This window comes from Mixophyes fleayi, chromosome 2 (genome assembly GCF_038048845.1).
Source record: "Mixophyes fleayi isolate aMixFle1 chromosome 2, aMixFle1.hap1, whole genome shotgun sequence".
NCBI lineage: Eukaryota > Metazoa > Chordata > Amphibia > Anura > Limnodynastidae > Mixophyes > Mixophyes fleayi.
In genome coordinates this window covers 236555364-236627452 of record NC_134403.1, presented here as the reverse complement: position 1 = coordinate 236627452, position 72089 = coordinate 236555364, and the positions used below count along the sequence as shown (strand labels likewise).

The 72089-nt window shown below is 40.7% G+C and overlaps 1 protein-coding gene and 1 long non-coding RNA gene across 4 annotated transcripts; both read right to left on the bottom strand.

The window, feature by feature from the left end:
• Nucleotides 1-40715: 40715 nt before the first annotated feature.
• On the bottom strand, nucleotides 40716-48827 carry ELF3 (E74 like ETS transcription factor 3). Of its 3 annotated transcripts, none has more exons than XM_075195659.1 (10): nucleotides 48727-48827; nucleotides 47307-47477; nucleotides 46758-46988; nucleotides 46424-46498; nucleotides 46255-46335; nucleotides 45431-45517; nucleotides 45275-45340; nucleotides 44795-44911; nucleotides 44289-44484; nucleotides 40716-42018 (listed from the first exon to the last, which is right to left on the bottom strand). In XM_075195659.1, the coding sequence occupies exons 2-10, from the start codon at nucleotides 47467-47469 to the stop codon at nucleotides 41904-41906; spliced, it is 1131 nt and encodes a 376-aa protein (XP_075051760.1). In that variant the 5' UTR covers nucleotides 47470-47477; nucleotides 48727-48827; the 3' UTR covers nucleotides 40716-41903. The 3 variants fall into 3 exon arrangements, with proteins under 3 accessions (XP_075051760.1, XP_075051758.1, XP_075051759.1); XM_075195657.1 differs by lacking the exon at nucleotides 48727-48827 and adding an exon at nucleotides 47736-47907; XM_075195658.1 differs by lacking the exon at nucleotides 48727-48827 and adding an exon at nucleotides 47736-47907 and having other exon boundaries at nucleotides 46758-46985.
• Nucleotides 48828-51019: 2192 nt separating this feature from the next.
• Nucleotides 51020-67311, bottom strand: LOC142140323 (uncharacterized). Its single transcript, XR_012688406.1, has 4 exons — nucleotides 66797-67311; nucleotides 64281-64400; nucleotides 53342-53411; nucleotides 51020-52025 (listed from the first exon to the last, which is right to left on the bottom strand). It is a non-coding gene; the product is annotated as an uncharacterized LOC142140323 (long non-coding RNA).
• Between the last annotated feature and the right edge of the window lie 4778 nt (nucleotides 67312-72089).

Below are 72089 nucleotides of genomic sequence, written 5' to 3'. Positions count from 1 at the left end.
GAATACATTTAAACACTTCATGTTCATCAATAGCATCATCCTATGTGTATCAATAATGTCATATACAATCTCCTTCAGCTTGCGTTAATATACACAATTCTAATAATGTCATCAGTTCTTTTCATGAACACTTGTGGGCGGGCTATTGTCTGTTCATTCTTCCCAGTCTCCCGATACTCAGATTTAACAGTGATCGGCTTGCAAAGCATTGGGAGACTTCAGACTAAGGGACCTAGGTGTCGTACTTTTTCCCCTAGTGACCTCCCACCCATAGTTCGGGTACCTCAAGAATATTTAGTGGTAAGAGAACTAGTCCTACTTGATATTATCACTGAGGCACGTGAGAGCACGCCCAGCACTTTGTTTGGTCTAAAACCTTACCCTCCCAAGAATGATAATCATTCTCAAGGATGCCTGGACTGGCATCGCTGGGTGTACCTCTTTTTTTTAACTATGGGGTCAATGTACTTACGGACGTAATGCTACTCAGACAATAGCCCCTCGCACTTTCTCCAAGCTCCGAGGTTTCCAAATTTTCCTTTACCCCTGAATTGAATAGAGTAATTGGCTGGACCGATTATGCTACTAACTTCTCCTTCCTCCCCAATACCTCCTTATCATTACCTGAAACAGTCTCTGTCACCTGCTAATAATTAAAAGAATTAACCGCCCTGAGAAGAGAATAAAATGAGAGAACACAAAACAGGAAAAACTACAACTTCATGCTGGACAACAGTCTTAGCCCTTGGCTCAGGTGCTACTAACTGCATTCGAGGCCTTCCAGAACAGACTCATGAGTGCCCATGGACCCTTCTCTGAGTGTTGGCCCCTCTACAGTGGGTGGAATGGGCACCAGTGTGTCTCTGCTACCCTTGAAGCCGTGATGCTGGTAGCCTACACCTGGTACCTGTCTGTCAAATAACCTGAGCCTAAGAAATTATTGCTCCACAACTTACTCTCCCGATCCAACATCCTGACAGTTAGTGTGACTTTTCAGGAAACAGTGTTTTGGACGTTCTCGGTTGCTGTCTCACTATTTACCTTCTCTCAAAGTCTAACCTAGCCTCCCAGTTACAATCTCATCTCACGAGGGGTCAAGAACATTTCAAAAACTGACAGGTTTGGAGTCTGCCCAGGAGTGATCTTTTGGTAGCGGGAAAGGACTAGTGGCCGAAGCTATCAGTCACTTCAATCAAGTTCCAACTCTTATTCTATTCAATTCGTTCTACCGAGTACCACTACTTTATGTTCACACTGGTTTATGGCTAATTGAAAGTATGTGATTTGTTACCACTACTCATACATTATACCTCTATTATCAATAACATGAAAACCCCTATCATCTATTATAACTCTAGGACTATCACATTGAATAACAAAAGCTTTGAGTATGACACAGTAATACATTAGACACATTTCAATATACCTTTACCCAGACATATTTCATTGGTACACCAGTGTATACTTGAGGATCCTGCATGGTGGTAATTGGATGACGTGTATTTGTTTTACCTGGAGGAAAACCCATCAGCAGGAGGGATATGGGATGGCTCTATTGGTCTACCTTGTCCATCTTTCCAGAGTCCACCAGACTCCTCACCACATCTCTTCACCTTCCAGACAGTTTATTCCTCAGGTAACACAAATCCTTATATATTAACCAATATGTGTATGTGTGCATGTTTGTGTGTGTGTTCACATTTTAAAACTAAAACAATACAATGAAAAACAAAACAAAACATAGATTTGTTAGCTGTCACATAAAACCCTGCTGTCTATTTGACAGCTGTGTTCGCCCTGGTGTGACAGCTATGTCTGGTCGTGTGTGTAAGTGTGGACTTTACTAGCAGCTACTTCAGTTGGTAACTGTGTCACTGTATAAAGTCCTCTATGTAGTGTCCTACTCATGTGCTGGTTTTGCTATAAAACGATTTCTCAGTCACCTCAACATCGCTCCCTAGACTAGAAAAATGCTGAAGACCAATGTATATCAATCGATTTTCCCTCTGCCAACTCACATGTCATTCTCAGTACCTCACATTCAGCTACTTGACTAAGTGAGAAGGACACAGGGGTCTATTTCTATAACACTTTCTTCAAATATACCAGTATCCAGTACATGTCTGTCTAACAGTGAAAAAATATAAAACATGAAAATTCTACATTTTCTAGGGTTTCACATTATGTCGTATCTTGTGGTAAAAATCCTACTCCAATGTTCTATACAGAGATGCATATCTGTATGCCTAACCTCCAGCAATCTCCTATCCACCCTTTGTGCATCCATATAAAGGCACATTTTTGTACAGGAGGCACGAATCATAAAACAAAAAAAACAAAAAACAAAACAGATATGCAATCTATAAAACATGAATCGTATTTCCACAACAGAACCTTTCTACCTAAAATCAGCCGTTTCTATACACATGAAAACAAAACCCCTGACTGTTTCTGTAACTCATGTCAATCTAGTGTGTGTATTTGTCTTATGTAAAAAAATAAAAATATGTTTTATCCCCATTGTTGAGACTGTGTCTGATTTTATCTCTACTAGAGCAGAGAGAGAGAGAGAGAGGGAGGGAGAGAGAGAGAGAGAGAGAGAGGGAGGGAGAGGGAGAGGGAGAGAGAGAGAGGGAGAGAGAGAGAGAGAGAGAGAGAGGGAGAGAGAGAGAGAGAGAGAGGGAGGGAGAGAGAGAGAGGTACTAGAGTTTGTATAAAGAATGAGAAATAGGAAAGCAATGAATGATGGGAATACAAAGATTTGAATACAAACATACATGTAGAAAGGGAGATTTTACAGCAAAAATGACAGCTAGATTGGACTCTATGGGGAAATGGCTGAATTTATTCCACTGCTCCCCTTAGCTATTTGCTAACTATGACCCCTCCCCATACTTGACTAGGGGGTCTTAACCGTGCAATCCAGTGTCGTCCGTTATTTGTTCATTAAGAACTCGGTATCACATTGACTACTTACCTTTTCAACAGACTTTCCTAACTTATGATAGAGAAATGTAAAAATTAACTGTTGATGACTCATCTGAGATACATAAAACGATATTTTGGAGCAAAGTATGTATATATTTCATTGTTGGATAATGATTCCCAGCCAAACAAATTATCATGAGACACTGCAGCTTAAAACAAAGAGTGTTCCAATTGTCTATTGTTAATTAGTCTTTCAGGAGTAATTCTTCTATTTCTCTATCTCACCCCTTTTAAACACTAAGAGCCCGATTCATTAAGGTACGCAAACGCATACGCATCTGCTAATTTGTTCTGCGCATGCGCGAAACGACACTTGAGATGCGCAAAACGACACTTGTGCTACGCAATCACGGCAGATACTACTCTCAAAGTCAACGCAATCTCAAAGGACAACGCAAATAGATTTGAGATGGCTGCTGACCACTTGAGAACAAAGGGGTGGGAATGGGCGGAGAGTAGGCGCGGGCTGGGCGGAGATGAGACACCATTTAAGTGAAGTAGGCAATATACATTTTTACTTGAGAACAGTAGGCGTTCCCTCTTTCCAGTTGAGTGAAACTGACGTCACTCCTGTCTCAAATCTTTTACAAAAGTTAATAACGGCCAGGGTCATGTTTAAATTCCAAACACCTAGCGCAAACAACTGTTAAAAGCCTTTAGAAGCATACTCTGCGTATGAAAAAACACATAAAAAAAAATAAAAATATGCTAAACAAACACACATATTAATAGTTGTTTTGTTATAAAAAAATAAAATAAAAATTTTAAATAAAAAATAGTGCACTATGCTGCTTGCTGCCTCTTCAGTAAAAAGGGCCTGGCTTTTATGGGCCTCTACACTGCAGTTTGGTATGCCTAGTCAGTTATATTTTCTACTATCACTCCCTATCCATTCCGGCTGGCAAAATGGAGTGCACACTCCATTCCCCATTCATTGTGGCTTCTGGAATGAAGTGCACACTCCATTCCCCATTCATGACAGTTTTCCAAAATGGAGTGCACACTCCATTCCCCATTCATGACAGCTTCCAAAATGGAGTGCACACTCCATTCCCCATTCATTGTGGCTTCTGGAATAGAGTGCACACTCCATACCCCATTCATGACAGTTTCCAAAATGGAGTGCACACCCCATTCATGACAGTTTCCAAAATTGAGTGCACACTCCATTCCCCATTCATGACAGTTTCCAAAATTGAGTGCACACTCCATTCCCCATTCATGACAGTTTCCAAAATGGAGTGTGCACTCCATTCCCCATTCATGACAGTTTCCAAAATGGAGTGTACACTCCATTCCCCATTCATTGTGGCTTCCGGAATGGAGTGCACACTCCATTCCCCATTCATGACAGTTTCCAAAATGGAGTGCACACTCCCTTCCCCATTCATGACAGTTTCCAAAATGGAGTGCACACTCCATTCCCCATTCATGACAGTTTCCAAAATTGAGTGCACACTCCTTTCCCCATTTATGACAGTTTCCAAAATGGAGTGCACACTCCATTCCCCATTCATGACAGTTTCCAAAATGGAGTGCATACTCCATTCCCCATTCATGACAGTTTCCAAAATGGAGTGCACACTCCATTCCCCATTCATGACAGTTTCCAAAATGGAGTGCACACTCCATTCCCCATTCATGGCAGTTTCCAAAATGGAGTGCACACTCCATTCCCCATTCATGACAGTTTCCAAAATGAAGTGCACACTCCATTCCCCATTCATTGTGGCTTCCGGAATGGAGTGCACACTCCATTCCCCATTCATGACAGTTTCCAAAATGGAGTGCACACTCCATTCCCCATTCATGACAGTTTCCAAAATGGAGTGCACACTCCATTCCCCATTCATGACAGTTTCCAAAATGGAGTGCACACTCCATTCCCCATTCATTGTGGCTTCCGGAATGGAGTGCACACTCCATTCCCCATTCATGACAGTTTCCAAAATGGAGTGCACACTCCATTCCCCATTCATGACAGTTTCCAAAATGGAGTGCACACTCCATTCCCCATGCATGACAGTTTCCAAAATGGAGTGCACACTCCATTCTCCATTCATGTCGGCTGCTGGAATCGAGTGTAAAGTGCATGGCTAATTTGATAAATTGTGTTAAACTGTTAGGCAAACATTCTGCTTTATCATAAATATTGACAAATCTCTTTTGATTCTGAGCAACTAACAATTAACATTAGTCTCAATATGCAACATGGATGATTTGACACTTGTTGATGGTGCCTTTTCAATATAATAAAAGAAAAATACACATAGAATAACTGTACACTTTTTTAAAGAATTTACACCCATTTTATTAGCTATTGTAAATAAAGTGTTCGATTACCACAGGGTAAGTTTGGACACCAACATTGTAAGGAAATATCCTTAATCCTTAATTAAGGATCCCTAAGACACAAGTGAATTAGTGAGGTCTTGAACACATGTTTTCAAGCTTCAAAGGTGCCTTGGCTATCTGCTACGCCACTGTACAAGTAGTGATGAGAACCGAATAGAATAACAATGAAAGATGCGCACCAACGTATATAATAAGTTGGTGTCCTTAAAAGATGTTTAAAACTCCAAATATTTTCGCATATTATACACGGTAGGAACTGGTATATGGTGAGTAAAAATGTATGCATATTGAATTATATCCATGTTCATTAATACAAATTAAAAGTATATTAATATTGCTACAATTTTTGTGTTCTCATTTTCTACTTCTGAGAGTATAGATTTACTATGTCTTTTGCTACAACTCCTTTGATGTGTTGTAAGTAATCACAATGTTCAACATGACACATAGGCAGATTAAACACCAAACCATATACAAAAGCACTCTTACATAAGTCACAGGGTGGAATAAATGCACTCAAACATTTACATAAACAAAGGTAAGCCACATACACACATGAATCAGGGGTCAAACTCATTACCTTATCATTGCAAGGTTAGTTCTTAATCCACTAAGGTATACTTCAGGAAGAAAAACACACACCAAACTGCACAATAACTTTTTCGGTCAGCTGAATCACTGTCTTAGGTCTGATAAATCTGGCAGGTTGCATTTATTGTTAACGGAATGACGGATAAGGTGCTATTAAAAACATAACCCTACATACACACACAAAACCATGTTGTGTATCTTGCGCTATGTTACAAGCATTTGCGTATTTTTATTTTACTTTACTGAGTATGCTTAATGGAGGCTTGTAAATCGCTTTGTGCTTATGGTTGACCTGTGGGCTTTCACAAGTTAATTTAATACATTTAAATGATTTATAGGGAGTATAATTATAGTCCAAACAATTTTATCCTTAATATTGGCACAGCACTAAAAGCTAAGCGCATTATTTACATCTGTAATAATAGTTTAAATATCGACTTACCGTACATTGAATAACCTTAGGTAACATGCCAGGATGAGTTTAAGTCAAAAACAAACTTGTTTAATTGGTACGCACCTGTATGCTCTTAATGGCTTCTGTTCGGCATACTCTCCGGCGTTCGCACCGGCATTTAATTACCTAATTAGAGTGGTAGTTAAAAATACCTTGCTTGCACTTCTGTGTTGTTGTGAGTTTCACAATTCTGGGTAAGTAGACTGTAGATGGGCAAATGTTTTTTTAATCTGATGTTTACTGCTGTACCTTGCTCAGTACTCAGTATGTTTAAAGATGTAACTATATGTTGGTGAGCAAGAAATCTCTATTGCTGCAGAAAGGGCTTAATGTACTGTGCTAGTGGTTTTTATGTTGAAGGTTAGTGCAAAAGTGTTTGGTTAGCTGTGGAGTTTTAATATTTAGTCCACTGTGTATACTTAGAGGCGGAACTGCATACAGTCCTCCAGAATGTATTGAAATGATTAAATATTATCCCTTTTATTTTTTTTTAAATTTACTTCTTTACCCTCCCCCACAAATATAGGTTCTGCTGGCGATTTCAGTAATCTTATTGTGTGGGTTGTTTGCCATTTTAAGACAATCTTGTCTGTGTGTGTGGTAAGTATAAACCAGATATAGTTTCTTACATACCCCTTGTTAAAACACCTTGCAGTAAGAATAGCCATGGTTTTAGGATTTATTTTATTGTGCTATAATCACTTTTATTAAAGTGGTGTTTTTTGCCCCTACCTTAAAAACACATTAGCACTCTGTATTTAGTGTTTCACTCCCTTCACATTTGTATGCCACATAAAGTTCAATCTAACTAATCTGATTTCTGAAAGGGTCTATGGCGATGGTAAGTATCACGTTTGCAATCACTTTGGTGGTGGTTCTATATGACTATATGGTGTTTGGACAATGAATAGGGTTTGTTTATGTAATTATGTTTTTAATTTAGTTTTTTTTTTTTTTATACAAACTCGCGTTCCACATTACTTTCATCTACTTATGGACTGTCCTTTTACACCATTAAGCGAAAGCATGAATAACCACATCATTGTAAGTATTGGTTGTGTAATTTGTGCCAAAGTCAGACAATGCAAATTCTAAACGTTTCACCTAAGTGCTGGTTTGTGACCTCTTCCTTTTGAAACACATACAGGCACTCCTGGAGTTTGAGTACATTATGCGTTACGAGAGGCGTGCTCCTGTGCCCCGTCCTAACCAGCAACTACGCCGACGTCCGAGGGAGAGCATCTTCAGGCCACGTGTCAGCCTCTTTGGGATGTCAGATGCGGAGGTTGTCCGTCGCTATCGGCTTCCTCCATATCTGATCTTGGATACCCTGCGCATTGTGGAGCGTGACTGTCACTCACCAGACTGTGAGTGCTTCTTCCCGTGTGTTTAGGAACCGTGGCCGTCCACCATCCTGAGGGTCTGCGCATGCGCAGCCCTTTCATAACCTTCAGTACCTGTTCCTTTAACCTAATTGGCTGATCAGCGAACACTCCCTATTTAAAGCACCTGCTGTCCATACCTCGTTGCCTGATCTTGGAGTCTCATTCCCCATGAGCCTCTGAAAGTGTTCCTGTGTTTACTCGTGTATTCAGCGCTGCTGATTCCTGTGGTTTCCAGACCACTTCTACTCCTGCGGTTTCCAGACCACTTCAACTCTCCGGTGTTTCATCGTGACTGTTAGCTGATTCCTATCCGCTGCCTCCGTGCACTACAGTTTCCAGACCACTTCAACTCTCCTGTGTTTCATCGTGACTGTTAGCTGATTCCTATCCGCTGCCTTCGTGCACTACAGTCTTCAGACCACTTCAACTCTGCTGTGTTTCATCGTGACTGTTAGCTGATTCCTATCCGCTGCCTCCATGCACTACAGTCTTCAGACCACTTCAACTCTGCTGTGTTCCATCGTGACTGTTAGCTGATTCCTATCCGCTGCCTCCGTGCACTACAGTCTTCAGACCACTTCAACTCTCCTGTGTTTCATCGTGACTGTTGCTGATTCCTATCCGCTGCCTCCGTGCACTACAGTCCTCAGACCACTTCAACTCTCCTGTGTTTCATCGTGACTGTTTGACTGATTCCTATCTGCTGCCTCCGTGCGCTACAGTTTTCAGCTCATCTCAACTCTCCCGTGTTTCCTCGAGACTGCTACAACTGATTCCTATCCGCTGCTCTCCGTGCTCAACAGTTCCAGCTCAGCTCTACTCTCCCGTGTTTCATCGTGGCTGCACCTGCTGGTTGCTATCCGCTACCTCCGTGTACCTGCAGAGTCCTGCTGGCTGCTACTCCTCAGTTCTACTCGTGTCTGTGCAGCTGATCCGCTCTCCGTGCTTCTCAGTGTTCCTGCTGGTCTCTACTCGCCAGTCTGCATCGGATCTGCGCCTCACTGCTTTCATCTCGTCTAGACCATCGCTACTCTTCAGGGTCCTCCAGGAGTCCAGTTCTACATACTACTGCTTCCTGAGTATTTGTTCCCCTGCTGGTCTACCTACCTGTGTGCTGCACCTACTTGATTACCGCTTCACCCTCCAGGGACTTCGCATCCTGCTGGCCTTCAGCCATTCAGGTATCTCTGCACTCCTGTCTGACAGCCTGCTCCTGAACCACGGTATGCATACTTCTCATTGACTGTGCTGGTGTATTGCATATCTTGCTGGACTGAGTTGTTCTCCTCTGGAGCTTACTATCCGCTGAGACTTTTGCCATCATTGACTGTATTATCTTTTGCCCGGATAGTTTCTGTGACTTTATATTATTGCAGTGCTGTTCGTCATTACTATATTGTGCATGTCATTGTGGATCAAGTTCAAGGTGCCCGTGTATTCTCTGTATTGCAGTCTCTCCCCGTGCTCCTCCTCACATATATATTCAGTGGTACAACTTGCTAGAGGCAGACCACTGATTCCTGTTTCCAGTGTCACCTGTTCCAGTGTCCTCTCACATAGCAGTGGTACAACTTGCTAACGCAGACCACTGACTTCCCGGATACCTTCACCTGGATCCCATTCCTTCACCCAGACAGCGGTACAACTTGCTAAACGCAGACCGCTGACTCTCATCACCTCCTCGTTTCTGTTGGACATTCCTCCTCTCTATAGCAGTGGTACAACTTGCTACCGCAGACCACTGACTTCCCTCACGTGTCCTTTGTCCATTCAGTTCCTCGTGTATTACTACATATATATTACCAGTGCTGCTAGTCATAGACTTTCCCGAGCATCTCTATCATCTGCTGTCTCCTGTTCCGTGATCACCCCGCTACCAGAGTACCATATTACCACCTATACTGCTCTGGTAAGCTTATCACCTGGTGATCCCTGGGTAAAGACTCCTATTGCCCGTGAAAGTAAGATCAGGCCATGACAGACCCAGATACGGAACCTACAGCCAAAGAGATGCTGCAGCATCTGGTCACCCGTGTGGAGCAACAGGATGCTCGCCAACAGCTGTTACTTCAATGCTACCAGTCGTTAGCCTACCAAGGAACATCTGGACAGACCTTTACAGCTAATGTTGAAGCTCCTGTGCTTTCCTCCGTTTCCCCAGTGCCACCCCAGGTGTCTACAGCTTCCACGCTTCACCTGCCTACTCCGTCAAAGTACGATGGAGACCCCAAAACTTGTAGGGGTTTTCTCAACCAATGCTCAGTTCACTTTGAGCTCCAACCTCAAAATTTTTCTACCCATCGTTCCAGAGTGGCCTATCTTATCTCATTGTTTTCTGGACAAGCTCTGGCTTGGGCCTCCCCTCTGTGGGAGAGAAACGATCCTGTATTACAAGATAGTGCCAAATTCATTTCTATGTTCCGAAGTGTGTTCGATGAACCAGGTCGTGTGACCTCCGCTGCTTCCAGCATTCTTCATTTACGTCAGGGTTCTCATACAGTAGGCCAGTACGTCATTCAATTTAGGATATTAGCCTCTGAACTTCAGTGGAACACTGAAGCATTAATTGCCGCTTTCTGGCAGGGGCTCTCCGATAAAATTAAAGATGCACTGACTACCCAAGAGCTTCCTACGTAATTAGAAGTTTTGATCTCTCTTTGCCATCGTGTAGACATGAGGTTTCGTGAAAGAGAATCTGAGAAAACAACTTCAGTTAAACCCCTCAATTTCGTCCAGCTTCACCTTCTGTGATTCCCATGGAGATAGGACGTTCCAAATTAACTTTAGAGGAGAGGAACCGAAGAGTAAAGAATAGACTTTGTATCTATTGTGCTGATTCCACACATATGCTCAGTTCTTGCCCTAAGAAATCGGGAAATGCCAGGCCCTAACTAGTTCTGGAGAGGTAAAGTTAGGGTCCCTGGAGTCCTCTCCATCTTCTACGAAATTAAAACTCTGCGCTTTTGATGTTACGATTTCCTTTGCTACCAAATCCTTTGAGTCTCAAGCACTGATTGATTCTGGAGCAGCAGGAAATTTCATTTCTAAATCCCTAGTGAATCAATGGTCCCTACCAGTGATTACTTTGAAAACACCGATTACTGTGACTGCTATAGATGGATCACGTCTCATCAATGGTCTCATCACCCAGAGTACGTCTCCAGTAACGCTTCAGATTGGTGTACTACACCATGAAGAGATTTCGTTTTTAATTCTTCCTGTTACGACAAGTCCGATTGTCTTAGGCCTTCCATGGCTTCAATGTCATTCTCCCCAGATTGACTGGCGCACTCCTCAAGTTACGTCTTGGGGAGCTGAATGTCATCATCGTTGTCTTTCGCAAGTCATTCCTCTTAAAATACAGCAATCTTCCATCTCATCTTCCTCACCGGGACTCCCTCCTCAGTATGCTTCATTTGCCGATGTTTTTGATAAAGCTCAGTCTGAACGTCTTCCTCCTCATCGTTCATGGGATTGTCCGATCGATCTTCTACCTGGCAAGACTCCTCCTAGGGGTCGGGTCTATCCACTTTCGTTACCTGAAACTCAAGCTACATCTGATTACATCCAGGAGAATCTCCAGCGAGGGTTTATTCGACCTTCCACCTCTCCCGCTGGAGCCGGGTTCTTCTTCGTAAAAAAGAAGGATGGATCACTACGCCCCTGCATAGATTTTCGTGGACTCAATGCCATTACTATTAAAAATCGGTATCCCATTCCGTTGATCACTGAGTTGTTTGATCGCATCAAGGGAGCTCGGATCTTTACCAAGTTGGATCTTCGTGGTGCCTATAATTTAATTAGAATCCGGTCCGGTGATGAATGGAAGACAGCGTTCAACACCAGAGATGGGCATTATGAGTATCTAGTAATGCCTTTCGGGTTGTGCAATGCCCCCGCTGTTTTCCAAGGCTTCATTAATGAGATCTTTCGGGACTTGTTATATGTATGTGTCGTTGTCTACCTGGACGACATATTGATCTTTTCACAGGACCTGCCTTCTCATCACCAACATGTGGCAGAGGTCCTTTCCAGACTCCGGAAAAATTCATTATTCTGCAAACTAGAAAAATGTTCATTCGAGTTGCCCCAGATTCCATTTTTGGGGTATATTGTTTCCGGAGTTGGCCTAAAAATGGATCCAGAAAAGGTGAATGCTGTATTACATTGGCCCCAGCCAACTACTCTTCGTGCTATCCAGCGTTTTTTAGGTTTTGCCAATTACTATAGACGCTTCATTCAAGACTTCTCGTCCATTGCATCTCCTATTGTGGCCCTGACTCGTAAAGGGGCCAATGCTAAGCAATGGTCATCCGAGGCCCTCCAAGCCTTTCAATTTCTTAAAGAGTCCTTCTCCTCTGCTCCCATTCTTCGACAGCCTGACGTGACACTTCCCTTCTTCCTAGAAGTAGATGCCTCTAATGTGGGCTTAGGAGCCATTCTCTCCCAACGCTCGGAGCAACAAAAATTCCATCCTTGTGCCTTTTACTCTCGGAGTCTCCTGCCTGCGGAGAAAAATTACACTATCGGGGACAAGGAGTTGCTGGCTATCAAAGTTGCATTAGAGGAGTGGAGATACTTATTGGAAGGAGCTCGTCACCCTGTGACGATTTTCACGGATCATAAGAACTTGTCATACCTACAGTCTGCCCAATGCTTGAATCCTCGTCAAGCAAGATGGTCTCTTTTCTTTTCCCGTTTCGAATTAATCATAACCTTCAAACCAGCTGCCAAGAACAAGAAAGCTGACGCTCTATCTCAAGCTTTTGTGACGTCCTCTGACGTTGAAGAGGTTTCCAACCATTCTATACTAGACCCCAAATGTATCTCGCTGGCTGCTTCTTCCACTAAAGTGCTACCATTTGGGAAGACCCTCGTGCCTCCTCTTAGGAGGAAAATCCTTTCGTGGTTCCATTCTTCTCGTTTTTCTGGACATGCTGGTGAACGCAAGACCTTTGAGATTCTCTCTCGAAGTTACTGGTGGCCCTCGATGAGGAGAGACGTCAAAGAGTTTGTTGCTTCTTGTGAATTGTGTTCTCAGTTTAAATCCTCCCACAGAACTCCAGCGGGGTTGCTGCAACCACTACCCATTCCGTCCAAGCCCTGGACCCATATTAGTATGGACTTTGTTACTGATCTGCCATCTAGTAAAAATTGTAATACTATTTGGGTAGTGGTAGACAGATTTTCGAAGATGGCTCATTTTGTCCCTTTGTCTGGTTTGCCTTCCTCGTCTACTCTGGCTGAACATTTCGTTAAGGAAATCTTTCGTATTCATGGATGTCCGTCTGAGATTGTGTCAGATAGAGGAGTACAATTCGTTTCCAGATTCTGGCGGGCCCTTTGTAAAACCTTGGGCATACGATTAGCACTCTCATCTTCTTACCATCCGCAATCAAACGGACAAACTGAACGGGTCAATCAAGATCTCGAGACCTTTATAAGGATGTTCTCATCAGCCAATCAAGACAACTGGGTAGAATTGCTTCCTTGGGCTGAATTCGCTCATAACAACATGTACCATGAGTCATCGTCCAAAATTCCATTCTTTTTGGTTTACGGTCACCATCCGTCTTTTCCGGAATTTCCTGCCCTCCCTCCCACCCAAGTTCCTGCTGTAGAGACTGTTTGTCAGACCTTCAAAAATATTTGGTCTCAGGTCAAAACCTGTTTAAAGAAGACATCTGCCAAATATAAGTCTTTCGCAGATAAGAAGAGGCGGGCTATTCCACCACTGAAAATTGGAGATCGTGTCTGGTTATCTACCAAAAATATTCGTTTGAAGGTCCCATCTATGAAATTCACTCCCCGTTTTATTGGTCCATATAGGATCATTCAGGTGATAAATCCAGTTTGTTTCAAACTTCTACTTCCTAAGAACCTTCGTATTTCCAATGCCTTCCATGTGTCCTTGCTCAAACCTCTCATCATCAACCGTTTCTCGGCTCCTCCTTCAGCACCTCAGCCAGTTCAAGTTCATCAGGAGGAAGATTTCGAGATTACTCATGTATTGGACGCAAAAATTTCGCGAGGAGTTCTCCGTTTCCTCGTTCATTGGAAGGGCTTTGGTCCTGAGGAGCGACCATGGATCAAAGCTGAAGATCTCAATGCCCCAGCTCTTCTTAAGAAGTTTTATTCCAAAAATCCGGACAAGCCCGGTTCCAGGCGTTCTGTGCCCACCTTTAAAAGGGGGGGTACTGTCACTCACCAGACTGTGAGTGCTTCTTCCCGTGTGTTTAGGAACCGTGGCCATCCACCATCCTGAGGGTCTGCGCATGCGCAGCCCTTTCAAAACCTTCAGTACCTGTTCCTTTAACCTAATTGGCTGATCAGGCAACACTCCCTATTTAAAGCACCTGCTGTCCATACCTCGCTGCCTGATCTTGGAGTCTCATTCCCCATGAGCCTCTGAAGGTGTTCCTGTGTTTCCTCGTGTATTCAGCGCTGCTGATTCCTGTGGTTTCCAGACCACTTCTACTCCTGTGGTTTCCAGACCACTTCAACTCTCCGGTGTTTCATCGTGACTGTTAGCTGATTCCTATCCGCTGCCTCCGTGCACTACAGTTTCCAGACCACTTCAACTCTGCTGTGTTCCATCGTGACTGTTAGCTGATTCCTATCCGCTGCCTCCGTGCACTACAGTCTTCAGACCACTTCAACTCTCCTGTGTTTCATCGTGACTGTTGCTGATTCCTATCCGCTGCCTCCGTTCACTACAGTCCTCAGACCACTTCAACTCTCCTGTGTTTCATCGTGACTGTTTGACTGATTCCTATCTGCTGCCTCCGTGCGCTACAGTCTTCAGCTCATCTCAACTCTCCCGTGTTTCCTCGAGACTGCTACAACTGATTCCTATCCGCTGCTCTCCGTGCTCAACAGTTCCAGCTCAGCTCTACTCTCCCGTGTTTCATCGTGGCTCCACCTGCTGGTTGCTAATCGCTACCTCCGTGTACCTGCAGAGTCCTGCTGGCTGCTACTCCTCAGTTCTACACGTGTCTGTGCAGCTGATCCGCTCTCCGTGCTTCTCAGTGTTCCTGCTGGTCTCTACTCGCCAGTCTGCATCGGATCTGCGCCTCACTGCTTTCATCTCGTCTAGACCATCGCTACTCTTCAGGGTCCTTCAGGAGTCCAGTTCTACATACTACTGCTTCCTGAGTATTTGTTCCCCTGCTGGTCTACCTACCTGTGCGCTGCACCTACTTGATTACCGCTTCACCCTCCAGGGACTTCGCATCCTGCTGGCCTTCAGCCATTCAGGTATCTCTGCACTCCTGTCTGACAGCCTGCTCCTGAACCACGGTATGCATACTTCTCATTGACTGTGCTGGTGTATTGCATATCTTGCTGGACTGAGTTGTTCTCCTCTGGAGCTTACTATCCGCTGAGACTTTTGCCATCATTGACTGTGTTATCTTTTGCCCGGATAGTTTCTGTGACTTTATATTATTGCAGTGCTGTTTGTCATTACTATATTGTGCATGTCATTGTGGATCAAGTTCAAGGTGCCCGTGTATCCTCTGTATTGCAGTCTCTCCCCGTGCGCCTCCTCACATATATATTCAGTGGTACAACTTGCTAGAGATAGACCACTGATTCCTGTTTCCAGTGTCACCTGTTCCAGTGTCCTCTCACATAGCAGTGGTACAACTTGCTAACGCAGACCACTGACTTCCCGGATACCTTCACCTGGATTCCATTCCTTCACCCAGACAGCGGTACAACTTGCTAAACGCAGACCGCTGACTCTCATCACCTCCTCTTTTCTGTTGGACATTCCTCCTCTCTATAGCAGTGGTACAACTTGCTACCGCAGACCACTGACTACCCTCACGTGTCCTTTGTCCATTCAGTTCCTCGTATATTACTACATATATATTACCAGTGCTGCTAGTCATAGACTTTCCCGAGCATCTCTATCATCTGCTGTCTCTTGTTTCGTGATCACCCCGCTACCAGAGTACCATATTACCACCTATACTGCTCTGGTAAGCTTATCACCTGGTGTAAAGACTTCTAGTGCCCGTGACAGTGACCTTGAGCCAATGCGCGTCATCCCAACAGCAGTACCGCCTTTGACCAAACTTGTGGCGGTACTGCACTTCTGTGCAACTGGATCCTTTCAGTATACAGTCGGGGTCGCGCAGGAATGTCCCAGGCGACCTTCAGCCGTATGCTGGAGGTTGTCCTGAGGGCATTTCAGTCACGACTCCGGCAGTTTATACATCTGCCACTCGAAGAGTCTCTTGTGCGGATCAAGCAGCAGTCTGCCACCATAGCTGGCTTTCCAAACGTCATAGGGGCTGTAGATGGGACGCATGTGGCACTGGTGCCCTTGAGTGGAGATGCTTCAGTTTACATTAACCGGAAGCATTTCCACTCAATAAACGTCCAGGCCATATGTGACCCATCTCTCCTGTTTCGAAACCTGGTTGCGAAATGGCCTGGGAGTACCCATGACTCCTATGCCTTTCGTAACTCATGGTTGTGGCCTAGATTGCAACAGAGGCAAGGGGGTGTGACACCACACGGAGATGCGTGGCTTCTTGGTAATTATGTGCAAATAATGGTTCCCTCAACACTAAATGTTTAGTCATATTGTATGGCAGACATAGATTGTTAAAATTGAATATAGTAATTGATATTTTACTGTTACACATGTGCCTTGTATTTATAGATTTCGCTACTATAGATTGATTGTATCAATCTTTTGACTAGTAAGAGATATAATGCTCATGTAGCCGTATAACTGAAAGTCACCTATTAGTAATAGGTATGTGTCTTGAGAATAGTGGACTCTGGCAGGTGTAAAATTATTAGTTAGGTGCACTTTGCCAATCTGTAATGTTGATTTACCTTTGTTGTTGAGGCATTAATGGATATGGCTAGTTTTGTTTGGAGGCTAATTATACAGTATTAAGACGTTGTAACCTTACTATTTGGGCTAGATTGTAGTTTGCCCTCACATATTAGAATGTTAGCATTAAATTTTTATCACGTATAGTTGTAGTCTTAAAAGGTTTAAATAATTTTTTTTTTCTTTCCTCTCTTCCTACATAGGAGACAATGTGTATCCCTCATGCCCTTGGCTCCTCACTCCTATATTGAACCCACACACAGAGCAGGAGGAGGCCTATAACTCGGCTCATAGGACCACCAGATAGGTCATAGAAAGGGCTTTTGGAGTTCTCAAGGCTCGATTTAGATGCCTGGACCGGTCTGGTGGCGCCCTGATGTATGAGCCGAGGAAGGTTTGTAGGATCATCGCTCTGTGTGTGGTGTTCCATAATATTGCCATCAGAAGTGGGGCACCAGGGGTCATGGACAAGGTTGCTGGGGTGGACGAGGCGGAGGAGGAGGAGGAGGAAGATCAAGTTCCCCCTCTCTTGAAGCAGTGCGTGGCTCAAACTTCAGGAGCTATGTTTTCGATCGTTATTTTTGAGGTAATAATTTTTAATGCACTTTTTCAACCTTAACATTTCAAAGCTGTGTGTTAAAATCATCTGCAAACTTATTCAAGGTTAGATGATATAAGGTATGTTAAGTTCAAATGTCAATATGAATCTACATGTGACCATGTAAATGTGGCCTAACTCTGGTTATTTATCCATGCGAGGTTTATAGGTAATTGTTTGGCACATATAGTGTGTTGAAGTGGTAATTTTTCTAACTGTGTTTTTATTTTCTTATATCTACAGCCTGTATATAACACCTGGCCTGGAGTGGTGGTCTTTGTGGCATTAAACTTTTTATTTTGTTTACTTTTTGGAGTGGTGCAATTCGTGTCTCACTACATGTTGAAGTATTTCACCAGAGCTCCAAGGCTGCTTATGTCTCTCTTCAGTCTGGCCACATTGGCATCTCTTCATCCAAGGATCTTTGCCACACACAGACCGTTAACTTCTTTGCTATGTCTCAGGCCAAGTGCAGAAACAGGTCAAGTTGCTTTGCTTTTTGGAGTGGTGCAATTCGTGTCTCACTACATGTTGAAGTATTTCTCCAGAGCTCCAAGGCTGCTTATGTCTCTCTTTAGTCTGGCCACATTGGCATCTCTTCATCCAAGGATCTTTGCCACACACAGACCATTAACTTCTTTGCTATGTTTTTGTTAGCCCGTTTGGATTCATATATGTAATAAATATATCTTATCCTGTAAATGACTCTGCAATCTGTTGTCATGCCATTTTGTACCATTACTATAGTGCAGTGATTTCTCTTTGAATACACATAAATCCTTGTGAATTGCTTTCCTAACTATTGTGTAACAGGTATACTTTGAAAATATAATATTATTATGTGTGGTTCTTTTGTCCTTTGCCACAGACACACCATAGCCTACAAACACACTCTATGGTGTTTATGTTCAGATATAGGAAATGAGTTTAGTTTGGAGGTTTGTATGTGTGTTTGGTTGCTTAGCAGTTAATTTCTTGTACACTTTACAGCTTTTAGAGGGAACATGGTAGGTGCATAGCAATATAGGCATTATAAAATGTGTAACGTATACAAATAATACAAAAATGTTACCGGTGTTACGTCAAACACTATAAACTTTTGGCCCTTGCACAAACAGGATAACTATCTTTCGGCTGTGCTAGTGGCACTTTGTTTAAAAGTGGGCCAACACCCACATAGCACACACAAAACCAACACTAACAATGATGGTAAATGCGTTAGTGTCCTAAACTAGTGAAGTGTTGCTACAAGGGCAGATTAACATTATGTGTAACCCACATTTGGAACAGCAAATAATCCAGTATACACCCTTTTCATGGTGTATTTACAAAGTTTCATTGTTGTGATAAGTAATACTTCACCTAGTTTGGTAATAGCTCCAGTCTGCAAAATGTCAGATTACGGCCAACACACTTATTCAAAATTAGCACTAGTTACATTTGTCTGATCAGACACACTGTTTGCCAGCTGTCACATGATATGTTTGGTGCCCCTGTCAATGTTTTTTGTATTTTTATTGTGCTGTATAAATGTGTAATTATTAGACAATCCAAATATCTGTTACATTTCCCTCTGTAAGTATAACATATCGACGAAAGCCACATTCCAGCTTGGTTTGACCAGAAATCCTATGTCAGTGTGTGCGTCACTAGTAAATTATGTTAGTTTGGGCCAGATTAGAAGCTATGACTGTTTAAACATGCTAATACATGTGAAGACTCTTTTGCACCTCTTGCATTGTAACATGGTTTTGTCCAGGACACTGAAAGAAGGAATACAAATCTTTGAACATCCTTATTCATTATGGGCCAGTGATCATGTGCAATGGGTACCTGTGTCTGTCTATACACAAAATCTCCACCTACCAAACGACTCATCATAATAATTTGCACGTGATGTCAACTAGCTTGCCCTTGCTTAAATAAAATCCACCACTGGAAGGGAGCAAAAACGTATTGTCGGGGCCAGTATAGCAATGAATGAATGAGTGTTCATAAGTAAATAAACTATAAGGTCTGTTTAGAAAAATTAAGGTATTAAGGCTTCCAAATTGTTTTTAACTTTAATGCAATTGTGGAATCAGACCATAGAGTTTAGTTAAAGAACGACTGTATGCAGCAATTTGGTGGACAAACTACCTCTTGGATATCCATCACTAGTTGATGTAGATAATGTGGTGTATACTTAATTGGATTAGAGGGTGTGTTTATTTGCCAGAGTAACCCATAATCAAACTGTCATGTTTTTATTGTCCTTCTGACATGAATAGCCAGGCACACAGCAAACAGCTCACACAAGACTACATACACCCTTATGTACTGTAAAAATGTCAGGGTAATCTGTATTTCTTGATCCCATTATGGACCCTTGGGACTAGCTGGAGCTGGACTGAATAAGAACCTAGCACACTGGATCATCTTCCTGCTCATGTTTTTGATGATTGTCGAATATAGCAGGGGAATGACCAGTCTGCAAATGTGGTCAAAAACTCTGGTTTTGTAATGCAGGCCAGAACACTGGAGCCAAGACCTATCCTCTGGAGAGAAGTGTGTTGTTCGGTCAATGAACAGATCACAGCAGCAGATTTAAATAGGGTGTCCAAAACAACTATTGCCTGATCAGTTAATGTTATCTGACCTGGTGATTCTGGTTGGTCTGGAATGATCATCTGACTGCATCCAAGCTGGTCGCACCCATGCAGCAGAACAAACAGTGTGTGTTTTCATATGGAGGTGTGGAAGACGGGAAGGTTGCAGACGACCAGAAGGGGCCAAGATAGCCGTGATATGACAGCAGTGGATGGGGTAAGTATGCCTAATATCCCAATTTGAGTCACTAACTATATGTGCTTAGTGCAATAAGGACATTAAATAACATTTAAACAAGCGTTATGCTAAAGAGTGATTGGTGTACCACAGACTGTGAATTAGTACTATTCTTAAAGGCAAATGCCTTATTAGATATTTTGCACATTTCTACAGTCAGAACGGGTCGGAATAGTAGTTAACAATACTTGATCTGTGGCATTATGCAAATAATTGTTAGGAGTATTTTGGTGCCATTTGCACCTGTTTTTTGAGGCTACTTTGTGTCAGCTTACAGTTTATCAAAATAATACTTACTTTACAGGATGTTTTTTACAACCTATAAAGGGCCACTGTAGTACTGGCACACTTGTTTTATAAACATTTACTCACACAAAGAAAGAAACACTGAGGCAAATAGATTCTGAAGCTTAGCTTGATAAACTTCTTGTTTAAGTCTTCTTGACCAAACCATGGGCCTGAATCATTCTGGAAAGTTAAGGCAAAGTAACTAAGTCAGGCAAAAACATGTGGCATTGGAGGGGTATGTATTAAAAATTGAGCTTTCTGTTTCTTATGGTGGTTAGGAGAGGTCCTAGATGAACTTAACATTTCTGTGTTAAAAAAAGTATTGGTGCGCTATATTAAGATACAGACAGTATTTAACTTGAACAAAATAAAGAATGTTAATTTACTCCCCTTTCATTATTACATGGTTTCTCCAATAATATTGTATTAAGGATCCTGTTCATTTAGGAGGCTGAATCAATCTGCCACTTCCTTTTGGACACCACACTGAAATTAGATACCTATTCCTTAAAGAACTTTAATGATTCCGACCGTGTCTTCGGAGTTAATACTTTACTTAGACTTGAGAACAAGTATAGATTAAAAAAAACAATACTAGATTATGTAATAGTAAATAAATAATCACAAACTTTTTTTAATAAATCAAACTTTAATTGTAAATCCAAAAAACATATTTGTGACGCAATATATGACATAAGGTTTCATAACAAAATATACAAATCATTTTCTTTTGGGCTTTTTATATGGAGTGGGCCTGGACTGTGTCCCACTCCTACTTCTTGTCACCCGTTATGTAGAGGAGTCCGAGGAACCAGCCAAACCTGCCTGGGAAACGGATTGTGTCACAAGGAGGTGAAGGTGCAGCCTCATGGACAGGGGATTGGGAAGGGGCCACGACAGGGGATTGGCCAAAGCCACGGACAAAGGCAAAACACATAAGACGACATAGTTGGGGGTCAGGGAGGGTGGACGCAACAGATACACCAGGGAGGGAGGAGTCAGACACACCAGGGAGGGTGGACGCAACAGACACACCAGGGAGGGAGGAGTCAGAGACAACAGGGAGGTTTGAGGCAACAGGCAACTGGGTATGGGGACTGGTGAAATAAAAAGCTGTCATGGGTGAAGGGAATGTGGCAGAGGTGCGTTGGGAGTGGGCATGCAAGAGATCACCCAGGAGTGTTTTGATATGTGACATTGTTCGATTTAAATTTTCCATTTGGGTGTTGTGTGTGGTCATTAAAGAGTTGTGTGTGGTCATTAAAGAGGTGTGTGTGCTCATGAAAGTGGAGAGTGTGCTTATGAGACTGGTAAGTTGTTGATCCGTGTGTTGGACAGTGTTCGCTATTAGTGCCAGGTGAACACTCTGTGCTTCTGTGGCGCTGTTAAGTCTTTGTGATGCGTCCGAGAGTGCCCGCTCCCATGCATCTTCAGCTGGATCCACCTGATCCCCCTCCACATCACGGGCAACTTCTTGAACGGCTGCAGTGGGCTGCTGCTCGGAATGTTTTTTTTGAACATATTGAGGTACGCCTGATGTAGCATTGGTCAAGTCTAAAATGACATTTAATGTGCTTGCAGCCCTTTACAGTCACCAAAATCAGACTTTACCACTTTTTGTGTATTCTAATTATGCACAAAACTGTATATATAGAGAAATTTTTTCTTCACTGTCTACATGACATTTCCTCCAATCTGATAGGCTAAGACATTGTGCAATCAAAATTATCCTTCAGACACATCCAGAGAGTTTACACATTTGCTCAGACATATAGAAACCTTTACAGACATGAACTAAGCACACTCATCATTGTACCTAGTGGAGCGGAATCTCGTCTTGGGGGTGGGCTATAGCCAGTGTCTATGTCGCCCACCCCAACAATCTCCACAAGAGAAATTGCTGCCCTTGCCCGCTCCTCAAGGGGGTTCAATGAAATGTCCATTGGTGGGCCACCCCCAGTCCCTTGGGCATGACGATGTTGCCGTGCCAGTTTGCTTTTCAATCAAGCTTTATAGTCTGCCCAGCTGCGGAATAGACAAACATTATGGTGTCAAATATAAGCCTTTTTTAAAGGGAAAAAAAACAAACAAAATAATCCACATTTATTAATGGCACATTGTACACTAATGTCTTGGGATTTACAATCGTGGTTAATTTTGCACAACTGATTATGTAAATGTGGCCAAGGGCCATTCAGCTTTTAAACATCACCTAAGCCCCTGATAGGAAAATACTTTATCGACACAAGGCTGGTTTAACATCACAGTTGCCTAAGTAATACTAACACAAAATCTACATACATATCTATATCTATACATATATCTATATCTATTTCGAGAGAAATAAACAAAAGCAAAGAAATCCTACTCAAGACAGTCATTCACATTCTATAGCCCTTTTTGACAAACATTGGCTTAGTACCGTTTCTGGACCTCATGGATTTTTCGAGCATGGGGCGATATGTCATTTATCGCTTGCGTTATTAGCTCCCAATTTCGGTGCCGCTCAGGCCCAGTAATCTGGCGCTCTTCCGAATGAAAACGCTGTAAAACCTCCGACACCAACACCTCAAGTTCTTCAGTCGTAAAATTTTTCTTGCGCATACTTGGGCGCCCGGGTGCCTGCTCGCCACTGGGGTCTGGCTCAGACATATTCCTATTGGAAAGATAATGAGATTAGGTTTTGCCAATGCAAACAGTCAGGTGCCAATACAGATTGTATGCCCATCCACCCCCTTAAAAGCTCTAATTTGGGAAACTACTACCTATGTTTAAAAAACATGGGCCTTATTCTAATCAACATTGTTGCTTCTATATTGAACCAACATTGACTTTGTCCACTGTATTTTTACATTAATGGTCAACAAATACTACTTAAACATTCAGCTACTACTACCAGTTGCCACTTTTAAAAGGCTAACCTTGGTTAACAGGTTAGCCACACACCTCAATTAATGATATCACATTAAGTTTGTCCGAATAGCAAACCCTATATGGTGCTTGCAATATTACTTTTCCAAATCAAATCAGCCACCAACACATTTAAGTGTGTACTACAAATGCAATTTGTTATGTAAGCTTCAAAATACATTTAAACATTTTGATGCATGTGTCCCTCAATGCAATATCAGTTATTAGTGTGTGGGATATGGATAATCTAACAGTACTTAGCATAGTGTAAGCTACTAATGCACTCTTTCCCAGTTAAATATGAGGCCAAGCCCACTTCTGGTCACACTCTCATTACAGCTATGACACACATATTTGTGCATACACAGATGGCTAAATGAGCAGATACAAATTATTGGCATATACTACAATATATATGACCTAATTATACTTACTTTTATATATTTGCACACAAATATCAAAAGAGGGGAATTGACCGTGTGTAATGCTTGGGGTGGGCTGCAAAAAGACAAATAAAGTAAATTAAAATGCAAGGTAAGGTTATGTTATCAACAATGCTAACAGCCAAGTTGTATTGAGTGCAAGATTGATACGGTTAAATAACTTAGCTTATTGTAGGCAAATATAGCATTATTGACATGTTCAAATGTGATGGCAAGGCCCCTTTTTATAGCAGTATAATTAAAGCTATGACACACATATTTCATACAAAACAGAAGGCTACATTAGATGATACAAACACATTGGATATATTAAAATATCTGATTTACTTTTGTACTTACTGTTTATTGTTTGCTTATTAGGCAAAGTAGCTAAATTTGTTAGAAAGTTGAATGTGTCCTGTCCTGTCCAGCCAAATAAGCTCATGAACAGGCAGTAAGGCAAAGCACAGGTGGGTTTAAATGGAGGTTTGGATTAATAAACCAGGTGTACACTCTTCTTCCTAATTGCTACGCACAGAGTACTCGTCTCATCGTAGGGGGCCGCCATGTTCTTGGTGGGAGAGACAACTAGAGAGACAACACAGGTGTGTGAAAGTTCCGCATGTGACGTGAACACGCCCATACGTGCTCAGCGAACCAATCGGAACGCAGAGGCCTCCATTTTGTGTGACAGATAGTATTCTAAAATGAGGGCTACTATTTTTGCCAGGTGCGAACTGCGAGTCCTTACAGAGGGTATGGACAATGTACCCTCTGGAAGGTATATTTCCAACGAAGTAAAGGTGCGGGCCTATGAAAGGGTCCGCAGACACCTCCGCCTCCGATACAATATCCGGAAAAGTATTGTTCAGCTCCAACGGCGGTGGAGCGATCTCCGGCGCCGCCAGCCCCAGCTTCTGGAAGAGCTCCGTCGTGAGATTCAAATAAGTGAGTTCTCTATTAATCGCAAAAACATGTCTACACATATATATTTGCTCTATGCTTGTAAATATGTTCACCCTAATCAGCTGACATGGCCTACATAACAATGTGCAAGCACACTATAAAGGTCATGCCCCTTCCAGTGCACCCAAAAAGCTTTGGCTCCTGTCTCCTACATTTGTCTGCTAACCATTTACTGACCTAAATGTTTTTGTGTGACAATTCTCACCATTGAGGGTGGTTTTGGAAATCAGGCATTCTAACTCTTGACCTGAGTGCTGTAACTTGCTGGTCTAACCTTAAAAACATTTTGGAGTGGCAGATGTGTTGTCATTATTGGGGCAAGATTTAAAAGGCAGGTTTCAAATACCAAAAACCTTAGTGTTTAGACACATTTTTTCAAGCTCCCATAAGATGCAAACAGATTACAGAGTGTACTAGATATAGCTAATCAATCATTACTTAACTGGCTATTTAGACTTTTTTAGACTGTGAGGTAGTCCCAACAAAGGGTGATTTCCAAAGTATACTCAACATTCAAAGATTTTGAGCTACATCCACTAATTATGTGGTCCTGTAAAGAGAGAACTAATTGACATAATTACCAGGTCCATGGGAGTTTGCAGACTTAAATTCAACGACATGAAAAAACATACTACGGGCAAATTTGTACACAACCTAATTAGGCGGGCAGTAGTATGTTTGGGGAGTGTGGTAGACAACACATGCAAATATGGAGCAAGCCTCCAAACTCCACACATATGAAACAATAATCAGGGAATTGAACTGACCCCGGTGCTGTGAGAGCAGAGTGCTGACCACTAGGCCACTGCGATATGTAAAAGACCAAAAATTGTGCCAGGTCATCATCATAATCATTTATTTATCTAGCGCCACTAAATCCGCTGCAATGTACAGAGATTTCATTCACATCAGTCCCTGCCCCATTGGAGCTTACAGTCTAAATTGCCTAATATAGACATTCACACACAGACATAGACAGAGAGACTAGGGTCAATTTTGATTGCAGCCAATTAACCTAGTATGTTTTTGGAGTGTGGGAGGAAACTGGAGCACCTGGAGAAAACCCACACAAATACATGGAAAATATACAAACTCCACACAGATAAGGCCATGGTTGGGAATCGAACTCTTGACACCAGTGCTGTGAGGCAGATGTGCTAACCACTAGAACACTGTACCAGGCTGACAAGTCATCTGAAATGCTTTGTGTTCATCATGTTTAGCTTCTTGCATTGTTAGTAGCTAATATTTCTGCCTGCTGACAATGTAAAGAAGTTTATTAAATATGTATGATCACCTGATTGTCATAATACTATCAGTTTTTTCAAATGGTGATTGTGTTAACATGTCCTTTTGTTTATATTTCCTTTTTTCAAACAGACCGGGCACGCTGGGAACGCCGGCAACGCCGCCGGGCAGTGGTGGAGGCGCAGGCGGAGGAGGAGGAGGAGCAGCAGCCAGTGGCGGTGGCAGTGGCACTGTCATCAGAGAAGGAGGAGCCAGTGGCGGTGGCAGTGGCACTGTCATCGGAGGAGGAGGTGGCCCAGCCGGTGCCGATGGCAGTGGCAGTGGAGAAGCAGGAGGAGGCAGTGGGGGTGCCGGTGGCAGTGGAGGAGGAGGAGGAGCAGGCTGACCCGGAGCCACAGGATTTGGAGGACTCCACATATGGCAGCCAAGAGGCAGTGGAGTTGGAAGATAGTAAGTATTTGCGATAAGTGATGGACATAATTATATAAGATTTAGATGTGCATTAAACTTATACATAATCCCTGCTGTGACACATGTTGATTACATGGTGCCTTATATGCCACAGGTTTAACAATATCTGGCTTCCAAATTTATGACCATTAAACACTCAAACCACAGCCAGAGCCATCTTAACACATGGCCACGCAGGGTAGGACCCAAAAAAAAGTGGCCGCTAGCCTGGTCAACTTGTCAGTATATTAATGAATTGTTTATAACTTCAAATATCAACCAAATCAGTTAGAATACCTGTGAGTGATTGTGTAGGTAGTGGGCCATGGTAGTGCTTTGCCCTGGGACCAATAATGCTGGAAAAGACAACCCTGTCCATGGCCCTATCCCCGTGGCTCACCAGAATGTAGTACATTGATCCAAATGCCTTCTCAAAGTCTAATGTGCGTCCAACTGGTTTTGTTGCCAGAGGCGTAACATTTGAAAGTAATGTAACAGTACACAGCTCTAGTAAATCCTGTCTGTTTGATGAAAAAGGTATACATGTATGTAATGTTTATTTTCTGATTTCTTTCAGCACCCATGGAGGAAGCTGCCAATTGGCCTCCACCACCACCCACCGCAGCAGAAGTTATGGCCCACATGGGCCAAATTGTGGAGGACCTGGAAGGGCTCCAACAACATATTGCCAATATTATAGCCAATATTAGATTCAAATTGGCCTACTGGGCCTCATTTCAAACTTAATTATTTTTTTTGTTATTTTTTTTGTACATATTTGTATGTAAATAGTTTCAAAACATAGTTCCATTTTAAAAATCTAATATACGTTTATAAAAAAACAAACCTTGGTGTGTGTGTCTTTATTCATCTCATTACACAACATGTGGGTATATATAATAATCCGAAAAGAGTAAGGAACAAAGCTGATTTGCTTATAACATCATTTCTATAGCACACAAGGATTTCTTTAGGTGTTTTCATGTAATCCAAAAGTAACATGTGCCCTCCACGAACAAGCCACCCCTATAAGAGGTATTTCATCTGTAGGCCCTGTGTGCAAGATAAATTCCCCAAAGTCAAATGCCCTAGCTAGTTACCAATTTCCCCAAATACATATGTCATTGTAGTCATAGTCCAAGGTTACGTTCAAGTATCATAGCAAAGCCAGTGACACATTGAAGAGAGCCTCGAAAGTGTACCCAGAAGTGGCATCAGTGGTATAAGGCAGAAGTGCAAGCGAAGCAAAGGACCATGGTACTGGAGTGTGGAGAGCGGTATGTTTGGATAAAGCTGAGTACATGACATAACGTGTACGCCGTGGATCCAGATGAAAGATGCCAATGTTGCATTTAACTCCAAGGAAGCTGTCCCCCCCCTCTTAGCCCATTCAGAATAATCAATGTCCGCATGCACCTAATAATGTGCATGTGAAGTGTTGGGCGTGAGGCTTCTCAGATTTTCCATCCAAAAAAAGATTTTCATTCAATATAGTATAAATCAGAGGGCATATTTTACAATATGGTTGAGCGTGTATAACAAATCCAAAATAAAAAAAAAAAGCTTTGTGTCACATTTCTTGTTAGGATAATGATTCCAGTCCACACATTACTCATGTGTATGCTTGGTATTTGAACTCATGTCTGCTGTGTTGTGAGTCCAAAGTGCTAACCAGTGAGCTACCTGTGAACTGGGTATTTTGTGAGTAATTTGTGAGTAATTTGTGTGAATAATGAAGAGCAGTATTAAGTGTGAGGTGTCTGTGTAGCACGCATGCTGTATTGTTGGTGTTGTGTGCTTTTTTATTACATCTCAGGTTGGGGTAGTGGGTAGCTGTTCCACTTTGCATACAGTCATTCCTGAGTTCTGATCCAGACAGAAACCCTTCCTCTGTGTGGAGGTTGTATACACTCTTGTGTGTATCCTTTATGGATGAGTATGCTCTGCATTTTGCTGAAAAGGCAAGATTTATTTACACCACATACATTTTGATACATTCGTTATTCATGTGTTTTTAATGTAGCCATTGTCCATGCATTTTGCGCACTATACAGCGACTTGAAATCCTAAACAGTGAAAGATTGTGAAGAATGTGTTTGTTAACAGTGTGTATTACGCTAATTAGTAGAAAAGGAAAAACAAGGTTGAGAGTGTTCCAGATTATTGTTAATTGACAGTAATTAATGAGTAAAGAGCTATCTCGTAAAAATAAGCCCCAGGCATGTTTGTTGTGTTGTATATAAATAAACTGTTGGCCCCTCCCACAGTGGGCGTGAAGTATGCATTGTTTAGCTTGACGTCAATCAGTTGAGAGCCGTTGCTTATGCGTGTAGCATGTTTAAAGATCCGCAGGTGGGTGTGTTTTCTTAGGTTTGCACTGCTTATTTCCGTCACTTAGTTGTAATGGACCACAAGGGGGTGTGTTTTTGCTGTTTGAGATGCTTATTTCACTCGCATATCGGTTTGCGTCACTCAAAGTATGCATAGCAGATGCTTATGCGTTTGCGTACCTTGATGAATCAGGCCCATGGTTGGGAGGCAAACTTGTGACCCCAGTGCTGTGAGGCAGAAGTGCTAACCACTAAGCCACCATGATGCCCACAGATGTGTGTATAACAGACTGATGTGTGTAACTGACTGATGTGTGTAACTGACTGATGTGTGTAACTGACTGATGTGTATAACTGCCTGATGTATGTAACTGCATGATGTATATAACTGAATGATTTGTTTAACTGACTTATATATGTAACTGATGTCTATAACTGATAGAGGCAACAAGTTTTAGAAAAGGCAGCCATGTCTAGGGCTGAGTTGTAGAAGGAGACAGGCAGATTGGGGTAGGAATGTGCAAAATAATTGGGTGACCGGAAGGCTGTATGATGCAGGAAGTTTTTAAAGGGAAGTAGATTGTGGTCAGAGAGTTGGAAGGGTGAATTGAAATTATTGAAGATAGAACAGTGAAAAGGTCAGGGAGTGTCTATTACAGTGGGTGATAGAGAAACGCCACTGGGAAAGACCAAAGGAGGAACAGAGGAAGTGAAGATTGGCAACAGAAGAATTTTCGGGGCTAGCAATAAAAATATTGAGATCACCTTATATATACTCTATATATACTTATATATCATCTAGGATGAGGGATGGTATGCCAGAGCATATAAATTAAAGTGAAAGAGATATTGGGTCTGATTCATTAAGGACAGTAAAGTAAAAACAGGAGTAACTTTGCAACTTGGAACAACTATGTTTCATTGATAAGGGATGTAAATTTAAAATGTGATTGCAGATTTATAGTTGGTGTAAGGCATGTCCTAAATCAACTTTACATTTCAGTGTACAAATAAAGCTAATAAGTATTTGAGTGCTATATGAGAAAAAAGTCAGTATTTTCCTTATGTGCAAAAGAATAAACTATTTTGCACCCCTTGCAAAATAGCCCTTACACCCCTTGCACCCCTTGCCCTTAATCTCCTGGACAAGCCATGTTACAATTAACATGGCTTGTCCAGGGGCCTGATTCATTAAGGATCTTAAATGAAGAGGATCCTTATTTCAGTCTCCTGGACAAAACCATGTTACAATGTAAGGAGTGCAAATGAGTGTTCAGTTTTGCACATAAGTTAAATACTGACTGTTTTTTCATGTAACACACACATATCAACTTTAAATTTCAGTGTACAAATAAGCTATCAAGTATTTGTGTGTTACATGAAAAAACAGTCAGTATTTAACTTATGTGCAAAACAGAACAGTCACTTACACCCCTTGCATTGTAACATGGTTTTGTCCAGGAGACTGAAATAAGGATCCTCTTCATTTAAGAACCTTAATGAATCAGGCCCCAGGAGATTAACTTACTCCTTTTTTTTTTTGCCTTACTTTAGTTAATGAATCTGGCCCATTATCTGCTTAACATCTAAAGATTTTATTGTAAATTTTTCAGAAATTTTTGGGGAAAAAAAGATGAGGATGAGAATAAAAAACATAGAATAGGGACGGGTATAAGGAAAAGAGTGAATATAGATTGAAAATATAGCCAACATATTCAAAATATGACACAACTTGACACTCTAATACTTTGCGAAAAGCAAGCTAGCCAACTATGCTATATCTTAGAAGTGAGGGATCTCATTAAGGCTAAATGGTAGGTATCCAGATTTGTGTTAATCCGGAGGATAGAGGAACCTTCCCCGTCTGTGATGTACTCATGCCATTTGAACCATTTGATAATTGGCGAAGAGGCAGAGGAGGAATAAAGCACACATTGAGTCTCCATTTCATAGCTAAATGGAATTTTGTATATAATCTTATCTGGAATAGGGGGTGAGCGGTTCTTCTAATTTTGGGCTATTGCCAACTTTGTAGCTAAGAATATGTGTCGCAATACATATCTTTCATGTTTGGGGCAGTGGGGAGTAAAGGTGGAGGAGGCTAGTTATGCGGAGAAGTTGAGTTAGTTAAGTTAGGACTTTAGAGAAGAGATTAAAAACTTCTCTCCAAAGCGATTGAATCATTGGGCAATCCCAAAAAACATGTATGATATCTCCAATATAGTTACAATTTTGCCAGCCAAATTTTTTATTTTATTTCATGGAGTTTTGCGGGGTGAGGGTGAGGGCATATCAAATTCTATTCAAGAGTTTGATATGCATTTCTGTTTGGTTAAGGCAGGTTAGGTAAGGGAGGTTATTTTAAAACATTCCCATTGTTGTGGTGAGATGTTCTGTAAATCCCTTTCCCATTGTAATTGTGGAGAAGATTTAGTACGTATTGGTACCAAAATGTTCTTACTCCTCTACTACTTCCTTTCAGGAATCTGGAGAGTATTGGGGTAGTCGTATGAAACCATTAGTTTGAATGATTTTAGAGTACCAGGTTGAGAGGTTTAGATTCAGGTTTAGTTTAGTTAGTGCTTTTAGTGATAAGTTACAAGTAGGTGGAATTAACGCTTTGTTCAATGCCACTGTCCTATCCCAAATATTTAGGGAATCAAAAATTACAGTAAACTTCTAGTTAAAGCTTGGTCTCAATGGTTTGGGAGCCCAAAATAAATCAATGGGGTAATCTGGATGGGAGGCTCTTTTCAGATCAGCCTTTGGTTTTTGGGTTAGCAGAAGTGATCAATCCCTTAATTGTGTTAGGATACAAGCCTCCTGGTAGTTCGTCCAAATTTTGGAGAGTTAAGCCTCATTGCTGCTTTAGTAGCTTATATGCGAGACATGGTGGTTTTCGTTCCAAATATATGTGGTCATTACTTTATGGAGTCTGTTTATATATCTTTTGGGGTAATTATGGGATAGTGTGAAAAATATAGATTAGCTTTAGCAGTAACCATTTTAAATGCTGCAAGGTAGCCCTAACCAGGAGACCTTGCAGTTAATCCAGTTGATATTAGTTGGATTAGTAGATTATAGGATGATTGGAGTGAGGTTGACCTCAAATATTTGGTCAATGGTGGTTGGGATCTGAATGCCTGAGTAGGAAAGAGAGTCTTTTTCCATATATAACTAAATTTAATTTGAAGTTTGATTAAGGTGACTGTATTTAAATTTAATGAAGGAGCTTCTGATTTGGTGGTATTTAATGTTTTCAGAGATAGAGATCCAGAATGTTGTGTAAGGCTGAAAATGAAGCCTCAGGATTAGTCACAAAAAACAGGACATCTTCTGCAAAAAGACATAACTCGTGTTCTTTCTTTCAGGATAATACCGGTAAATCTGGGGGAATATCTGAATGTTTGGCCAAGGGGTTAGATAACCAAAATAAACATTAGAGGGGAAAGTTCTAATTTAGTTCTAATTTGTAATGAACCAGACCAGAAGCCTTTGAAACCTTTGTAGAAGGTCCCATACATAAGGCCAGAATTGATCTCAAAATATCATCCTGAATACTAAACCTAATAAGAACCTCTTGCATATATTTCCAATGGAGTCTATCAAAAGCTTTTTCAGCTTCGGGAAAAAGCAATAGAAATTTATCACGATTCCTTGAGAACAACTCCACCACATTCAGAACTCTGCGGGAATTATCAAATAAGTGTCTACCTAATATAAACCCAGAAGGCCATTGTGACAAGATGGTCTGCCTATGCCACACTGTCTGCTGTTGCTGGGAACCGGCTGAGCTTATTTTGTCACCGTTCCCTTTCGTTAACCCAAATGTGCCCTCTTGCCGCAGTAGGAGAGGCTTACAAATGCTGCCACCACTGGACTCCTTACCGGCATCAAATAGCGGGTTTCTTCTGGGTAACTGACGCTGCTAATGTACCCCTTGCTGGTGTGCCTGGGCTGGTACTCCTGTCCTCTTCCGATTGATCAGGGTTGCTGTGGATGGATCACCCCTGGCCTATCACACTAACCAGGGCTGCATGGGTAGCAGGCAGAGTGGTGGTACCGGAAAAGCTAGGTCCAAACCTCAGTAATAGCCGGGAACGGATTAGATTTTAGGTCTAATCTGTAGGTCACAGTAATAGGGAAGTTTCCAAGCAGGTCTTTGAAGTAAGTGTTGCTTATTTGCTCACACTGGTTGAAGGTACCAGGAGCAGGTCAGATGAAGCAAGAAAGAACAATTTTTAATACAAGACATGACTTTTTATACAGATTTGAACACAGCCTCACAGGCTATTTTTAGAATCAGGATGCAATTTGTTTACCCAAACATGGATTTACATGCAATGCAAAGCTAACAAAATGTACACTTCTCTGTTATGTGCTAAAACTTGATGCTTGCATTATCTGAGATCCAGTAACGACAGACAGCCAGGCAGCTGCCTTCTGCTGGGTATACAGGCTAAACAGGTTTTTGTCACTTCCCATTAAAGACTTACTTAACATTGCTGCTAACATTTCCTGCTATCAGCAAACAGACTTCCTTTCAGCAGATGTTTATGACAGATGAAGTGCCATGTCAGTCATCACTATCAGTCAGCATTTACACTTGCCCTGTAATGGGTACAAAAAATATGACAAACTGTGAGGAAACCAAGGATCAGGTTAATGAACTTTTATAGCACTGGTCCCGCTTCTCCACTACCATTGGACTTTGATTTAAATGGTGCCTCTATGCACAGTACTTTAGGACGCTACTAGTTATCCAGTGGTTATCCAGTGGTTTCATGTGGTTTAATATTGTACATGTTTTTTAAAGTTGTATCATAAATGTTGCTATATATTGTGAATATACAGTATGCCAATGTTGGAATATATTTCTAAGGTTATTATTAACACACTTATGTAATTGACAATATGTATTGTACTTGGCTAGTATAAGTCACATGTTCTAGTTTACATGGTAAAATATGTGGTTTACAATCTGCAAGTAGATATATTTTAAACATATTGACTTTCTATGAGTAAGGCACCATTGTATTAAGATTGTATCCTTTACTTATTTATGTTAATTATTCTAAAAGTTAGACAAGTTATTCTTAAGTGTGACCAGGTGGAGTGTTTAATCATGGCTAAAAGAGAACAATAGTTCTGGGTTAAACAACTAGCATGTGCAGATGCTATTAACCTTTCCCTGGATTAGGTTGGGTACACTCTACAGGGTTTTTAGCCGATTATCGAGCCAATCACCCGATAAAGGACTGATCGGCCCGATATCACTTTAGTGTGTACACTGCAACGATGAGCTCATCGTATCATTTCCATTGATTTTTAAACTGAACTAAAAATCTCATTCAACAATGGAACAATGTTGTTCCAATTCTGCAGTGCGTATGCACTCACGGTCAGGATATCCATAGAGTTTACAGAGTCATTATCTTTTCAGCAGATGTTTATGACAGATGAAGAGCACAGATCTGAAGCTAAATCTTGCAAACTGTGCATAGTGTGTACACATGAATTGGCATGCTGATTGGGACTTTTTCATCAGTTGTTGGTAAAATTGTTACAGATAACACAACGGGAGAAAATTTCTGTAGTGTGTATCCAGCCTAAGGCTAGATACACACTGGAAAATTTGCGGAGGCATTTTTCCAAACATTACAAACTGTTTGGGGTGTCATATTCCCTCCTAAAGAAACTATTTTCTGCCTGCAGAAATTGTAATATACCAGCACAATTTCTTTCTGAATTTGCACTACAAGTGTTGGGTGTGACATATTCCCCTGTAGTAAAAATCTATTTTCTGGTATTGAAATTATTATATACCAGCACTATATATTTCTGAATTTGCATTACAAGTACTTGGGGTGTCAGATATTCCCTTTTTTTGAAAAGCTATTTTCTGGTGTTGAATTTATTATATACCAGCACTATATATTTCTAAATTTTCAATACAAGTGCTTTGGGTCTCACTAAAATGGATTCACAGCAGTCCACATATGAGCAGGATCAGCAAGCAGCTGCTGGCACCAGTCCTGATGGTAGTCTTCCCTGTATATCATCTGGTAAAACCTTTTTAAGTCAGGGAAAAAACACATAAAAAAAACCTTTTACCGTGTTGAAGACAAAAAGAAGTGTAACTGATGAAAAGTTAACTGTCGAGAAAAAAAAAATTGCCAACATGCCATTCTACACACGCAGTGGCAAAGAAAAAATGAGGCCTTCGCCTTTCTCTATTACTGCGAGATCTAAAAATGTTACTGAGCCTTCTTCTTGTATGGTCACTCGTGACCAAGCAAGACCAAGTAATTTGGATTCCAAAAGTGGTGCACAACTACTGTTACGTGTGAAAGCCGAGCTGCAAGAAAACAGTAAGGCATTAGAGGAAAATGTATGCTCAGAATCAGAAATGACACCAATCCCTGAGGGGAGTCCATCCACGAGTGGTATGTGTAATCGTGACCATTCTGATAGTGTACCATAAAGAAGGGCCCTTTCAGCATTTCTGCTGATGTGTGCCTGAACAGCCCGAGTGTAGCCGGTGATACACCAATTGAGGATGCCACTTTGGAATTAGAAGAGGATGAGGTGGAGATTTGTGTAGGCAACGAGGGCGCTAATGAGGATGTTGATGAGGATGAGCTTGTTTGTGTAAGTCCTGCCCCAGTGGCAGCAGTTCTGGCACATCACAAGAAGAAGCCCATTGTCATGCCTGGGCATAAAACCAAAAAAGTCACTTCTTATGTGTGGAATTATTTCTACCTAAATCCTGACAACAGTTGTATAGCCGTTTGTAGTGCATGTCAAGCCACAGTCAGTCGAGGGAGGGACCATAGCCATCTTGGAACCTCATCCATGTTACGCCATTTGACGAGAGTTCATGGCAAGGTGTTGGGAAAAGCTGAAAGTTATGGTAAAAAAAATAACAAGCACTACATCATCTGCTAGGACCCTTCTCTCACATACATCCCGACCGCAGCAGTCTACACCCACAGCACCGTCCTCATCAATATCCTCAGTAGCGTTCGGAGTTAGCCCTGCATCCCACTTGGTAACGCTCGATGACTCCTGCACTATAATTGATTCCACTGAAGAATGTTTGAGCGTTAGTGTCACTGCTGCTGCTGTTGCTGCTGCTGGTGTGAATCTTCCTCCCATAAGAATGCCAAGAAAAAGAGCACTACTACTTTACAACAATTAACTGTGAAACAATCTTTTGCTAGAGAAAGCAAATATGACAGCAGTCACCCAGTCGCAAGGCGGAACACAGATGCCATGGCAACTATGCTAGTGTTAGATCTGCGTCCAATATCCACAATAAACTGAGCTGTTTTTTCACAGTTAATTGATGTTTTGTGTCCCCATTACAAAATTCCATCACAACACCATTTTTCCCGTAAAGCTATTCTGCAACTATACCAAAACGTTCGTAAAAATATAGTAACTGGGCTCAAAAATGCTATTCTGCCCACTGTACACTTAACCACAGATATGTGGACAAGTGGAAATGGGCAAACCAAAGACAATATGACTGTGACAGCCTACTGGGATGGTCATTCGCCTTCACCAGCAGGAACAGCAGCAGCATGTACACCACTACATAACATTGTCACAGGCAGGCTACTCTTTGTATCACCGGCTTCACTAACAGGCATATAGCTGATAATTTGTTACGAAAACTAAGGGATGTTATTGGTACATGGCTTATACCACTACCACTTGGACTCTCCACAGGATATGCTATTTCTGATTACGCCAACAATATTGTGCGAGCATTACAGCTGGGTGAATTCCATCACATTCCCTGTTTTGCTCACACAATAAACTTGGTTGTGCAGAGCTTCCTAAGAAATAACCGTGAGGTGCAGGAGATGCTTACGGTGGCCCATAAAATTTCGGGACATTTCCAGCATTCTGCCACAGCATGTAGGAGATTGCAGCAGCTCCAAGAACAATTTAACTTGCCCTGCCACCAACTTAAGCAAGAGTTGTTAACAAGGTGGAATTCCACCCTGTACATGCTTCAGAGGATGGAGGAGCAGCGCAAAGCCATCCAAGCGTATTGCACAAGCCATGACATTGGGAAAGGAGGGGGTATGTATTTCACTCTTGCACAATGGGGAATCCTTTCAGTGCTGTGCAAGGTGCTGAAACCATTTGAAGTTGTGACGTGTGAAGTGAGTTCATACTCTGCTAGCTTGAGCCAAGTCATTCCCTTAATTCGACTATTGGAAAAGCAGCTTGACAAATTGAAGGAGGAGATGAAAGAAAGCAATTCCTCAAAGTATGTTGGCCTTGTACATCAAGTACTTAATTCACTTCCCAGTGATCCAAGAGTTATTAAAATCTTGAACTCGGATCACTACGTTTTGGCGACTGTGCTTGTTCCTAGGTTTAAGACCTACATTGATTCTTTGCTTCAAAATGACCGAGATGTGAACATTTGCAAGGAGCTATTGGTCAGCAAGTTGACCGCTGAACTGGGCCCTGGCTTGATGACGTCTCCTCCTTCAGTTTCTCGGGCAGCTGCTGCTCGGAAAAAAGTGCACTTTCCAAAGGGAAGCAGGGATGATGCAGGGGACAGACCACAACAGTTTGACATCTGGACTGGTTTGAAAGATTTTACCAAAAAATGTGTGACCTTGCCCATAACTCCATCCAATCCTACTATTAACATGCAAAGGATGGTGGAGGATTATTTTCAAGAGTTAATTGATATTGAAATGTCAGACAGTCCCTTTCCATACTGGGAAGAAAAATAAGCCATTTGGAAACCCATGTACAAACTTGGGTACCTAAGCTGCCCACCCTCCAGTGTGTACTTTGAAAGTGTAATCAGCACAGCCGGGAACCTTGTCAGTGATCGACGTAGGAGGTTACTTCCGAAAAATGTGGAAAAGATGATGTTCATCAAAATGAACTACAACTTCCACGAGGAAGGACTTTACCGTCAAATACATTCAAGTACTGACAGTTCTCTAATGGCGGATTCCAGCGGAGATGAATTAATAGTTTGTGATGATGATGTACACACTGATGAGAGTGAGGATGATGCTGAAGTTGATGACGACAACATCTTTTTAAAATGTTCACTATAAGTGTAGTGTGTAATCTAGAGCCAAACAGAAAAGATGCTTTGACCATTTCGATTGATCGTCCAGTCTTTGCAGGCTGTTTTTTTTCTATTTAACTATAAGTGTAGGGTGTAATACACAGACAGACACCAAACTGCCTTTTTTGCTATGGATTTCAATGGCTCTTTTTTGACCGTTATCTGCCACCCTGGATTGGTGTGTGTAGCTGTAGAATTAAGGAGGGCCTAGCAGGGATTAAACAGTATTTTTCATTATTTGCACTAATAAGGTTTGGGAATAGTATATACCCAAACAGAACATCCGCTTTGGGCATTTCTATTTTATTGTACAGTCTTTGCAGGCTGCTTCTTCTTCTATTTCAATTTTAATCTATGGGAATCATCTAGACCTAAACAGAACATCTGCTTTGGCCATTTCTATTTATAAAATAGTCTTTGTAGGCTGCTTCTTTTTTTATTAACTATGAGTGTAGGGTGTAATAGACACCCAAAGAAGATGGCTTCATTGCCAATAGTCAAACATGGAGAGGAAGACAAGCAGGCTTGTCTGTAGATTTTGTAGGCAAGTGTTACATTACAATGAATAAATAAGACACATAGGGGGAGACGGAGAAGAGGGAGACAGAAAATGAATCCTCTTCCTCTTACTCAGGACTGTCAATGGTGTAATAGTCTCTTATTAGGCTGTAGATCAGCCTGCGACAGTCCTGGATGGCCATCTTCTCCCTTTTCAAGATGAGGCGATTCCTGGCAAGTCAAATAGTGTCCTTAAAGCATTTCATTAGGCTCCAGGCCTCCTGGATTGCCCCAATGGTGTGGGTCCCAGGAAATAATCCATAAAATACTAAATAGTATGAAAGGCAAGTTTTGGACACACTGTCCTTATGTTCATGTCCAAGGCATCCAACAGGGCCTGTGCAGTGGGGAAGTCCCCAATAAAATGCTGTGCTGTTTCCCTTCTGGTGATGCAGAAGGGGCAGTGGACATATTGGCACAGGTTCCGGGAGTGCATGAATATCCTGAGAGGCAGACATCCCTGGATAGCCATCCATGCAATGTCTTTGTGTGTAGTAGTCAGCCTCTTAGAGGCCACATTCTCCCACAAGTGTTTTGCTGTGTTTGTAATCAGCACTTTACATAATAGGTACCTAACTAGATTATAAGTTTGTGGGAATTGGGGCTGTTTTGAAGCTCACTGATGAACTGGCTTTTTGCTATGAATTTCAATGGCTCTTAGTGCATTGTCTGGCACTCTGGATTGGTGTGTGTCTGATAAAGCACACATCCCGGGGGGGTCAGCGCTCGCTGACATTTATTAGCTGTAGAATTACCTCACTTATCCAAGAAATAGGTGGAGCACTAAATTATGTTATTTTAGCCCAAAAAAAATTTAATTTTTTTAACAAATTGCAAAACAAAACCGAAACCAAAACACGCAAGGGCGGTTTTGCCAAAACCAAAGCCAAAATACGAAGGTTATCCAGATCAAAAACCGAAACACAGGGGTCAGTGAGCATCTCTATTGACCGTATCACTTTTGAGTGCCTGAAGGCTGGTGCAAATTCACAATGATGAAGACACTGTGTATTTGCACTAACTAGCTGCTTTTGGTTGGCTGATTGTGGATTCCGGAAGCCCGTAGTGCTTTTTTTCATTGATCGTGGTGTCATTTGGTGTCTCATGGACATTTCTGAGACAGAATATTATAATTTGTCTATGGATGGTTCATTTGATGAGAATAATAATAATAATAAATGATATTTCTCACTATGAGAGAAACGTTCCTACACCTTAGCAGAAGAGAATTTAAGGAGGAGCTAATATATTAGGAATGCCCCGTTTGTAGGTAATATTATTTGGGAAGTTGATGATTTATAAAAAAGACAAAAACAAACTATAGTTAATTTATTTTTTTTGTTCTATGTATGTCTGTTTGTGTGTACTAAAGTTCTGATGATGTGTTTGAGATTTACTGGGATATTCATTTTAAAAATACTTATTTTTTTTACTGTTTAATCACGGGGAAAAAATGACTTATTAAGTTTAAATCCAAACTGACTTCCTTTCAGTCTGCATTTTATACTATTTTTTATAAAAAAATAAATGGTTAAATTCAATTACTATCATTTTTTTCAGAGCATAGGTAACAATGCCAAAAATTAGATTGGCCAGTGCTTCTTGCAATTAATTTCAATAGGACAAGCAAAGCTGAAGGTGATATCACAACCTCATACTGCTTCCCTGTTCAGGAATTTATGTTCAGTCTTAAATAGTAAATAAATACATAAAATAATAAATACAAAATAGATGCCGGAAACATGTTCATTAAAAAAGTTAAATGTAGGACAGCCAGAATATTTGTAAAAAAGGCTATTACTTCTAGCGTCTTTACAGGTATTGAAAATAGATTGGATACCTTTTTTAAAAAAATGGTATCTCCAACTTTGATTATACATACACTAGGATTTTGTTTTTCCTTCTTCAGGATCAACACAGCTAATCCAGATGGTTTGAACTTGATAGACTTTTGTCTTGTTGCAACCTTGCTAACTATGTAATCACCAGTGGCGGATCCAGGGGATGGGCGATCGGGGCGATCGCCCCCCCTAGCAGGGGCTGGCTGCCGGCGGCTGCACACTATGTGCAGATCCGTTCAGCAGAGAGAGTTAGGGAGAGAGTCCTGCCCAACTGCTCTGATTGACACAATCAGAGCAGTTGGGCAGGACTCTCTCCCTTACTCTGCTGAACGTATCTGCACATAGTGTGCAGCCGTCAGCAGCCTTAGGTGTCAAAAAGGGGGCGGGGCTAAATCGCCCCCCCCCCCTGAATCGCCCCCGGTACAATTAACTTCTGGATCCGCCCCTGGTAATCACGTAACTATCCTGTGAGTATACCTTATTTTTTGTTTGTTTCTATGACCAATGATCAAATCTCAATAAAGTTTTCATGTACCATGTACACATGCAATAGCTCTTTATTTTGACTAATATATATTACATCATAATATACACAAACATATTTGCTTATAAAAAATGTAAAATATTTACATGACAAAATATTAACATTTGCCAGCCCAGCTGAAAAATCAGGTATGTAAAACAAACAAACATTGAAATAGTGAATTAGTCAGTATGATAAGTGCTTCGAAAAAGTCAAAATTATTTTGAAAATAAAAGTAATTTTTATAGAAAATGTACATATTGTCTACACGAATAGCGCTAATATAACTGATATCCAAACAGTAATACTTTTATTAAGGCTGTATATTATTGAAACTGGGGATGTCCAAAAACATTTTTTATTAAGCAAGAATATTGTTTTTGTCTGGAAAATGTAAACCATTTCCATTTCATATGCTAGAGCATAGAAACATATGTTAGGGTGAGTACAGCATATTAACTTGTGAAAGGAAGCTTGTGAAAACAAGTTAATAAAATAAGATTAAATAGTTTCTGAATATTTCTTTTTAGAGGCAGGAGTTGTGTTTGTATTTGAAGGAAATTAAAGATCTGTTTATTATGACAATATATGAGAAAATTACTAGATCAGTTGGTAGCAAGTGACAAAATTGTAAGATTTTAACAACTAATGAGATCACAGTTAACATATTTGGACAAAATATACAATAAAAGATTGCACATTTTTAAGATCTTCTAAAAAGCTAATTTTATAGACATCCCTGCTGAACCAAAAGGTTTGTCTTCTTCTATAGCAGATAATGTATGAAGATAAAGTGTCCATTGGATGTTAACCAGTTACAGTCCATCACTGTTGAATACCTTTGAAATAAACGTAAAGGTACCAAAGTAGACTGACATGTCTCTCTGTATGTGAAATGTTAGGGTATGGTGCTATATACCTTATAACATACCTCACTTTGTGCTTAAATATTATTTTGTTCTTTTAGACTTGTGGTATCACATTATTTTTCTACTCTAAATACAGTAATCTATTTACAACAGAATAAAATATAACAATTATGAAAGTAAAAGTGGTTTACAATAACCTACTGAAGCTAAAATATCAGCTTAAGTAATTGGCACCGTAATAATGGTGCTACATCAATGTCCTTAAAAAAAAGGCCTGAATCTGACGTATATATGCACAGTGTAGTATTATCCACACAGTCTCTGTCATTCTGCTCTTAACATCCAAAGGACACTTTATCTTCCAGCCTCCAACCACTGGAGTTTTTCCCGAATTTATATACCAGCCTACGGCCATCTACACGCTCAAGGATTTCTCGTTTGTAGTAATATCTGTGAAGATAAAAATAGTCAGACTTTACATTTCTCCTTATAAAAATGTCAAAGATAAAAAGTTTAATTTTTAATTATTAACTATTAATTATTTAATTATAATTATTAACTTAAAATAAAAATTACTGTAATTCAACGCAAATACATTTATAAAAATATTTGCACCAATAGTTTTGTAAACATTAGCAATATGATAATAAATATCTTTGTGTATTCTAATCTAATGTCATCTACAAGTATTATTCACTTATGGATTTTGGAGTGTATGCAATTAGCTTCTGTTGAACAGTTATTCCTATATGTTATGCACATTTTAAGTGACCCAGTGACCTCCCTCCAAAACCCAGATGTCAAAATATAAACTAATCTTACTATGAGTTGGCTTGCCAAATGTTCTATAAAAATATAAATTCAATGGTGCTTACTAGGAGTGTTTTAATTTTCTTTTTAAAAATACTGATCACAGGGGCAAACATATGAATTTTAAGGGAGGGGGGGTCTCAATGGCTGAATTCGGAACAATGCAAAAGAAAAAACAAACCCATCGATAACACTACCATGATGACACCAGACCTGTCGAACCTATATATATTATATATTTAAATAAATGTATGTGTGTATGTGTGTGTATATATATATATATATATATATATATATACACACACACACACGTATATATATATATATATATATATATACACACACACACATAATTATATATATATATATATATATATATATATATATATATATATACACACAGTATTAAACAAGAAATGTACCTCTCAAATAACATAAGGACAAGGCTTCAGGAATAACTTTAATAGTGATTAATAAAATAGAGACTTTTTGCTGCAGTTTCAACTGGGAAACAAGTTTGAGCTGGAATTGATTAGCTGACCAAACAATGTCTCTGTGTGTCTCAGCTTTATTTTAATTTTCATCCTATGGCACTTATTTCCTATGTATATTTCCTGTTATCTATGCTAATAATTAACTTTAAATTAAAATACATTGAATAGCATATATTCAATTAATGTATTATATTACAAAGGCAGACTGGCTAAAGTGTGATTCACCTAGTAAAAATTAAACACAGCCAGTCCTAGACGTTCCATCTGAGAGAGGCTGCAGCAGCTCCATTTCGGCCATCTTACAATGGATTGCAGCTGCGTTTTGAGAAATTTGGAGAAGCGTCTGCGGTGCTGCTGTACAGGGCCCGCAGCAGGCATGTTACATGCCTAACATTTTGCCCCACCATCGTTCATGGAGGGGTAGAGGGGGGATTTCCAGACAACTGGAAACCTCACCTGAGTGCGCACTCGCAGTAGGAACAAAAATACTGTTAATCATCTGAAGGGTTCACTACAGCTTAGTTTCCTGGGTGTGCTTTGTCTCTTTAATTGTATTACTACAACCACATCATTAAAACACCATGATACAAAAATAACTAATTATAAGAAAGCCTTTCTTTCTTGCGTTAATTGAATTTGTCATTTTGCATGATCTCATTGTCTATGGTTTACTTGGTCTCCAGTTAAATCATCAGTAGTTGTTATATAGCACTGTCAATACAATCATTTTAGTTTGTAGTTTGATCTCTTAGTTATTAGAAGCTTATATTACAAAAAGCTGTCCTATAGTGAAACATTTAGCCCAAGGCATGAGCCATTGTTCCTATCTGAAATTCCCCACACTCATGTCTCACTGCTGTATTTCATCCAACATGTCGCAAGACTGATATTCCGCTTTTGACACTCCACATTTGCCATCCACTCTGCTAATACCTTCACTGTATCCTCCACAATTCAATTCAAACTACTCACACTCACCTGCAAAGCCCTTAACAACATCACTTGTCTCTGACAACCACCTCTCACTCTCGCCTCCTGCTTACGGAACTCACTGCTATGCCTGATCATACTCTCCTACAGCCTTCAAATTTTTAAATGTATTGTGGAAGCCCATCTCTGTATTAGAGCTCACCCTTTTCCCAACTATACTACTCACACAGGCATGCACTCACAACTGTCCAAATTCCCATGCTGAGCCACACTCCTGTTGTCTCAGCTGTTCCATTTCCCCATTAGATTATAAACTCTCTCATGAGTTGGGTGTTCCCTCTCCATTTTTTCATGTTTCCCATTCTTTTTTTCTACCTTGTATGTACCTGTTTTATGTATGCCCCATTTTCCCCAGTGTCCAGTGCTGCAGATCGCTGTGGCGCCTTTAAAATCTATGATAATATTAATTATATTAGTGCCACCAACCTCATGGCTCGGCTTAATTTCTCATATGTCATACTGGAATTTTTCTTTTTTTGACCCCACAGCTGGGCCACTGCCTCTGAACGAAGAAATTTGAAAACCCCTTCAGATCTGTCCTCCCACTTTAAGAGACCCTCGTTCAAATCTGGTTGCAGTAATATATCTCTAATGAACTCCCAAAGATGTGTTCCACGTGCAGCTGGGAAAGAGGTAAAGAAAATTGATTATAAGATTGCTTTATGAAACACGAGCTTTAAAAAAAATTCACAAATATACATGAAAAAATGTCAATCTTTTTAGAATTAAAGTTAATTGAGATTAGACTTTCAAGATGAGACTTCCAGTCTGTACGTTTAAACAAAGTTACTACAGGAATGCATTCATAGTCTAAAATGGCTGATAGCAGATAACAATAGCATATGCGTCCAACTGCTCTACATAGCAAATGCACATACAATATGAACCATACAGTTTTATCAGGGTATTGGAACTCTATATATTGTACTCACAGTGCTTGCTTTTCTTTGTTCCCAAGATGTCTTTGCTATCAGAGTTCAGTTTCCGAGGTCGGCCTCTCCTTCGTTTACTGGGATTTCCATCAATTTTGTTATAATTTGAGAAATCATCTTAAGAGCAAAACCAGATACTCACATATTAATAAAGATAACAAGAAATCTGAGAAACACTGCAAACTAGAATTACCTTCTAAATGTTCGGTGTACATCGACATCCTATTGTAAATATGCTGAAATATTAGACTATTATTATTTTATTCTAAAAACCTTTTTTAACATGATGCCCTAGGACTAAATACATATTGTAATTATTACTTGAAGACAAAATATCAAAATAAATTCTAAAATTAAACAGAATATATTTTATCTTTAATTTAATTGTAATTGATGTAATGTATAATTTACAGTCTCTTCATTGTCCATTCTAGTCTTTCATGGTATGTCAGTGTTATTTAGAATTTAGAAGTAACTGACCTGTATCCAAATGACTTTTGACCTCTGTGTCAGAATCTGCCATTTGTGGGCTATATGGCACTGTTCCTAATATCAAGAAACGCAGGAGGTGAGTGACCAGAAATGCTCCCAAACCCCCCAGCCAAAAAAAATTACTGCCCACACTTCATTACTAACCAGATCCACATGATTCAGAGCTGGCCGGTGATATTGGGTCAGAGTAATACCCTGGGTCCATTGTCTTCTCACCGCACAAATCAAAGTCTGAAATTAAAAGTAAAGCGATCAATTCTGATTTTATAACTTAGGGTAATACTGATGTGGCTTAATATGCATCCAAACATTAACCTCTATATAGCCACATGTATTTACAGCCATATGCTGAGGTGTACGCATTACAAGATGCATCCAACTCTATTCCAGTCACATATGCACCTGGTTTACATATACCTGCATATATATACACACAACCAGGACAACAAACGTATGTCAACATTTGTTTTAAGAGTAAATAAAACCCCTCTATACATCAGCAGATACGAAGATATGAATAAGAGTATAAAAGAAATGTTTTAATATACACCCACAAAATCATATATGCACTATGAATGAAGATAGCACCTATATGCTTCAAAGGTGAATTTGGCAGTCATCCAATCAGAAGAGGCTAGTTAGTGCTGGTAACCCTCAACATTAGTGCGTATTTGCACCAGCTCTCAGGCACCTGCAATTGATAGGACTACTGACAGGCCTGTATGCATCTCTGTGTGTAAGACTGCATCTGTTCACAACTATGCAAACTTGTACTTGTGTACTTTTCCTATGTTAGATTCTAGCATCAGTCCCTTTCTGTCTTTCTGTTATTTTTTTCACCACCTCTGATCATGCTTGACATACTCACACCTTTTTAAACATTTATTTTTAACTACATGTGATACATCATAACCTTATGGTCTATTTGGCCCCCTCTACTATACAGTGCTAATTGCTTGCTCCCATACCTATTTCTTTCTTGACTCCAAGGTGCAAATTGTCTTCATTCTTGAGGAAGTCATAGATCAGATCCCATTCAGAAGGACCTTCTGGAATAATACAAAAAATAGTCACAACAGTTGAGGAGAGAGAACTATCTGACAAAAAGAGGTGACAATGAGGTCAAGTATAACTAACCTTCTGAAAGGTGAAACTTTAACTCATAACCGCATATTCCAGAATCAAACAAGTTTGATGGCAGAGGAGTATGCCCTGTGAGGACATATTGTAGAATTACAGTGAACTATATAACAATAACTAACTAAAGAACCAAACTTGAAAAACTACTGTATCATGCTCAGTGAAATGTCCAGAATTCACTAATTCACAGTTGAATACACACTTTATATACAAATTACATTCACCCTCTATGATAAATAAATAGATAGATAGGACAAGCAATACAATATATTTCTAATAAAAGATATTAATAACATAATGTACTACTTAATGAGCATGGCATAATACTCACAGTCTTTCAGTTGACACAGGTGGTCATAAAGCTTGTCCCCAAGGCTTCCAAACATTGTCCTCATGTCTTCTCTGCTGAGTTGGCAAATGTGTTTTCCATCCATTTCACATTGGGTCAGGTCCATACGGGTGGCATCCCACTTGTTCTTCTCTACATTATAACTGATCCAGTCTAATACTTGCTGCTGGGACCACATGGCTGGCAAGTCCTGGGCCCAACCACATGGTTCTGCTTCAGAAAATAAGGTACTATTAAGGTTAAGAATATAAATGTGGCACAATTTATATTCTTATATATGTGCGGTCGTCATATTTACACTTTCTCTTTTTATCACCCTTTCGTCTCTCTCCCCCTCTTTCTTTCACCCTCTCTTTCTCTCTCCACTCACCCTTTGAAACATCCTTACTTTTCTCTCTGTCTCTAGCTTATCTTTTTTAAAAGTTCTATATTTTCGTGTAAAACAGTAGTTTCAGGTGTGCTGAATATATTTTTCTTTTCCAAGTTTGAACATGTCTTTGCTAACTTCGCTTCTATATAGCTCTTAGTTACCTGTAAGTTCACTACATGTCTCTGGAGTAGCAAAGGTAAGTAACTTGTCATCTTCATGGCTTGCCAAATTTCCTCCAGACACTTGCTGTGTTTGGACCAATGGATATAAGGTTGATATATAATTGTTAAAGATGCTGCTGATCTCACAGTTTCCTCCTGCCATTGTAGGCACTAAAAAAACCACAATAAATATAATTCTGAACCAAAATAATAATCATAGAAAACTTGCACCAGACTAAACTAAGAAACTTTTTAAACAATGTTGCATTTAATATGAAGGGGTAAATCGGGCATAGAATTAGTCTTAAAAATACATTTTTACATAACTTTAAAGCAATAACTAATGCAAAAAATATATAATGAGAAAAACACATACACATATTATCACAAAATCGAGTAACCCAGGTTATGGGACAGTTGTTACTGTACCTGTGCAGATTTCCAGAAAAATGAGTAACCCAGAGCACAATTTATGAGACGAAACTAAGAATATGAAACTAAACCTATGCTTATATACACCCTTCCCATGTAATGTGACTCCACCTGAGCAATACAGACGAAAGAATGGGACTTTCCCCAGGTGCATGATGCCAGTTCAGAGGCCGCACAGAAATTTGCATAGCAAACGTTATCCAAGCCTTGCTGGGAAAATGGGGACAGGTGGTTTAATCATTGCCAGAGGCAACAGATGTCTAAACACTGTAATGTTTGCTACAGTAACTCATGTCCAACAACCACTATTATATATATATATATTTACAATCTTACTAATGTTACTTTTCACTTACTTATTTTTTGTTTAAAATAACAGCAGTGTCCTCATTTTTTTAATTAACAAGAAATGTGTTGATTTAGTTACATAAAAATTACAAAATTAATAACGAATGGTCAAACATGGCACATATAAAAAGGGAAAATTGCATCCTGGTGGTAATCAAGACGTTTTTACTTTTATTTTATTTTAACATGCAATTATTACTAATAATAATAGGAAAAAATAACAAGATTATGTGGGATAACCGATTTCCACAGAGTAAATCTTGAGATGCAACTAGTAACAGAGACCACCGCAGGATGGCCATGTAAAAGGGTATGAAGTAAATCACAATGACATGAGAGAATGGGATACTACTTCTAGAACGGTTCTAAGAAGCCAAATCAGGGTGAGCTAGATGCAACAGCAAACCTCATTTTTGCATGTAAAGCAATATCTTAAATAGCATTTTTAAGTTGTAAACAATTCCAACTGTTTTTGTAAATCACACTCCAGAGTAAACTGTCTTTTGAAATACAAAAAAATATGTATTTAGAACAAACATCCTCTACAGATATAGTAATGTAAATAGAATGAGGAAAAAATGAGAGAAAAATATGATCTCAAGTTCTAAAAACTCAGGTTATGGGGCAATTGTTACTGTACCTGCACAGATTTCCAGAAACCTGACTAATCCACAAAATAATTTTGAGCGATAAAGAGACTGAAACTAAACCTATGCTTATATACACCCTTCCATTGTCACCTGACTCTACCTGAGCTATACAGACTAAAGAATGGGATTTTCCCAGGTGTGTTGTGCCAGTTCAGAGGCTGCAGAGAAATTTGCATAGCAAACATTATCTAAGCCTTGTTGGGGAAAAAAGGAAAGGTGGCTTAATCATTGCCACAGGCAACATATGTCTAAACACTGTAATATTAGTTACAGTAATTCATTTCCAACAACCACTCACACTAATGTTATTTCTTTTCAACGGCAGTTACCTATATTTTTTTTTCATTCAGCAAAAATATTTGTCAATGAAGTAGGGCATAATGTTACAATAATCAATAGCATATAGTCATATGAGACACATAAAAAGGAAACAATATATCCTGATGTAAATCAAGAGGTTGTTATATATTACAATCAAGAAATGGTAATAATAGGGAAAAAAAACAAGATTAGATGAGATAACAGAACTTCAAATAAAACTTTATACACAAACAGTAAAGCATGATTGAACAAACAGTAACAGAGGCTGGCACAGAATGGCCATGTAAAAGGGAGTGTATTGAACGATAAGGGGATGAGAAAATGTGATTCTGCCTCTAGAAGGAGGGGATTATTGAGATATATATCATGAGACCCATTTTTTTCTTATTAAAAGCAATATCCTGAAATGCATTTATCCCAAACAATTCCAGATGTAGTAAATAACACTTTGCCCAAGTGAAAACAGTATTTTAAAAAGAAAACCTTAATAGATAAAACTCACAATTAAATACATTTTAAATCAAGTAGAAAGCTGTTGCCCCACTGTTAGTGTCCTTCAAAGATTGCACTTATGAAAGTGCAATCTTTGAAGGACACTAACAGTGGGGCAACTATGAAGTTGCCAACATTTTAATATAGTAGCCAGCGATACTTGCTGCTTGAAGCAAAACAGGTGCATTTATTAAGCCATGTTTTATTAAACATGTTTTATAGTCTAAATTAAAGTCTTTGCCCTGTTCTGACTTATTCTCTGCTTTCTTCTGTGTCATGTGATCTCCTTTGCACACTGCAGGGAAGTCATGCAGCACATCCAATATGAGGAGGAATGCATTGTATTCTCTCTCCTTCATCTGTGGTCTGTGGGCTCTGAGCTCCAGACTGTACAGAAATTTTACTAAAGGTTACTAATGTGTCTTTTGCAATTTTAATACTATAACCTTAACCTGCAGCATACTCACTCCATAGGCCAGTGCCTCTATTTTGACCCCTGCCTGCTACCCTCCAGTAAGAGCCTCAGCCCACCGATGGCTCTTACCTGAAACACCCAATCAACATCTAGTGAGATGCTACAAATCTCTCAATCTTGCCAACAACAGGCTCTGAGCACCCTCAAGGCACCAGGGAGGACCATCTCACCTGTGATCCAGATCAGCAGCCCACCACTGAGCTTCTCAAGCTCCAGATCAGCACCCAACCATGACTCAAGTAGCTTCCAGGCTGTATTCTCTGACTGAACTATACAAGTTCTTTTGGTCAGTGTCTCAAGCCTCATTGTCAGAGTCCTCTACTTAATGTCTCAAATCCGTCCACTCTTCGTCGTCATTGTCCCTGTCATGCCTTACATTGATTTTTTTCTGTATACTATGCAATTTGTTTTGTTAATTGCATCCATGCATTTATTATGCTATTCAACTGTACCCATGCACCTATTATTTTCACTGTTTTCACGTATATAATATTTGTAGGACTATGTCAGACATTCTTTGAAACGCAAAACTAGAGAACTAGACACTATATCCCAAAATGTTAGTGAAAACTGGGTGGGTGTCAGCAATGACAATCTATTATTGTATAATTATTTTAATTAAAATAATTTAATATTAAATATAATTTAACTACCATGTCTGCAACACACCATTACCCTAAGACTGCTCAACTATCACCTTACCCAGTGGATTCAGCAGTGAATTATACTGACGATTAAGAGGTAGTGATTATCATAATAGATAAATATAACACTTGAAAGGTAAAACTACTAAAGATAGTAGATCTTTAGTATATTTCATTAAAAATGACTAAAAGTGCAAAACCAAAAAAAAACACAGGAAATATTTATAGCCAGTCTCTAATCTTTTAAACAGCAATTTTATTTCAAATTCATGCGCTTTGTTGAGACTTCAATCAGTTTAAAAAACATGATTTCAACAGCAATGTTTTAAAATTATCTCTGCTTTTCTCATACATTTCAGAGACATTAATTTTAATGTGGCTTAGTGTGTGCGCTATATGTAAAAACCTCATTGGAATTAATAGGCTTATATAAATGAATGTGAAAATATATTTTCATTTCACGGTACCCGAATAATAAAGAAAGCATGCCATCCCCCTCTCAAATTCTCAACCAGCCCCCAGACAGTTGAGCTTGTTTCCATTGTCACAGGGTTACCAGGGATAACAGGGAGCATGGGGCCCTCTTGCCGTAATGGAAAAACTACCCCAGTCAGCACAGAGCTGGTGCTCTACATTTTATTTCCTATTTGAACTATGGAGTAAGAGCAACTATATATTTTAAAATTGTGTGTGTGCTATTTATATTCTTCACATAAAGACCATTGATCTAAGTGACCTGTGTCCATTATATTTTGAAAATTGTGTGATAAAGTTTCTACTCCAGGGATCCCAATCTTGTTCATTACCTTGACCCACAGAGCCATGAGGTTTGGGAAGAACCTGCACATTTCAGTGCAGGACTTGTAGCCTTTGTAGTCTTGTAGGTTTTGAGGGGACCACAATATTTTTTGTAGCCTCATCCAAAGAGGCATCAGTCCTGCAATGGCCTGACTCAAGTTAGATTTCATAGATTACACAGAACACTGAGAAACTGGTGATTGCCAAGATTTTGGATGTCTGAGGAATTTTGGGGGAAAATTTAGAAAACTGGTGACTTAATTGTTGCTATGTTTTTAATAGCGCTTCTAATTAGGAAATTGATCTGTAAACCACTAACAAATTGCAATTTAAATAGCTATAAAATCACTTCAAATCTTTATTGGATTATTTCTTGGTGAGGAACTTCTTCTGGCACAAATATGCAATAGTTGTTTTTTTGTTTATTTGTTAGTAATTATATTTTAATGTAGTAGCCCACATTCAGGCCTGGAGTTGATTCTGTAGCCTTTTGATCAGTGCCAGATTTACATATGGGCTGAGCGGGCTGCAGTCCAGGATCTAGTGGCGCCTCAGTCTCCTGTCAAAACAAATTTTCCATTAATTTTATTTCATTTGTAAAAATAAAAATCAGGGGCGCACCTAGACCAAAATTATGTTTACAAATCCAAAGCTCAGGAACAGATTGATGCCAATGCCAAACGCACTTGCCCTTGAATCATTGATTTTACACACAGAAGAGTTGCTTAGTAAACATTAAACACGTTTGAGTCTATGACTATATAACAGTACATACTTACTGTTTAGTAAAGTTTGTGGGGGCTTTAAAGCTACTCAGAATCAAATGATTAAGTCAGCTATGAAGCAGAACAAGTGTTCAGTTCATGGTCCCTCATTATAGCGTGCGTTTTGAGAACAAGTGAGGATTCATTTATATCATTGTGATTCACAAAAATATTTCATTTTAACTTTTTGTGAAAATATAATGAGCAAGCAATATGAAAGTTGTGCTAGTAAACTAAAGAACAGGTGGAAAAATTCAAGCGTTTAAAGCCAATCACGTCATATGGCTTTGTACAACAGGCAGAAATAGCCCAACATGATCCCTCAGATACAGATCATTCATGTTTACAAACAGAAGAAGATCAAGTAGACTACACTAAGTAGTCTGAGCAGACTGAAGAACAATCAGTTTATATACAGAACACAGCCTCCCAAGAACTGTTGTCAGTAACAACCACAACAGAAACTTCTGGTGAAAGTGACAATAAATTGACAAGACCTATAGCCAAAAAATGAACACAAGGCACTGAAGGAACATACCACGAGATGTTATACCAAAAGATGCAGCTCAAGCTCATTACCGTCTTAAAGACTTGGAAAACAAAACAAATAAGATCAGTGACAACCCTAGGATTGCAGACACAAGGATACCAACTCTTCATGCTACTAGTGATTTCAGAGACAAAAAGGTTTATGGACCACATTGAATAACAAGGAAATATCATTCTGGAAAGAGTAAGGTCCATCAGAATGTCAGCACTGGGATGGAGCTTTTACCAATTTGAATCCATTGTACTCCAAAACCATATGTGAAGAGCTTATCCAGTTGATGGCTAAAAGTTGGAAAAGCTATACTGAGTGACATCAAACAGGCTGGTTACTTTAGTTTATCAGTCGATTCAACCCCTGATGTTTCCCATGTTAATCAAATTACAATCACTGTTAGATGTGTGATGGATTACCAGTTGAACACTTTCTGAGTTTTTTTGAACTTAAAGATCAAACTTGTGACATTATGGCTGAGGAGAGGACAATCATAGGACAATGCAGCCAATATGACTGGAAAGTATAACGCCATTCAACAAAAAATTCTGGAAGGAATAATGGTCTTACCTGTAATGAGTTTGTATGTTCTCCCTGCGTTTGCGTGGATTTCCTCCGGGTGCTCCGGTTTCCTCCCACACTCCAAAAAAAACATATGGTAGGTTAATTGGCTGCTAACAAAATTGACCCTAGTCTCTCCCTCTCTGTCTGTGTGTGTGTGTGTGTGTGTGTGTGTGTGTGTGTGTGTGTGTGTGTATGTGTGTGTGTGTGTGTGTGTGTGTGTGTGTGTGTGTGTGTGTGTGTGTGTGTGTGTGTGTATGTGTGTGTGTGTGTTAGGGAATTTAGACTGTAAGCCCCAATGGGGCAGGGACTGATGTGAGTGAGTTCTCTGTACAGCGCTGCGGAATTAGTGACGGTATATAAATTATAAATAAATGGTGATGATGATGATGATAGAGTCCAAAAGAAACAAAACAATGATGAGACAGCACCCTAAGCCTTAGATGAACTTTCTCCAAGAAACATTTTTAGTGTAAATTCATTAATCCCTGTTATGAATGCTCTTGAATCCAACCTAGACAGAAGAGCAGCAGTGTAGCTAGCAATTTTTCATTTTGGTGAACCTGCAAGCACCCAGGGAACAGATTGAAAATGGCATCGATATGTTGATGCAAGAGTATCCAGAGGATATTGACCTCTTTATCTAGTTGATGAATTCCGTACATCAAACAAGTTCCTGAAAAGAACATTTCAACCACCAAGATGTATCAAATAATATTCAATGATAAAATTCAGACAGCTTTACCAAATGTGGAAACAATTTTCAGATTGCTCTTGTGTTTAATGGTTACTAACTGTACTGGTGAAAGATCATTTTCTAGACTAAAAAGAATAGAGAATGACCCACAGTCAACAATGTACCAAGATCAGTTGTCTGATCTAAGCATTGTCTGCTTAGAAAATGATACAATGTGACTCACTGATTTTAATTATATAATTGATAAGTTTGCATCCAGAAAAGCTGGAAAGAAAATGTTAAGGATAATTCTATATATAGTGTAATGTTATTAGATAGCTATGATTCTCCTATGAATGTTCTGTGTGAACATCTTCATTAATACTTTTATAAACGTATTAAAGGTAATACACTTGCAAACAATCTTTTTATCAATGATACAATTTCAGCAATGTTCTACTTTCATTCAGTAGATACATTTTGTATTTCATGATCAGATGCAATTAAGTTTGGGCCTCTCCTAGCCCAGCGCCTCCAGTTGTTTTAATCCAGGACTGCCCTTAATGGACAAGGTTAATCAAGGACTGGGTAGTAAATATGTATTTTTTTATTATTATTTTTTTTTTAAAGGACCACTTAGCAGAAGATGAATTGTATTATATTTAATTTTTTATATTAAAAAAAAAACTGTATTTCACTGAGGAACTCTGCTGGGAAATAGTTTCCCATGCTATGTGTTATGCCACCTTTGTCATTACAGCCATTAATGGAACCTCAGGGATCAGGACTTTGGCACGACAGAATCTGTCCAAGAAATTGGATTGTAATTAGGTAAATTACAAATGTGCATTGCTGCAAAGTGCAAGGGGAGCTTTAATCAGCCTTGCTCTTTAACTTATATAAGTGTGCCTAGATTTCAGCAGAGTTAAGTTTAGGCAGCTAGTCGACAAGTTGTGTGGAAAAGCAGTAGTTTGCAAGGCTAGGTGGGAGGAGTTGGGCAGAGTGTAGGCATTCCTAACAAAGAACAGAGAAGATGCAACAATTTGCATCATTTTGCAGAGCAGCTCAGAAGCACATTTCTTTTGCACAGGATTATTGTAATGAGATAAAGGGAAGGAGAGGGACCATTTTTAGATGTGTTACTTATTATGTAGAGGGCACACAACCACAGAAAGACTTCAGATTTGCACAATTAAAAAGTGGTGCACTGCGAGGAACTTGCCTGATCGCTGATGTCGCAATGCAGCTAAGTCTTCCCATTCAGCGTCTTCTGACATTGGTGACAGTAAAACGGAACTGATTCGCTGCCAGCAAATCAGTGGTTAGAATGGTGTGCCAATCAGGGGACACCTCTGGTCATTTCAATTTTTGGTGGTGCGGCAATCCAATCAGTGCTGGCCAGGGTCTGCACCCTCGCAATGGCTCATATTTAGCCATCACGAGCATGAGTTCAGTTATAATGGCGGAGGTAAACCTGGAAGCCGCTCCTGAGAGAAGACAATGAAATCAAGTAAGAAGATGTCTGATCCAGAAGGAAGAGCTGCGGAAGACCTTTGACCTCATGTTATATTATTGGGCACAAGGACGTGACACAGTTTTGGGCACAAGGCACGAGTATTGTAGGACTCTATTCATTTATATTTTGGCGCATCTTGTTCTGTTCAGAAATAGCCTGTGGTGCACAGTAGTTTCAAGCTTAGAATACTAAGGGGCACAGTTATTCAGGATTAGCCTGGGGCCACATGTAATTCAGGCACTAGGCCTATAGAGACAAAATAAGGCATTAGGCCTGTCAACAGTAGGAGGTTAGCCCTGTGACTGTGAGACTGCACCTGGTCTGGACCAATTTGACCACTAAATCCTCATTGGCCATTTTGTATTAGTCTCTTAAAGACCTGTGAGAACTCCTTTATTTTGTTGCACTCCCATTAAAGATAGGCTTTTAGTATCTTGTGTTATTGTATTGTCTGTTGTTCCATGGATTGTCTGATTAGAACTGTGGGTATTGTTGAAAGGGTTGTACACTACACCCAGTGTTAGTAGTTAAAGTAGTGCGGCATACTGGTCACATAGAATATTGCTAGGACCGGAGATCTGCTGTTGCACTGTTGTTGTTATAAGTAGCATTAGAATGGGTAGTACATACCAGTACAGTAGACAGTTCTGTGGGAGGGTTGTCATTAGTCATCCCTTTTTCCTAGACACCATTCCTGGGAGTCGCAGGCGACCATCACGAGAAGACAGTGAGTATCCCTGTTCGGTTTTATCTTTCTCTTGTTTAGGCCCTCATCAGTAAATTGGTGAGTTATATATTCAGGTGGGAGACTTCCCTGTCACGAAAATCTGCAGCCCCATGTCCAGGCCCAGGCCAAAATCGAGGTGTTGAGTAGAGTGTAGCTTTTCTTCTTTTGTCATGTGAACCAACTGTGGGCATGTACCACACAAGTTAATTTAATTATGGTGGCAGTCTCATCTGTCCAGAGCTGGATTAAGGCCCAGGGGGGGCCGGGGCACTTTAGGCAGGGGGGCCCCTGTGATGTAACATGGTTATTATTTTAGACAAATACACAGGCAACACTGTGTGCACTACTGTTAGGTGCACGCAGCTCTGCCTTCACGAGCAGTACGTTGTAAAGCGGGACATACCTCCCAACTGTCCTTGTAGTCAGACCCAATCCTGACTATGTGAGAGAGTCACCCAAGTTCAGTACTGTCCGACTAGATTCAGGGCAGTTGGCAGACTGTCCTGCTCTCTCCTACCTGTTGTTATCACTTGCACCACCTGTGACTGCTGGTGTCTTTAGCTCAGTTGCTGCTTGTCTGGATACTGGAATGTTGGAGGCCCTGTTTGGAAAAAAAATGGGTACATGAAATTTTGAAAACTCCAATCAGCCCAGCATTAAAAAAATGCTATTCCCATTTAATATGTAAACATATTTCCCTCCCTCCAAACTGCCCTATAAATAAATTAAATGCCATTTACGTTTAAAAAAATATAACCATTTCCCACAACCATCCACGGCATTAAATAATTCATTTTCACATTTAATAAAAAGACCTAATTTTCCCCAAACAGCCTCACATTCATTTATGAGCTTCCAAACCACCCCAGCATTAAATTTAAACGTCCAATCACCCTATCTTAAATTGATAGACCCCACTATTAAATTGCCCCACCATCACCCCACAAATAAAATGGCACCCATTAAATAATTATCATCCACCTGCAATCCACCTTTAAATTAATAACCTACCTCCCACATTATATTAAGAACCCCCTACTCTCACACATTTTATTAACATACTATCCCCTTCCCTCACACAATATATTAACATACTAACCCCCTCACACACACATTATATTAACATACTACCCCCCTCACACACACATTATATTAACACACTACCCCCCTCACAAACACATTATATCAAACATACTAACCACCTCACACACACATTATATTAACATACTACCCCCACTAACATTGTTCAATCCGCGCAATGTATGGCCTTTTTTCTCTTCGCACATGGGACGGCACCTGTCACGTGGTGCACGTCCCATGTGACACCAATAGCAGGCCACACATAGGGGAAGGGGAGGACGGATTGTAAGGATCCGTGGCCAATGATAGAAGGTGGCTGGTCTCGGAGGAGGGGCCAGCCACCAAGTAATAGAGACTTGGGTCAGTGCAGGGACCAGCCCAAAATAGTCTTTCCTCTTTTCAGTTTTGAATATATATATATATATATATATATATATATATATATATATATATATTAGTGTATGTATATACATATACACACACAACAAATATGTTACGGGATACTCTATTTTATTCATAATTATTGAAGTATTTACTGAAGCCTGCCCCTTCTATTAAAGGTTTAATTAGATTAGACACATGTACATGTATGTATGTATGTATGTATGTATACATATATGTATGTATGTATGTATGTATATATATATATATATATATATATATATTTATTATTAAAGTAATTCTATCATTTTCAGAAAAGCATTGCATAAGCGATTTGTATTTCCAAAGCACAAAGTAATTTATTTTAGCAGATAGCAAAATTTAGCAGTTCAATACATAATTATAATACAGTACAGGCAATACCAAAAGATATATATCTACCGCTGCGCTAGCTGCGCTCCCACTGGTACCAGCGATCAGTACTTCACTCCAGAATACTGTGGTCAGAGAAGACTGAGGCCAGTGCCAGCACAGCTATATTATATACACTCAGTGTTACAGAGAAAACAATGCAGATGACGTGGCTTGCTTCTATAGGTCCAGACTTCAGGTGGATCCAGTGTAAACAGTTCATAGACTAATTCAAACAACCCCCTCCAAGGCTGAGGGTCAACATTCCAGATGATTCTCCTGCCCAGAAACCAGTTTAATCTAGTCTATTTACAAATTACAGTCAGTATCACTTTAAGTATTTATTCCCTAACATAACTAACTAGAGTATGCAATGTGAGATCTCTTCGGCGAAAGAACCGGACAACCGCTGGTGAATAGGGGATTAAAATGATACGAGACATGAAACATTACCTATAACCTGAACCTTAAATACCACTAAAGTGTACATATAATCATAATATATAAACTAATAATAAACTAAATACTATCTGCTCATAAATCACTGTAAAACGGAACCAAAATGAATATGAATTATATAAATAACTAAATGTTGTAGTGCGAGTGTGTGCGTAAGGATTTTACCGCATAATTGCGCCATACCACCTGTAGCGTGGCATACTGAGTGCAATCGCACGATAAAACAATATTAACCAATATACTTTCGTTCATCCAATTATACGACTTAGACAGTTCCACCCTTTGATAGTATAATAAACTATCACCCTAAAGATTTTATATGCAGGATCTCAGTATCATGTTTCATTGCTCTGTAATGCAAGTCCCCCTTGGTGTTTGACCACGCAGTCTGTAGATCTAAACCAGTTATCACAATAGAGAGTCTTTAATCCTCAAAACAATTTTTTTCTTTTACTATAGACCGTATACCTCTGGAGCTTGCAGATAACCTTTTGTTATGCCCCTCAAGGGTACAATAAAACATGTAATACATTATTTGGAGGGGTACAGAGTACAATAGAACCTGTATCAGTTATACAGAATACTCTATTACAGTTCTTCATGTCTAACAGGTTCATTTGTCCACGTGGCATGTCTTTTAGCTCAGACCACATTTAAATAGTACATGTTCATCAACAACATCATCATATGTCTATCAATAATGTCATATACAATCTCCTTCAGCTTGCGTTAGTATATACACTCTAATAATTTCATCACACATGTGGGCGGGCTATTGTCTGTTCGTTCCAGTCTCCCAATACTCAAGTTTCTTTGCACATGAAACAATGGTCGGCTTGCCAATTATTGGGAGACTCCAGACTAAGGACCTAGGTGTTGTACTTTTCCCCTAGTGACCTCCCACCCATAATTCGGGTACTTCAGAAATATTTAGTGGAAAGAGAACTAGTCCTACTCGATATAATCACTGAGGCACGTGAGAGCACACCCAGCACTTTTTGGTTTACAACCTTACCCACCCAAGAAGGATAATCATTCTCAAGGATGCTTGCTCAAGTCTGAACATTACTCGACTGGCATCGCTGGATGCACCTCTCTTCAACTATGGGGTCAACGTACTTACGGACGTAATGCTACTCAGACAATAGCCCCTCGCACTTTCTCCAAGCTCCAAGGTTTCGAAATTTCCCTTTACCCCTGAATTGAATAGAGTAATTGGCTGGACCGATTGTGCTACCTACTTCTCCTTCATTCTCAGTATCACTACCTGAACCAGCCTCTGTCACCTGTCCACAATTAAAAGAATTGACTCTCCTGAAAAGAGATTGAGATGAGAGAAACACAGAACAGGAAAAACTACAACTTCATGGTGGACAACTGTCTTAGTCTTTGGCTCAGGTGCTACTAACTGCATTCGAGGCCTCCCAGAACAGATTCATGAGTGCACTTGGACCCTTCTCTGGGTGTTGGCTCCTCTGCAGTGGGTGAAATTGGTACCAGTGTGTCTCTGCTACCCTTGAGGTCGTGATGCTGGTAGCCTACACTTGGTACCTGTCTGTCACATAACCTGAGCCTAGGAAATTACTGTTCCACAACTTACTCTCCCGGTCCAATGTCCTGACAGTTAGTGAAACTTTTTCAGGAGACAGTGTTTTAAATGTTCTCGGTTGCTGTCTCACTATTTACCTCTCCTCTCAAGGTCTAGACTAGTCTCTCAGTTACAAACTCATCACAAGAGAAGTCAAAAACATTTCAAAAGTCAACAGGTTAGTAGGCAGTTCAGGAGTGGTCTTGATAGTGGGGAGGACTAGTGGCCAAAGCTACCAGCCACTTCAATCAAGTTCCAACCCTCATTCTATTCGATTCGTTCTAACTAGTATCGTTACTTTATGCTCACACTGGTTTGTGGCTAATCAAAAGTATGTGATCTGTTACCACTACTCATACATTATACATTTATTATCTGTAACATGAATACCCCTATCACTTATTATAACTCTAGGGCTATCACATTGAATAACAAAAGCTTTGAATATGACACAGTAATACATTAGACACATTTCAATACACCTTTACCCAGACATATTTCATCGGTACACCAGTGTATACATGAGGATCCTGCAAGGTGGTAATTGGATGACGTGGATTTGTTTTACCTGGAGAAAACCCCTTCTGCAGGAGGGATATAGGATGGCTCTATTGGTATCATCTTCCGGACATTCTCTCAATCAAGACAGGACGTTGCCGTCCTACTAGCTTGAGAAGAAACGTCTGGTGCACCCCAATATACTCTTACCAGCTTGCACATACCTTCTGTACCCAGCTGAGCCAGACCATGTGCTGCCTCCGCTCGGTCTGGAAGATACACCCTGGGAGCTACTGGTCTACCTTGTCCATCTCTCCAGGGTCCCCCAGACTCCTAACCACATCTCTTCACCTTCCAGACAGTATTCTTCAGGTAACACAAATCTTCATATATTAACAAATATGTATATGCGTGCATATGTGTGTGTGTGTGTGTGTGTGTGTGTGGTCACATTTTTGAACAATACAACGAAAACAAAACAAAACATAGATTTGTCAGCTGCCACATAAAACCCTGCTGTCTGTTTGACAGCTATGTTCGCCCTGGTGTGAGAGCCATGTATAGTCGTGTGTGAAAGTGTGGACTTTACTAGCAGCTACTTCAGTTGGTAACTGTGTCACTGTATCAAGTCCTCTATGTAGTGTCCTACTCATGTGATGGTTTTGCTATAAAGGATTTTTCCGTCACCTCAACATCGCCCCCTAGACTAGAAAAATGCTGAACACCAATGTATATCAAACGATTTTCCCTCTGCCAACTCACATGCCATTTTCAGTACCCCATGTTCAGCTACTTGGCTAGTGAGAAATGCAAAGGGGTCTATCTCAAAAACACTTTCTTCAAATATAACAGTATCCAGTACATGTCTGTCTAACAGTAAAAAAATATAAAACACGAAAATTCTACATTTTCTAGGGTTTCACATTATGTTGTATCTTGTGGCAAAAATCCTACTCCAATGTTCTACACAGAGATGCATATCTGTATGTCTAACCTCTAGCGATCCATCCACCCTTTGTGCATAAATATAAAGGCACACTTTGCACAGGAGAAAAAAACAAACCAGACATGCAATCTATAAAATGTGAATCGTATTTCCAGAACCAAAAACAAATGTTCTGCTTAAATTAGCAGCTTCTATACACATAAAACAAACCCCTAACTGTTTATGTAACTCATGTCAATCTAGTGTGTATATCCCTGAGTCCGTCTTATGTAAAAAAAATGTCTTAGCCCCATTAATGAGACTGTGTCTACATCTTTTTGTATCTCTATATAAGAGAAGAGAGAGAGAGATACTAGCATAGATGTAAAGAATGAGAAAATAGGAGAGCAACGAATAATAAGAATACAAAGATTTGAATACAAGGGTTTGAAAACAAACAGGAATGCAGAAAGTGAGATTTTTACAGTAGGCATGACAGCTGGATTGGACACTATGGGAAAATGGCTGTATTCATTCCACTAATCCCTAGTTATTCACTAAACTATTACCCCTCACCATACTTGACTAGGGGGTCTTACATTAACCGTGCAATCCAGTGCCGTCCATCATTTTGTTCATTAAGAACTCGGTATTACCATAACTATATATATATATAACTTATAATAGAGAAATGAAAAATTAACTCTTAGTGACTCATACTTATCTGAAATACATAAAACGATATTTTAGAGCAAAGTATGTACATACTTCATTTTTTTTGGATAATGATTCTCAGCCAAACAAATTATCATGAGTCACTGCAGCCTAAAACAAAGAGTGTTCCAATGATCCATTGTTAATTTGTCTTTCAAGAGTAATTTTACTACTTCTCTATCCCACCCCCTTAAGCACTAAGTCTATATTTCTTTTGTCTACCCTTATCTGTGAGAAGAAAAGACAAGATAGTTATCTTTAAACAACAAACGAAACAAACATTTTCATTCTTTACCATTGGCCAGCGATCAGGAGCAAACATGACAACATAAAACAATTATCATTATAGATTTCTCAATTGTTTTGAATCCGTTGTCTAGCATTGTATACCTAAGATATCTATATATAATTTTATATTTTATATATTTTTTTCCATTTTTAGTTTCAATATATAGGGAATCGAAAGTTCACATTTTATCCAAAGAGCTTGTCCATTAGTGGACTCGCTATATGTTATATCAGGCCTAGTACTGTTTATTTATCTGCTCTATCCTGAATTGTATTTTTAACATAGCATAATTTTATGTAGTTATATGATCTACAATTGTTTTATTAAATGCTTTTTGCCTGTTCTTAGCTAATATATGGATAGGGATCAATAAAGAGACCTTATACACTATCGAGTAGTATTCAATCATTAGAGGTTACCAACTAATATATATCTGACACACTATACAATATATATTGGTATCATAATTAATCAGCCAGTGAGCTCACAGGAAAATTTTGTTTAACATAAAACAAACAAGCAAAATCAACCATGTATACTTTTAAACCAGTTTCTTTCTAACCCTCCACACTAATACTTACCACAGATTAACATTTACCTTGCCTGGTTGTAGGACTACAGATATGACCTGACTTATAGAGTTGATTATAGTACATTTGCTGCTGTGAGGTGTGTAGGTAACTGTTGGGAAACCTCTGTGACTTGCGTGTGCCTTCTCTGTGGGTGTCTATGTAATTCCTACTTAGGTGGCCCAAGTCTATTTGCTTCTGCTCTTGTCATTGTACAGTCCCTTGCTTGATGTCCCGTTTTATGGCATCTAAAACACTTCCTCAACTCATGTTGTTTCTGTTGCTTAAACCAGGTGTTATTATACTGTGGTCGTGTGTGCAGTCCCTCTAGTGCTGGGATACTTACCATCATTACCCTATCACTTAGTGTCTCTTTCTGTTTATTTATACTTCTATCATGTCCTATAGCTGACTCCCTGAGAGCATTTACAGTGATTCCTTTCCAGTTTGGTAATGAAGTTTGCACCCTCTTTTCAAGTTTTCCCTGAGGCCATCCATTAAAACTGAAACAGCAACCCCCCTGTAGTGTACATTATCTTTTATGTCTGATACCCCAGTGTATTTGGCCCATTGCTATCAGAACTATTTGAAAATAATCTGTTACCTTTTCACTTTCCTTTTATTTGATAGTAAAAATGTTACTCCAGTCCACTACCACAGGAAAGTATAAATCCAATTGAGAAATTATGCGGTTAATATTTTCATGGTTATCACCCTCTGTTGAGGATCTATCCTCCTCCAACATACAATCCTTAATAAACTTTTGTATATCAGCATTGAAAGGAAGGCAGGCCTTCAACACTACTCGCCAATCATTATTAGTTGGCTCGTACACATTACAATAATATCTAATAAACTTCTGACACTTGGCCAAATCTTTTCTATGATCAGGGAAATCAGACAAAATTAAAATATTTCAGACCTAGTCCATGGATCACGTTTTGCTACCTGTTTTAAAGGAACTTCACTATCTTTGTCCGCCTTCCCATTGGGAACTGCTGTTGTGCTAACAGAATGTAAGCCTATTAAATCACTATATTCTGAACTAGTTGCTGGAATTGCTGTTGCAGTAAAATGGATGTCTCCTCCTCTGTTAACCTTTACATTATTATCACCAATTTCAGCCGCTGCCCCTGCTGGTGGGATTGTTCCTTTTCCTTGTCCGTGTGGTGCCAACCTATTTCTCAACGTTACGCAAAAAGGGCCTTTTTAAATGTTCTCGTTTCAAACAGAGCCTACGAGAGATTAACCGTGGACGATTTAATCAGGCTACGTCACCCACCTCCTAACACAGAAATATCACTTTGGACAACAGAAATACACAATTCACAATCACGGTTGCACAATAAACCATGCAGTCCAATCGTACCGCTTAGCGATACTGGGTGCGTCCAAATAGGATAATAATTATTGATTTATTCAAATTTGAATTTCATCTTCTTAAAAAAAGTCAGTTCTTACTGATGAAACGCGTTAGTACTTATTCCTTCATCTGGATCTATCTTTGAAGAAGAAGGTAGCATTACCACAACCATTATTATCATCATCTTCCAGGAGATTACTCTACACTAATAAGAAGGACCGTGACCTTATTACTTTCCCGAACGGGTATGTGGAGCTGCATATAATTAATCTGACAGCTGATCCGAGAGACGCTAGCATCTCGGCACGTCAACCTTCCAAGCTGAACGTCATCTCCGTGTCCGGTCTTATCGTTGTCGATTTAGATTTGCTTATCAACTAGCCGGAACTGAATACATTACTTCATCTTTGATTGTGAAATATACAGCGGAATAATTATACCTCAGCACTTTGGAGGTCTGTGAGTATCTCCAAAGAGATCGATCATTGATGCCATCTTGAACGTATTCTCTATTATTACTACCATCAGGACAACAATATATTATACTTCCTTCTAATAGATTAAAGGAATAATTATTTCATCTCCTTATTATAGAAAGATCCTACAGACGGGTGAGATCAATCCTGCTATATACCACCTGTACACACAAGCTTGTTATTTTGCACTTCTATCCAGTGTTTTTATGGTGTACTGGCCAGACACCGCATTGTTATTAATCACAAGTTTATATGGTGTCCTATATGCTTTTTTATGTCATTGTTTATAGTTGTACATGACATATGTGAGATCAGGGATTTTTGAATTTGAATAAATCAATAATTATTATCCTATTTGGACGTAACCTGTGTTTTTGTTGTATTTGTTCTATGTATGGAGATTGGCTATCTCATACAGGTGATGCGACATAGGAATATATCATTCTATATGAATACATACACGGTTGTAGCATATTAAGCACTCCTGTTTTTTAGTACCGCTTAGCGATACTAGCTATCGCTAAACTTTGCGATTACTATTGGGGAGTACGTTTCAAAAGCCTTTTTAACTGTTCTCGTTTCAAACAGAGCTTTTGCTGCCAGTATACCTACCATGTTTACCTAACCTCGGTGTCCAGGCCGCCTCGTCAGATAGCAACCGATATCCCTGTATCTTTCAACAGTAGATCAACTTTCACTTCAAAATCATACATTACAAAAACACATACACCTTTTTCTGCGCAGAAAATTAATTTCCCAAACAATAGCACTGTCTTTTCAGAGGTTTTACCAAGTAATTACACTATGCATATATAACAGACTATGAACACGACTGTTTGAACACGTGGCAACAATACCGGAAGTTCACATACGCAATGCAGGAAGTACACATACCCTATGCAATGCAATACCTTTTAAAACGCAAAACGACAATAAAAAGAAACCTTTTTTTATCTTGTCCCTAGATTCAAATTAGCGTTCCTTCAGATTAAGCAACAACGGACATTCGGTTTCTCAACACAGAATGAACAACAGGTTTTGAACACATTGCGTTCTTTCCCGTATGTGACGCGTCAATCCACCCTTTGTTGAGGAACCGAAATCCGTAAGCGTTGCGTACCTTCCGGTAACGTAACCTCCGCTAAGAGCCCCCAAATTATTGAAGTAATTCTATCGTTTTCAAATAAGCATTGCATAAGCGATTTGTGTTTCCAAAGCACAAAGTAATTTATTTTAGCAGATAGCAAACTTTAGCAGTTCAATACATAATTATAATACAGTACAGCCAATACCAAAAGATATATACATACCGCTGCGCTCGCTTTTGCTAGCTGCGCTCCCACTGGTACCTGCGCACAGTACAAATACTGTGGTCAGAGAAGACTGAGGCCAGTGCCAGCACAGCTATATTATATACACTCAGTGTTACAGAGAAAACAATGCAGATGACGTGGTTTGCTTCTATAGTTCCAGACTTCAGGTGGGTTCAGTGTAAACAGGTCATAGGCAAAATTCTCAGATGCACTAACAGAATGATCAGATGCGCTAACAGAAAATATGGTAGAATGTGCAAATTGATGTCATCTGCTTACAGCAAACTGAAAAGTGCAAGCAATCATATACAAATAGAAATGGAACGGTTGGTGTGTGACATCAATTGTAGGGCAAACAGGGAGGATTTGTGGCCTGACATAATTTTAACACCATCAAACTGCACACAGGACCAAGAACATTTTAGGCAGGCACCTGTAATGACTACGGTGAACAGGACAGACAAACACAAATATCTTACCTGTCAAATGATGGCCACCTTCCGTCCACTTTTGAGACACCCCAGTCGCTCTCCTATCCCAGCAGACAGGAACCGATCCTCTGTCCCCTCACTCCACTTCCCTCTAAGGAAGAAACAGAAGTTTAGGCCGTGCCTACCAGAAAAGGACTGTCTGAGACCATGGCAGGGAGCAGAGACACTCAAGTCAATCTCGCTTGCCGCCACCTTGGTGTTACACTTGGTCGCCTTCACCCTAGTGTAACATCTCCATATTACCCTCAACTTTTTCCGTTGTGGTCCCCACAACTAACGACTTCCTCTCTACGTTCGTCTTCAAGGGTCGATTACCGGCATCCCTGACTCGTGTCCGTCGGATCCTCTTCTGTAATGCCCTCTCGTGCAGGATCCACACCATCCTGGCAACTTCTTCACCCCAAGCCGATATCCAGGGGGTTTCTTCCTCGGCTTCCGCCTTAACCTCCCACTCGTCCGATACCTCTTCGGTGAATCTGGACTTTTCTTCAGAGGGTGGCAACATCCACCACTCACCAGCTGCACTCTCCAGCGTACCGTCTTCTCTATACGGTACCTCTTCAGCAGCTTTCTCTTCCGGGGTACCGATGGCTTCCATTATCTCAGGTACCACTGGGCAGACATCTTCACATGTCTCCGGATACAACGCTTCCCAGTGGAGAGTCGTCACAGATCTCCCTTCCTCTTCAGGGACCAACTCCTCCACAGCCACCGAACAGTCGTCTGATGTATCCGATGTGTCCCATATCCCGGTTCCTGTATCCTGCTGCCGCGGGAATTTGTGACAAGAATCTTGCTTGGACAGTAAGATCACCTGCGATCCAACATTCAGCAGGCCATCCCTCGAAGACTTCCTTGTCTTCCCACTCACCGAAGACTTCATCGTTTTCCCACTCGTTAATGACCTCCTCGTCTTCTGGCCAGTCATGTGCGAAGTATCCGGACAACCCACAGTTTCAGCACCACATTTCTTCCAACTGTCACAGATGAGTGCATCCTTTCTTCTGCTTCCCAGACCTTTCCAAGGCTTGCTTCAGGAACGCTGCCACTTCCTCGCACAAGATGACACAGCTGGGTCCCTCGTACCGCAGAATGATCCCCCAATGAGCCATTGTTGATCCTGCCGACTACTCCAAAATGTAACACCTGCGGGGAACAGGACAGACGCACACAAATATCTTACCTTCCAAACGATGGCCACCTTCCGTCCGCTTCTGAGTCAACCCAGCTGCTCTCCTATCCCAGCAGACAGCAACCGAACCTCTGTCCCCTCACTCCACTTCCCTCAAAGGAAGAAACAGAAGTTTAGGCAATGCCTGCCGCCACCTCGATTTGTTCTTGCCAAGGGCGCGGAACTACGAGTATTTAGGACCTGGAACAGTCCCGCCCCAAATACTCTACTCACCCTTCAGTGAGGGCCAAACCAGAAGTGGGAATAGAGAGCTATACTTACCCGGACACTCCAACTTCAGGTCCCTGCTCTTCTGCTCCTCTCCGTCACCTGTGGAAGACAGAAAACAACACAGCTTCCCTCTACTCTACAAGTGAGGCTAGAATGTACCACCCACACAACTGGCACTAGTTAACAACAGGTGCCCCAACCCTATAACAAACAACTAGTAGACGGGTACGCAACTTCGTTATAAACTGGGTGTAGTGTACTCCCTAAACCTCCTCCCTCTAACTACAGGGAACCCCAGCTGGTATTCACATTCTACTCTGGAGGGCTGATTCTATACCCTCACCCAGGTCATTGCAAGAAGACTTTCTTCTCCCTATGGGGTCACTCATGGAATCCCAAGGACCAGTCGCCACCTGCATGACCGGGGCTCACTGGAGCAACGCACCACCGGAGTGGCAGCTTCCGCTCAGAACCACCAGTGGCCACTACCGGAACTCGAGACTGTCGCCTTCACCCAAGTGTAACACCGCCCAATCTGGAACCGCCAGGGACCCTGCCGGAACCCAGACTGGACACCCGATTGGAACCATGGGATGCACCCCTAGAACTCAAAGGGCTGTGCTGCACTGCCAATGAGGTGCCCAATCACTGCCGCAGGAATTCCTTTGTAACCCCGGTGAACTATGGACAGGAAGACTACCATGTGTCCTTCCCTAACTGTGTGTGAGCTCCTAACTACCCCTTGTCCCCACAGACACAGAGTATTACAGGATTACAGTCAGAAAAAAGAGCCAACCTTTAAAGGGGCCTGACGTCTTGCACCTGTAAATAAACATACACAGCACAACCAAATACAATGCACAATACTTCAACACACAGGCACAATAAGACTGCTGCTGTATCTGGAAGACTGCCCACAGGAGACACTTACCTCTGCTATCTAACCGGACAGTTAAGTATAGCAGTAACAGGATCCTTCTGCTCAACTGTTTTCTAGGGCTATCACCTAGATTCACTTACACCACTCTGGTACTGCACAGTTTCTAACTCGGGGCTCTCATGCCCATTCTACCTACAGGGCCTTGTGCCCTGACTATGAGCTCTATGCCCAACTACCTACAGGGCCTTTTGGCCTTTACTACCTAGGGCCTTGTGCCCTGACTATGGGCTCTTGCCCACTAATTACAGGGTCTTGTGCCCTTTTCTGCCAATGGGCATAATACCTAACTGACTACCTATGGGCCTTATGCCCATTTAACACTAGGGCCTTGTGCCCCCTAACAGTGGTCACAGGCTTAGTGCCCGACAGAGCCCCGGGCCTTGTGCCCGACCTAACAGTAGAGTATACTTTCCTGCTTGGCGCAGGATACTCTACTTGCCTCCCGACGTCTTCTCCGGGTCATCCAGCCGCCGGTGCCTCTTCTCCGGTTTGGCACGGCTGTCTTCTGGGCGGAGTCGCTCCTAGCCCTTATAAAGGATCCCCGCCGACATCTCCAGCGTTTTCTTCCAGTGGCAGGGTAGCTCTTTGCCCTGACAGGGGCACCCTGCCACTTCCGCCGCCGACTTCTTTCTTTTCTACAGCGGAGGTCCCACAACGTCCTCTCACCGTGGCTCCGCCAATGCACTGCACAAAAGATAGCGGTGCCCGGCGGCTTAAATAACCACTGTAGCGACGTAATCACTTGGCGCCGCCGCGAGCGCTGATTAGCACGCTGCAGCACCAATAATTTAAATGGCTAGAGGTGAGCCAGGATTGGCTCACTCATCCAGCCGCCGATTGGCCAGGAGGGATAGGTGAGCCCTGATTGGCTCACCTGCCCACTGCTGCCCGGTCCTGCGGAGAAAGAAGAGACGTACTCACAGGTGCAGGATTGAAGGAATGGTGAATAAGTTTTTCCTTCTTTCTTCACTCTCTTCACAGGCAAAGTAGCAGGACGCATCTTCGCCCTCTTCATGGGCGCTGTGGCGGGGCACATCTCCACACACCATCATATACATTTTGGCCTATCCATATGCAACAATCCATGATGGGAGAAGTATGTGTTACCTCGATACCCTATAAGTATGCAGCACTATAGATGGAGTCCATCCCCAATGGAAAACAGCAAACCATTGCATTATGATCAGCTGTGAACCCCTTCATTGTTGTATTTTACTAATTATTGTTAAATTGTTATTTATTGTTTATTATGTAATAAAATAAATTAAAAAAAACACATTTCTTTTTACCAATCTTCATATACTGTCCACCCAGAACTTGAACTATAGCATCACAGGTCTCAGGTATAATCAAATCCAAAGCTTGAGGTGAAATTGCTGTGCTGTATTACAGATTGTCACGACTGAGTATAGCGTACCTGCTATTGTTGGCACTACTCGAAGGAAGGTGTGGAATCTAACGTGCCCCTGGTGTTCACCAGGGACCCCCGCAAAGAGGTATGGACTCAGCTGCAGGAAAAACGCAGGTCGCGGTCCTTCCACGATTTGGATAGCGAAGCACGAGAAGAATTGTCAGACAGGCCGGTTCGGTAACGGTGCGGGCTAGGCAGGTACACAAGGAGAATCCGAAGGAAAGGTGAGTAGAAGAGGAAGAGGAGGTGAGTCAAGCTGGGTCGGTAGTGTTCAGGCAGCGCGATACAGAGGAAGATCCAAAGGGGTAGTCAAAGGCAATCCGGGTCACAAGGGTCACAGGCAGACAGGCAATAATCAGGAAACAGGCATTAGTCAGAAGACAGGCAAATAACAGGGACACTGAGGGAAACGCTGGAGGCAGGAATGGACCTGAAACTCTGGCACTGGAGGGGAGAGCCAGAGGGGGGTAAATACACCTATGGGCCAATGAGAAGTCAGCGCTAAGTGCTGTCATAATTAGTGCCTAGCGCGCTTAGTATTGAGTCCCGTTGCTAGGCAACGGGAATGCTGTAGCAGCTGTATCCGGCCGGAGCCGGAAGTGCCGCGTCTGGTTGCCTAGCAACCAGACACGCTATTGAGGACACAGGCGGCCGTCCAGGATATCGCCGGCGGCGCCTGACAGTATGCCCTCCTCCTCCTCTCCTCTGTTGAAGAAATCTCTTGAGTAGTAGAGGGGCATGGAGATCTGGTTCGTCCACCCAAGATCTCTCTTCTGGACCAAAACCCCTCCAATGAACAAGGAACTGTTGACGACCATAGCGGATACAGGAATCCAGGATTCGGCTGATCTCAAACTCTGTTCCTGAGGAGGTTTGAACTGGAGGAGGTCGAGATGGAGGTACAAAGAATTTGTTGATTGTCAACGGTCGAAGCAAGGACACATGAAAGGCATTGTGACATCGTAATGAAGCGGGAAGCTTTAGCTTGACACAGACAGGATTGATGACCTGTGAGATGGTGTAGGGACCAATGAAACGTGGGGCCATTTTCATAGATGGCACCTTTAGTTTTAAGTCTTTCATGGATAACCATACTTGGTCACATACTCTCAGTAAAGGACGGTGACGGTCTGCAAAATTTTTATGGTGCTGGGTCGCCTTGTCCAGGGCCGTCTTGGTCTTGGCCCAAATGAGAGAAAATTCTCGATAGAGGGAGTCCACCGCTGGAACTAAAAAGGAGGAATTCGGAAAGGGATCCGGAATAACAGGATGCACCCCGTTAACGATAAAGAATGGGGAGAACCCGGTGGATTCGTGGACGTGATGATTGTGTGAAAACTCTGCCCAGGGAAGAAATTGGGCATAGGTTGGTCGGGAAGCAGAGTGATGGAGCAGTCCCTAGGACGGTGGGGGGGTAAAATCTCGGCTTCAGTCTTGCTAAATACGTCCTGAAACTCGACGTATGTTGCCGGAGGGACATGTTCCGTAACGGTGGAATGAGCAATAACTTGAGAACCAGGAGGCTGAA

Excerpts from the sequence above, each read along its gene's own strand:
- ELF3 (XM_075195657.1), bottom strand. The coding sequence starts at position 47,892 with ATGCACCTGGGGAAAGTCCCATTCTTTCGTCTGTATTGCTCAGGTGGA. Across the intron at positions 44,912-45,274 it reads CAAAAGTCATTTGGATACAG|ATGATTTCTCAAATTATAAC; the intron begins GTCAGTTACTTC and ends TTTGCTCTTAAG. Across the intron at positions 44,485-44,794 it reads AACAAAGAAAAGCAAGCACT|CTGCACGTGGAACACATCTT; the intron begins GTGAGTACAATA and ends CCTCTTTCCCAG.